At 36.5% G+C, this 72,089-nt stretch overlaps 1 protein-coding gene and 1 long non-coding RNA gene across 2 annotated transcripts in view; one reads left to right on the top strand and one right to left on the bottom strand.

Moving 5' to 3' along the window:
• The first annotated feature begins 14,129 nt into the window (after positions 1-14,129).
• LOC121734786 (connectin-like) lies at positions 14,130-43,364 on the top strand. The gene is made up of 3 exons (XM_042125401.1): positions 14,130-14,200; positions 40,236-41,295; positions 42,614-43,364. The coding sequence occupies exons 2-3, from the start codon at positions 40,245-40,247 to the stop codon at positions 43,093-43,095; spliced, it is 1,533 nt and encodes a 510-aa protein (XP_041981335.1). The 5' UTR covers positions 14,130-14,200; positions 40,236-40,244; the 3' UTR covers positions 43,096-43,364.
• Positions 43,365-68,348: 24,984 nt separating this feature from the next.
• LOC121734812 overlaps positions 68,349-72,089 on the bottom strand; it is a 14,546-nt gene continuing 10,805 nt past the window's right edge. The window contains exon 3 of the long non-coding RNA XR_006036788.1: positions 68,349-68,358. This is a non-coding gene — a long non-coding RNA (uncharacterized LOC121734812). The remainder of the gene's footprint in view (positions 68,359-72,089) is intronic.

Below are 72,089 nucleotides of genomic sequence, written 5' to 3'. Positions count from 1 at the left end.
AGCAAACGGGTCACCTGATGGAAAGCAACTTCCGTCGCCCATGGACACTCGCAGCATCAGAAGAGCTGCAAGTGCGTTGCCGGCCTTTTAAGAGGGAATAGGGTAATAGAGGAGGGTAGGGAAGGGAAGGGAAGGGAAAAGTTGAGGGTAGGGAAGGGAATAGGGTAGGGGTTAGGGGATTGGGCCTCCGGTAAACTCACTCACTCGGCGAAACACAGCGCAAGCGCTGTTTCACGCCGGTTTTCTGTGAGAACGTGGTATTTATCCGGTCGAGCCGGCCCATTCGCGCCGAAGCATGGCTCTCCTACTTATAAATATGTAAATATTATATCGCCTTTAAGATTTCGGTTACGGCAATACATTTACTTACAAGTTATGTAATGCCGTAACCGCAATCTTCGGTAATCAAACTGCAACTTACTAATATAGTGAATATTAATTACAGATCAATCTAGCAAAACTTTAGCTTCGGGTCAAGTTATCCGAACTCGAACACACAGTGGCGCCCTCTGAATTATTAATATCGAATAGTTCAAATACACTCCGCATTATTTGATTTTAAGCCAAATGAACAAGCTGTGCATTTGCTTTGCTCCTCATCATGTTAGTCACAGAATTTGATTCAAAGCTAGATGGCGGATTATTTCAGTCGCGTTTAGGTAATAATAGGACGGTGATCTAATGCGAAGGAGTCAAAATAGATCTTCAAGGGTTGCTGTAACGTCAGGGCTACAATAACTGCCTTCGGGACAAAAACAAATTCCAACGACGAAATTTTACTACGTAACTACAGCTTAAGCCCTGGATTATCATAGGCAACTTTTTATTTCTCGTTTTCGTATTTCGTAGTTTTACTACCTTTCGGGTCGGAAAAGTATCATATTTCAAAAATATTTAGTATCGGACAGCTGATATTTTTCGTCACAAAAGTTTTGCTTTTCGAGATAGGTATACGGTGTCACTAAACTGACGTGAAAAAAACTACTAGACTAGATAGTAGTCTCACGAATTGTAGAAGGTGGTATTTATTTATATTAGTGTGGCGGAACCCACAATTCGCCTAACATTCCTGCATCGCGCTATCGAAGTTTCGGAGAACGGCAAGATATATACAACGTCTGAAATGACGTCAGTGGACTTCGGCCTGACCGAGCATGCTATCTCTCTCGGTCGGAAGATCTTCCTTTTCGGCCGCCACGAACAACGTTAAATTATATATGATATTGAATGTACTGTCACTTCTTGGTGGAAATTCATCTTCAATTAAATAATTATACACTTTCCTTGCACTTATTCCACTTTATTAAATTCCAAATAAAGTGGAATAAGTGCAAGGAAAGTGTATAATTATATTTTAATTGAACGTTAAATTAGAATTGTTTTTAAAACCATCATCACGTGAAACATAACACTAAATGATCCAGAATTCTGTGGGCTATGCAATTTCAAATACTGTAACAAATAACTAAACAAAACACAAATCATTCACTAAGCCCGCAACTAGCATCGCCACAATCGATTTAATCCTATCAATTCATTTGTTTACGCCACTTATTTCACTATAAACATATACATGATGAATTTATGTTGGTGCAGACGAGCCACAGGGTCAGCTTCTGTCGAGACAGGCGACTACCGCTCGTCTTTCTCTAATTTATACTCCTTTAATTGGCACCAAAAAGGCTTCGAAAGTAACGGATTGACCTCATTAAAGATCAGATATAATATTATGACAATGGGGCAGAAATTAAAAATTTCAAAATATGTGCTTTTTATTATTTTAAGTAGTGACCTAGGTAGTGCCCTAAGATCAGGTTACAATTAAAATAACTACACATAGTGTGCCTTGTCGTTGCGGAGTAAGTAGTGCAGATTCTTGACGAATTTAGACTAAGAAGGCTCTCTCATCTCTGTGCTTCTCTTACTAGATGCAGAGTCGATGTCACACCGCACTCAAGGAAATCTCTAAAAGATTTTCCCACGTAAAGTAACGAACGTAATTTTTACATAATTTCAAGTTAAGGTGCTCCCTCACCCGGAGGCATTCACTTGTAATGTAAAATTATAGATTCGACTTTTAGCATTTCATTACAGTACTGCCTCCCTGGCTGATGTTACATTACACGCGAATGCGATTTATTATATACGAGCTTTTGCCCGCGGCTTCGCTCGCGTTAAGAAGTATTATTATGTACAAACTTTCATCCCCTATTTGAACCCCTTGGGGTTGGAATTTATCAAAATCCTTATAATCCTTATATATATATATATATATATATATATATATATATATATATATATATATATATATATATATATATATATATATATATATTACTAGCTCTTGCCCGCGACTTCGCTTCGCGTGCGTAATTTAGGAATTTCACGCGACCGTACATTTTTCCGCAAAAAAATAGCCTATGTCCTTTATTCGTGGTCTATTCTTCATGTTTGCCAAATAACATAAAAATTGCTCCAGTAGTTCTTAAGAATCTTAAGAGGAGTCCACACCGCCGTTTTTCCATACAAACGCTGTCCCCTGTTTCCTCCCTGGATAATGCCGGTAGAGTTATGATTTTTTTCTTTTTTTTCATAATTTTATTATTATAAAAGATAAGAACGTCCAAAAACCCAAAAAAATTGCCAGATTTTCCTCAGTGTTCAAACACCCAGAAAACAAAAGTGGCTAAAATATAAAAAAAAAAAACATAGGAACACAGCTCAAGCCTTGCTTTAATTCTTAATGAAAAAAGTACTTAAATCGGTTAAGTTTTGGAGAAGGAATCAGCGGACAACGAATCGAAGATTTTCTGTTCTTTTATTAGAACTTTTGTCGTGTTGTCTCTATCGCGCTCTGCGGTGGGCGACTTGAGATTGGTGAGATAGCAATACATTTTTAAATACCTATTTTCAATTTCTCTCGCCCCTGGTGTATCCTCTTAAGATAATAAGGAATTTCATATGATTTCCCCCGTTTTTTCCACATTTTCCTCCATTTCTTCGCTCCTATTAGTTGTAGAATAAGAAAATATAGCCTATGGCCTTTTCCAATAAATAGGCTATCTAACACTGAAAGAATTTTTCAAATCGGACCTGTAATTCCTGAGATTAGCGCGTTCCAATAAGCCCTTTCATATAATTTCCCCCGTTTTTTTCACATTTTCCACTATTTCTTCGATCCTATTAATTTTAGCGTGATCAAATATAGCTTGTAGCTTTTCTCGATCAATGGGCTATCTAATATCGTAAGAATTTTTTAAATCGGACCAGTAGTTCCTGAGATTAGCGCGTTCAAATAAGCCCTTTCAAATAATTTCCCTCCGTTTTTTCCACATTTTCCTCTATTTCTTCGTTTCTATTAGTCTTAGCGTGATAAAATATAGCCTATAGCCTTCCTCGATAAATGGGCTATCCTAACACTGAAAGAATTTTTCAAATCGGACCAGTAGTTCCTGAGATTAGCGCGTTCAAACAAAGAAACTAACAAACTCTGCAAAATTATAATATTAGTATAGATTATAGACTATTCGACTTTGAGCATTCCACATAGATTCCATCGCTCGTTTGCGAAACCTTTAATATGTTTAAAGCAAAATTATATTATTTGGAACCGCTATCGACATTTATAATATGCATTCGAGCACTGATTTATTCGATACTCAAACGCTTACATACGAATCCAGGCTACGAATTAAATTTAGTTGCACTATAAGTAGTTAACTCTATAGTAACATTTCAGTTATTAATTTTACGTTTAAATAAATTTTAATATACAATTTATTTTTAGGTTGGTTATATAACTTAGTTTTAGATGGACTAATTAAAATGTGCATAAAGGTAATTGATGCATGAAGGTAATAATGTATTTTATGTAATAGAATGAAATATAATATCTCTGTAGAAGCCAATGCTAAACTGCTATGAACAAAAGTTTTAGAGGGTATTTCACCACTTCCTGATAAGTGCCGGATAGGCTATTCACAATTTAACTTGACAATTACAGTATGTAGGAGTATCTGTCACATAATTTCCTGGTACTTCTCAGGAAGTGGTAAAACAGGCCCTTAGAGCATACGTTCTAATCTGACAGATACTCCATAGAGTATAATATGTCAGATAAGATGTGGATAGCCTGTCCGGCAATTGTCAGGAAGTGGTGAAATAATACAAGAACAAGGGCCATTCTTGTATAATAGAAACTATAGGTTTCTATTATGGCTCCTCTCCAAGTTGGGCTAAAATGCCGTGATTGTCACCATAATATTATTATGTTAGTTGCGAGCATGAACAATCTACTTCGATCATTGACAAATGTGCGTAAATTAGAAATTGCTTGCATCGGTCTATAATGCTGCTCGCACATTTATCAGCACCGTACGCGCCGCATAGTTCACGAAATACGGTGCGTACGGTGCGGACGAATGTGCGAGGTTTCACATCATATTTTTCATACAACGAATTCTAAAATGCGGCGCGGCCGGCGCGAGCGTGCTGACAAAATATATGCGATCACTTTTATGGGCAAACCTTCTAGCCGCATAACATAGTGACAAGATGTTTTATAATATCCGTCAATAAAATATAATTATAAATTAAATATTTTGTTATACTTAATAAAATATACTTCACTATTTATGAGGTAAATATATAAAAACACCTCTGTTGACGCCTCCGTGGTCTAGTGGTATAGAGCGCGGCTCTTGACTCGGAGGTCGTGGGTCGTGTGTGGGTGGGTAAAAAGTCGGTCCTGCGCCTGATCTCTCGCCAGTCGTGTCGGTCATCCGTCCCACTGGGTTATGAGAGTAAAGGAATAGAGAGTGCTCTTGTGTACTGCGCACATACTTGGGCACTATAAAATTACTCCTGTGTAGCAAGCCTGGTTTCAATGAAACCGGCCACCGTCACCGAAACCGGTGTGGGAGCTATTATATAAAAACAATCAAAAACAATGAAAAAATCCTGATATTATGTGTTGTAATATTATTCGATACATCAAATTTTGTAATCTCTATAGTTTGATATAAATTATTGTAATTGTGCTTGTGGTTGCTGATAACCTTGTTGTTCTAAGCGACATTAAATAAATGGATTAAAAAAATCTCGCCTGCCGAATATAATTCCAAGTACTATAATAATAATTATAATTTCAAACATTTACGTCTTCTTAATAAGTTCAATGGAAAAAGTGCTTTATAGAATAGCAGTATTTTAAACTTCCCAGTTCAAGTTGTTTCCGACTTAGCTAACTAATAGTTAAGTTTTAAGAGCCGTAGAGTGGAGCTCAATTACTTAATATTTTAGCAAAGGCTTTTGTGAGCGTCCGTGGCCTAATGGGTAGACCTTCCGTTCGCACTCCTAGAGGGTGCAGGTTCGAACCCGGGTGGAGGCGTGTACCAATGAGACATTTTCTGATCTCAAGTACATAATACGGACGCTCGTACGGTGAAGGAAAACATCGTGAGGAAACCCGCACGTAGTTGGTCCCAGACGTATTGACTAGTTCTTTCCTCTGGACTAGGCCGACTATGATGCGAGAATGCCGTGTGCGCTTGGGCAACCATACGGACATTTAAAAATCTTGTCCCAGGCACTACAGTATTTGAGGAGTGGTTATTTCGCTCTGAAAAATACTGTATAGATCATCCACAACGGATGTAAAGGCCTAGTAGTAGTAGCAAAGGCTTTTATAAACTTTAGTTTGTAAAGGTAATTAGTTATTTAAAATAAGTGTTTGAACTTATCACCCGCTGTACACATTGGACCAAGATTCTCAATCTTGGCTCAATCGCCAGTGCATTGGACCAACTTGTGGAAGTGTTGCTCCCAACTCATAGCCAAGTAGGCCTCTACACGTTGGCCCAATGCGTTGGCCCAATATGTACAACTGGCTTTATGGATGGGGAACCGATTTACAAGGCGTGGTGAAATGCGAAAGTGTGTCTGTCTGTCTGTTACCTCTTCACGCCCAAACCGCAGAACCGATTTAGCTGAAATTATGTCTGGAGATAGTCTGAGTCCCGGGAAAGTACACAGGATACTTTTTATCACGGAGAAATGTGCGATAAAAAAATAAAACTATACGACGCCAGCAACATCGTTACGCGGACGTAACGATGTTGCTGGCGTCGTATAGTGACTGCCTGGTGAGACATCCATACTAATATTATAAATGCGAAAGTGTGTCTGTCTGTCTGTCTGTTACCTCTTCACGCCCGAACCGCTGAACCGATTTGTCTGAGATACTTTGAGTCCCGGGGAAGGACATCTAAGGATACTTTTTATCCCGGAAAAATGTACGGTTCCCGCGCGATAAACGAGTTTTGGCGCAACGGAGTTGCGGGCGTCATCTAGTATTCAATACTCGAGGACGTGATGTTTGGCTATAATATTAGATGAAAAAAAAATATAAAAAAATAATATTAATAAATGTAGCTTAAAGTTAAATAATTATTTACCCGGTAGCGGCGCGGTGTTTCTTAACTTTCTTTGATGGCGCACGCCGCCGCCCCGGCCGCATAGTATGCCTACTTGCCTAGCCGCGTAATTTACCCACATGATTCATTTATTTATTAAAGGGAAATCCGAAAAATATTAAGTTTGTACCTAATTTTATTACATAATTATAATGAAAATCGAGCACAGAGTACTCTCCTTAAGTATTGAACATGTCTCACCAGTCATGTTGTATACGACCAAAGGTAATTTTAGATTTGGTTTGTGGTTTAGTTACTCAATTTCATGACACGACGCATTGACTCCTTTCTGTTCTGTGAAGCAAAATAATTTAAAATTATAAACTCTTTTAAAGTATACTGTGTTTTTTCGATAATTATTTTATCCTTACACGAGCTTTTTCCCGCGGCTCCGCTCGCGTTAAAAAGTATTATTATATACAAACTTTCATCCCCCATTTTAACCCCTTGAAGGTGGAATTGATCAAAATCCTTTCTCAGCGGATGCCTACTTCATGATATCTACCTGCATGCCAAATTTGACCCCGATCGGTCCAGTGGCTTGGGCTGTGCGTTGATAGATTACCATGTCAGTCAGTCACCTTTGAGTTTTATAGGCCTTATAATAGTATGCATACAGTATATATCTTATTGTTACCTCTTCATAGCTAAACTGATTTTAATTAAATTCGTTACCGAAATACCTACATGAAGTTTTGAAAAATGACATATAATATACTTTTTATAAGAAACGCAAAAGACCAATAACAAATTATATATTCGCGACGATCTTGTTCATGTTTTCTTATACATTATACAGGTATTAAGGGGGCGACTAACCCAACATTTTCGATTTTATAATTCATTTTTATTCTTGGAAATAAGAGCCAAATTGTTTCATTTTCTAAAATTAGATACTACATTATAATGTCAAGAATTCGATCTGAGCAAAAACACGATATCTTACAATGTTCTCGATAGAAAAAAAATCAGAAAGATGCACCTTATTTTCACGAATTTTTCATTTATTGCGTTGAACTAAGTTAATATTTTAACACCTTGTATAAAATTCTATCATTGAGAAACCGACCTAGCGGATTTTTTAAATGTTGTATATTTATCGAGTTATTGAGATAAAACTAATTTGGCGATGAATCAGCGTCCTCCTTTTTCATCTGGCATATAAAACACGGGCGTGAGTGTGAATAGAGAAGGACGATGTTTGATTTTTGGGTTCGTCGCCCTCTTAAATTATGTATATTCAGAAATTGACTTTATAAACTGACAAAATCGAACAAAATCGATTACAAAAAGTATATTAAATCGTAATGAATTGCAAGGGGAAGTCATTTGATAAGGGTAGAGATGTGATTACATCGAAGGGTTGCTATATCGAATTTAAATATATTAGATTTATACATCCAATTTGAACTTCATATAATTCCAGTATCCACAAACCTGGGTTGTGCGAGTTGTGCGAGAAGGATTCTGTATGATTGCAAAAAGTCACATAATAAGGGTGGGAATCCAACACAAAAAGATTCGCTCTATATTTTGCTAAGAAGCGCTGTTTAAATGTTTACCTTTCTTGCTAACTAAACTTGCAATGTTATGTGCACATTAAAATAAAATACGAATATTATTACAAATAACAGGTGTACTAACGAGGAAATTGGTTCCTAGGCAGTTTGACGTTATGCGACCAAACTACGCTTCAAATCCCATCTGCCTGGGAATCAACTTCTCAAATAGTATAAAAATATTTGATTATACGTGGGAGAGCCATGCATCGGCACGAATGGGCCGGCTCGACCGGAGAAATACCACGTTCTCACAGAAAACCGGCGTGAAACAGCGCTTGCGCTGTGTTTCGCCGAGTGAGTGAGTTTACCGGAGGCCCAAACCCCTACCCTATTCCCTTCCCTACCCTCAACTATTCCCTTCCCTTCCCTACCCTCCCCTATTATCCTGTTCCCTTTTAAAAGGCCGGCAACGCATACTTGCAGCTCTTCTGATGCTGCGAGTGTCCATGATCGACGGAAGTTGCTTTCCATCAGGTGACCCGTTTGCTCGTTTGCCCCCTTATTTCATTAAAAAAAAAACTTACTTTATTGTATTATTAGATATACTTTAATATCATAGTGAATAGATTATTCCCAGTCAAAATAGTTCTATAGTATGTATTAGTAGTCTACTAGATTAGGTTTAATTTATAAATCACTAATCAGCCTCGTATCAGACAGACAATTACTAGGTTTATCTTTTTTTAATACCATTCCGTTTGAACTGTGGCATACGGATCATGGCATACGCGCGTCTGCAGTTATATTTATTTTTTTGTTGGATCATAAGGTAGTTAAAAGAAAATCTCAGATTCTGCGAAAAAGCGTTAGGAGGATATAAAAATATTGATTGTTATAATAATAGCTATGATAATACTAGACGTAAATAACGATTATGAAAGGTCAGGAAAATAAGATCATTGTATTTTATTACATTATTATTATTCATTATTATTGCCTCCTCCAATATATTATTCCTAAATGGACTTTGGCCAATGATTTTTTATTTTGTGGTAACAAATATCATAAAATATAGCCTCATCTGGTGTGATCGTTCGTATGATCGTTTTTCTATAAAATAATAGGCACATAATCCAGGACAAAACATTCTAAAGGTACAAGTTGGAAGTTGACTACATGAAGTTGCAGCAGACGACATGTCGTCGCGACTTTGAAAGTCGCCATAATATTGGCGCTATAATATTGGCGATTAACTACTATTTTGCAAATGGCGGTTGTAATTTTCTATGTAATTAGTTCACAGTACGCTTACCGCGGCGCTTCAAATCGGCACAAAAAATAGCTGTCACTTTGTACGACAAAGCCTGTCCAGTGTATTATAAGATAGAGGTTAGTGTGCGTAGGGTATTTCATAGAAATACATACAAACCAGTCGTGTCGCGACGACACGTCGTCTGCGGTTGCTTCATGTCGCCCGCTGCCAACCGGCACCTTCACTCTTTATTCAATTTAGTTGTTTATTGATCAAAACACTATGAATATAGTGACAAACACAATATAACTAGCTTTATAAAAATAAAAAGGTAAATGTAACGTGCAAAACGGAGGCACGAACTTGTGTCGTAAATCCTAAGCTGAAAATTGATTTTAACGTCATGACATAATTATTTAGTTCCTGTGCGTTTCCATAAAGTCATATTATTATATTATACAATATCCATACCCAATAACAAAATATACAGCTCTACAATTAACAGGGCTATAATTCTGGTTCGTCGTCAACATATAATATTTTGGTGAAAACGAGCCACTGAAAGTTTTGCGAAAGAGCAAACAGTTTTACTTGGTCGCTCGTATGCGCTTCCTTTCATGACCTGACCCGCATTATATAAAATTATAAATTCTCAATATTATATTAACCTCTCGTAATATAGAAAAGTGTTTAGAATTCTAATCACGTATGAGGTTGAATGAATCATACAGATAACTTCAATTTATGGCGGTAATATGAAAATTATTAAGTTTCGTAAAAGGCCAGGCTAATATGCGTTTAAAATGTACTGGCTTTGAACCAAGTTATTAAATTTAGGTTCAATTTAGCTGAATATTGTTAAAGTAATATATTTAAGTGGTTAATTTAAAAATAGACTTTCAAATGTTATAGCGATTGTTATATTTGGTCGCCGCGACTTTTTTTCGCTTGAAAGCGGAGCATGGGAAGACTTCGTTATATCAGTATTCAGTAGTATAAATATACGAGGATGTTGTATCGTCTGGAGGAGTGATGACATTGTCAAAGGCGACAAATTATTATGTCGACTACGTTGCACATGCTCAAAATCGTCAGTGATAGTTTTCATTTTTAGACTAGCACGAGTCGGCGCATGAGTGGTGAGTACCGAAAACAATTCCACCTCAATTTTTTTATACGATCCTCTTCAAATTGCCCTCCTGATGATATAAATACATGTTGCCATGGCGCAACCCGGTGCCATATTGTTTAAACAAACATTGTTTAAACAATTGCAAGGAATTGTTATTTTTCAACCGGATATTTTTTTAATATTGTATACTCTGTGCGAAACCTACTTGTATAAGTAGCGCTTACTTAAATTAATCATTACATATAATTCCATACGACTTCGCTGTGTAACGGTCTATAATGTGTCCAATTTTTAACTGACTTCTTGCTATTTTGGTCAACTAAAAATCGCGAAACATATTCTTAGTCCCCTATCGATCTACTGTAGCTTCATATTTTTTTTTTTTTATGAAATAAGGGGGCAAACGAGCAAACGGGTCACCTGATGGAAAGCAACTTCCGTCGCCCATGGACACTCGCAGCATCAGAAGAGCTGCAGGTGCGGCCGGCCTTTTAAGAGGGAATAGGGTATTAGGGGAGGGTAGGGATGGGAAGGGAATTGGGGAGGGTAGGGAAGGGAATAGGGTAGGGGATTGGGCCTCCGGTAAACTCACTCACTCGGCGAAACACAGCGCTAGCGCTGTTTCACGCTGGTTTTCTGTGAGAACGTGGTATTTCTCCGGTCGAGCCGACCCATTCGTGCCGAAGCACGGCTCTCCCACGTATAGCCTATATTCACGATCACTTCGAATCAAAATACAGAGTTTAAAATTGAATTAACATTATTGACATAAAAGCTACTAAGGTTATTGCACCTTAAAAAAGCAGTTTTTATTAGCAGCACGTTGCAAAGTTGTAAGCAGTTAGAGTTGTATTTCATGACTGTAAATTACAGTAAAATTGTTTATAAAGTTAAGCCAGTTACAAACTAGCTGGAAAGTTACGACGACCCTTAACACTTTTTGAAAGTTGTGCTTCGAAAAGTTTCGTTTACGATAAATAGTGACACTTTTTCATTTTAGCCAGGTAAAGGTAATTTATTAATGTCACTACCATTTTTTACTTTTACGATAGATATTTTTATTAACCTCTGAACTATGAACGGCCGTTCCCAATATTTGATCTATCTCTGGTTTTGCCCTACTAGAGATAGGAATAGCTCACATTAGACATTAGAGATATACATATATTTTACGTCAATTCAATGTTAGCTGCTATCGGTTGTATGTCAAACCAGAGATAGATTGAATATTGGGAACGGCCGTAAGATAATAGACATAATAGATAGTTGAGATAATAAGAGCCGAGCTATGCCGCGCCGGCGTCAATTTTCCTTCAGTCTTACGAAATTTTTCAGAGCGAACTTTCTTCACTCTTAATACTTTAGTGCCTGGGACAAGATCACCGTATGGTTGCCCAAGCAAAAATAACCCTCCTGATGTAGTCGGTTAAAAAGTGATATTTAATCCGATTTGCAATTCTCACTGCAATCTAAGTCCGCTTCTAAACTTTTCGCCGGGATTAATGTGGAAGTTTGGCTGCACCAGATGGCGCTAAGTCTTGTAGATGTGCTGACATACTGAAATGTACTGACTGCCGTAGACTTAGGGAATGGATAGAGCGAGCTTTTAACTATACTATTTTATTTTAATATACAGTAATACAAAACAATGTGTGATACTTTATGGTATGTATGTGTCCCTTATTTAGAGTTTACCGTGAAAGTAGCAGACTACAAGAGTTTTTTTTTGTGTATAGAATTGTTCACTTACACTACTTCACTGTGAGAGTATAATTTTATTTATTTATTTGCTATGAACAGCCAACAAAAGTTACAATCATACATATATAATATAAACATGGATTAAATATTGAATCACGGTTATTGCACTTTTAATTAGAGGCTATTACATCTTGCTATTAAAATCGGCTAAGTATAAAGATAATAAAAAAAATGAAAATAATATTAAACTAAATTAAGCTTAAAATCAAAGATATTAAATTAAATCAAATCAAATTTAAATAACCTAAATTCATTGAAATACAGTCATGCCAAATTACATTAAATTAAATATAACGGCTGAAAGAGTTTTTTTTGTGTGATTTGTATGATGGCATTAAGTATCGAGATTTTTCCCAATACACAAGTTACGATAAAAGTTACTCTGCTACTTTCACAGTGAACTCTATACAGGGCACTCATACACAATGTAAAGTATTATCAATTATTTTGTTACCATCCATACTAATAATACTAATACTAATCGATACTTAGTATTATAAATGCGAAAGTGTGACTGTCTGTTCGTCTGCATGTCTGTCTGTCTGTTACCTCTTCACGCTCAAGCTGAACCGATTTTGCTGAAATTTGGTATGGATAATGGAGATACTAGACTTGGTATGGAGATACTTTGAGTCCCGGGAAAGTACATAGGATAATATTTTTCTCTTTTTTTTTTATGAAATAAGGGGGCAAACGAGCAAACGGGTCACCTGATGGAAAGCAACTGCCATCGCCCATGGACACTCGCAGCATCAGAAGAGCTGCAAGTGCGTTGCCGACCTTTTAAGAGGGAATAGGGTAATAGGGGAGGGTAGGGAAGGGAAGGGAATAGTTGAGGGTAGGGAAGGGAATAGGGTAGGGGTTAGGGGATTGGGACTCCGGTAAACTCACTCACTCGGCGAAACACAGCGCAAGCGCTGTTTCACGCCGGTTTTCTGTGAGAACGTGGTATTTATCCGGTCGAGCCGTCCCATTCGTGCCGAAGCATGGCTCTCCCACGTATAAATTTATGGGCAGATGGGGGACCTACGTAATTTGGTTGATTTATGTGAATCCCAGACGACAGATTTAGGCTAGCCTCGTCTTGACATAACCCCACCAATTTACATTCGGTCATCTACAGTACTGACCACGTACTGACACAAACGTGTTGTCAGTTGACACGGTGGCAGTCACGGTACTCTGGATGCACTATCATCTCATAAAAATGTACGGTTCACGCTTGATAAACGAATGGTTACAGGCGTCATCTAATTATATATTTTATGGTTGAAAAATAACGTTTATTTTGTCCAATCGTTGCAATGATAGCCTGTCCAACGCCTTTTATTACGGTTATCCTCACAAAATTGTATTTTAAAATAGCTTGACCTCTTTCGTGAGTGTTTTTCATTCGACAAAACAATTCCTCAGAAACAAAAGACTATACTTACTATATTTGTGGATAACAAACATAAACACTCACAAACTTTTGCTTTATAGTAAAAACTATAAAGCAAAAGTTTGTGTGTGTTTATGTTTGTTGCTTTTTCACGCATAATAATAATAATATTACATTTTAAAACACTTGTATTCCCAAAAAGTACAATCTTGCCGTGGGATGTAATAATTGGGTCTAAAACAAAGCAAAACTTATGCATAGTGTAGGCGCATATTCATCTAAAATCAAAACGATACAATATATTGTGACATTTAGAAAAAATCGGCCCAGTGCGAGTTGGACTCTCACACGAAGGGTACCACGATAGAGCAAAAATAGGCTGAAAATAATTGTATTTTTTGTATGGAGTTAGTAGATTATTAGACTAAAATAAGTCGCTAAATCGATTTGACTTTTCTCGAGTTTCTGCGAGACTTACAAAATTTTGAATTCCTTTTTATTTATATAGATAGATATTTTTAAAGTTCCAATGACATAATATTAGACTTTTACAGGCGCACGATCTTTAAGGATATCCATGCAATCTGTATGTCTCTGTAGCGCAGGGCTCAGTCGGCCTTAGCAGCGCCAGAGAGCGGCCGCGTCCGAAGCCAAAGTGTAGTGCGACGTGATTGTGTTTGGATTGTAGAATGAAATAAGGTAAGGGATTTATGAACGAAGTTTTGATTTATGGATGCGCTTTTGGAGGTTGAGTTTTTCGGTGCAATTTAGGTTGAAAAATGTAGGTTTTTTTTTTTTTGGAGAATGGATATCGAAATAGGGAAAATATTTTAGGACTACATATTTTTTTTAATCTTTGTTTTCTTGGGTGCTACGGATTTTGAGCGCTCTTATATTATGATATAGCTGATTTTTGAGGAAAAATCATAATAATGCCTGGATAGCACTGTTTTTCATAATATCCCATTTTATTTTTATCTTGCAATAGTTGTGTAACATCATTATTACAAATCTATTGACTTCATTCCTTACGATCGGTAGTTTAGGCGCTACGCTATAAAATAATATACACCTACACTCGACACACTGTATACATTTGCTAAAATAAATACTCTTCCGGTTTCGTCGAGCTCAGAAAAAAAATAAAAGGCTTTTCGGAAACAATTATTGTGATTGTTGAAAGCTTTTAAAATTATTTTCGCTTTAGAATTTTTGTATTCTTGTAACGTCTACCGTTTAACTGAAGATGTTTTGTCTTTCAATTAGTGAAAACCACTGAACAAAATGTGTATACCTACATAAATATTTGATTAATACATCGTAAGTCAAGTACAAGTCTTATTTTTAATATACTGTGAAAGTAAAATATAATAGGGCTGATAAGTTTGATGTGTTTGTATGTCTGTTCGTAGCATCGTAGCTGCTAACCAGTATAATCTCATGAAGTCAAGAGTTTTATATTATTATTATCAGCTCACTCACTACTTGAAATTCCGAGGGTCCTAATAAAATATTAAGGATGTGACTAAAGCAAAATAAATGATCTTATAATTCATTTTGTACTTTATAATAAGCTACAAATTACAATTTTTATTATAGATACTATATTATATTTTCGAAGGTCTGAACTAGCGAAAACACAAATTTTCTCGATAGAAAAAATCATAAAGATGCATCTAAATTTTACGGATATTGCGGTGCATTCAACTAAGTCAATATTATATTTTGATAATTATTATAAAACTAGCTGTCCCGGTGAACTTCGTGTCACTTTAAAACCTTCCCTGGACTTCTACAAATATTTTAAGACTAAAATCAGCCCAATCCGTGCAGCCGTTTTCGAGTTTTAGCGCGACTAACACATTTGAAAATCCATTTTTATAGATAAGATATAGATTCTAGTACCGTAGCACCTCCATCGTGGGTATGGCAGACACAATATATTTTTTGTTATGTGGCAGCTGGCTGCCGCTTGGGGATTGATGGGACTGTACTACTAGATTTTTAAAATGATGTATATTTATCTAGTTCTTAAGAAAAAACTAACGCGGCGCTGATTTTGGGCATATTATGAAAGAAAGGCGTGAGTGTGAAGAGAGAAGGATGATATTTGTTTTTTTCTTGCTTTATTTTTCATCTTAATAAATCTGTTTACCTTTTCGAAATATGTAAATAAGAAATAGTTTGTCTAAAATTCTAGATACTGTTTTTACGAAGGTGTAGCGACGAGCATTTTCTACATCAGTGGTTCTTAACCGGTGGTCCGCGGACCACTGGTGGTCCCTGGAGGCATTCCAAGTGGTCCGCGAAGTGATAATAATATGTGAATCAAATCAAATCAAAAATATTTTTATTCCGAGTAATTTTTTTTACAAAAACTTTACCGAACGTCGATACTACGGTGCCTACCACCGGTTCGGGAACTAACCCGGCGAGAAGAACCGGCGTAAGAAACTCGCACGGGGCCATCTTTTACTAAAAAGACGGAAAATTACAATTTAAAACATATACAGTACAACACGGTCACATTAACCTGACGCACCACTTGAATGTACATGCAAGCATCGTAATGACGCCTTCACCATGAGAATTCAAAAGTTGAGTATGCACTATGCAATCACAAAAATCACATTAAATTAAAATCTGTAACTTTTAGATTTTTGCCAAATAAAAAAAATGAGTGCTTATTATAAAGTTGTGCTTGTTTTCTTTATCAAACAACCTTTAGTTTAGACTTTAGGTAAACCAACTGTGTGGTCCCCGGCTAGACAAACATTTGGTAAAATGGTCCCTCATGACTAAAAGGTTAAGAACCACTGTTCTACATAATTCCATATTAGCATTACAAAATCGATAGTATGTCTATCAGTTAACTCTTCACGCTTAAACTCTTCTACCAGTTTCAATGGTTATTGAAATACTTTCCCGGTATAGGACATAAAGTTTTTATCCCGGACAAATGAACATACGAATTTCTTCGCGGAACATCAATTTCTCTGTTTATATCCTGTTTGATGTTTTTTACTATTTCAATTATTTTACGTTTTATTGATGTCGCAGCCATCTAGTTGCATCTGCTATTTTATTGGATGACTAGCGAATTCATTGAATGAAACCATTTAATTTACAGTCAAAGACTTGACGAGTTGGCTTTAAGTCATTCAATAAAATTAAATAGAGGTCGCCCAATGGTCGAAATTCGACTAATAATAACTTAAATTATAAGTTTGAACGCTATTAGTTCGCAATGATGTAGTCGTTTATTCGTAAGGATAATATATTTTATTGAAGTGATATTTAAAACAAAGTAGAAAATAATATTCGTGTGTATAGGCATGTTAATCAAAAAGATGGTAGTGTGCACTGTGCACATTGTAGTGTGTGTAATGATTTATTTATTTAACATTTTTTATGAAAAAAAAACATAAAATTTAAACAATTATTATTGGTTCAATGCACTCATTCTCCACATAAACTATGTCTGTGCGAAGTTTCATGTTCCTACGTATCCGCATATTTCGTTAAAAGAGGTCCGAAGTTTTTCGCTCGCGTATTAAAAATATTAATAATAGATAATTTCATTCAATGAACTCACTAGTCATTCAATCAAATAACAGATTCAACGAGTTGACTGCGACATCTATACAATTATAAATTCAACAATCAGAAAACTCAAAGCTAACAGATGACTTAGAAGCTCTAAGTTTTGATTAAAAGAAGTTTTTGAAACTTGTTCAATTAAAATTGTCTTTAACTTTAACAATATGCTAACTCGGTTGAAACAAATCACATTGATACGAATTGTTTGTATTGTTCCTTGTAATTATTATTTACTAGTAACTAGAATATGATGCCCGAAACTCGGTTCCCAAAGAATTGGTTAAAAAGCATCCTATGTCCTTTCCTGAAACTCAATTTATCTCCGTACTAATTTTCAGCAAAATCGGTTCAGTGGTTTGGGCATGAAGGGGTAACAGAGAGACAGACAGAAACACTTTCGCATTTATATTATAAGTAAGGATTAAGCTTTCTTAATTGTGATTCTTAAACCACTGATTAAATTTTCGAAAAAGCCAAAAGGTTAATAAATACGTAACCCGGGTATCAAACTGTAATAAACAAAGTAACTGTCGATTTTTATAGAAATTATTTGCAAAGGCCAAAACGTCAGCTTTTAACCCTGTTTACGTAGTTAACACTGTATTATCAGAGCGGCACAGAAAATGTCCTTGTGTATTTCGTATGCATTGGACGCCTCCGTGGTCTAGTGGTATAGAGCGCGGCTCTTGACTCGGAGGTCGTGGGTTCGATTCCCGCGTTGGAAACATGTTATTTCCAAGTTTGGTTAGGACAATGCAGGCTGATCACCTGATTGTCTGACAAGTAAGATGATCCATGCGTCGGATGGGCATGAAAAAGTCGGCCCTGCGCCTGATCTCTCGCCAGTCGTGTCGGTCGTCCGTCTCACTGGGTTATGAGAGTAAAGGAATAGAGAGTGCTCTTGTGTACTGCGCACATACTTGGGCACTATAAAATTACTCCTGCGTAGCTGGCCTGGTTTCAATGAAACCGGCCACCGTCACCGAAACCGGTGTAGGAGCTATTATTATCTATTATGCATTTAAGCCCTATAAAATTTCTTTCTGGCTTAGTTATTTTTTTTAATATAATTAGGGGGCAAGCCAGCAAACGGTTCACCTGATGGACCGTACTACTACTACCATCGCCCATGAACATTCGCAATAAGCAAGTCGATGTCTGTTAGTACGAATATCGACGTTAAGAACATTAAAATAACATTCATATCAGCGCGCCTTGTACAGTGGCTGTTACGCGCTCGCCGCGTGCCTTGATAATAGAAAATAGGAGTAAAACCTTTTGTTTTTAGTATTACACAAATCAAATATATCAAATCGTTTACGTTAGGTTACGACACATACATTTTTTGTTTTTTATAGAAAGTGTGTAATTTAGCCATAAAATGATTTAATTATGAAAAACAGCGTTATAATTACAGTCATCTTTGAGATTTTTTTCTATCGAGCAGAATTGTTGTGTAATTTTCTCAATTTTAAAACGGTACTTATTTTATACTTAAATAATGACATTTCGTTTACTAAAAACGTGTTTTAAAAAACCCATTTTACGTAGTTGCAACAACCACAGCGCCTTAAGAAGAGTTGCAGGCGCCTTTTATATAAAACCAGCCACATCTGTTTAAGGAACTAACACGTATACTACTATTAAAATCTACTTGTACTGAACTTCGAAAAAGTTCTTAATACTTCGCGCTTCGGAGTTTCGAAACAGTTGGTTCCTGTATTAGACATAACAGAGATTTATTAACAAAGTACCAAGTGGAGGTATTTCCCAACTTTTACGAAAAGTATTCCGTCTTAGAAGGCCGGGAACGCACTTGCGAGCCTCCGATATTGATGGGATATCATTCCACCAGGAGATTTATTTGCTTGTTCAGTCCCTATTTATGAAAAAGTACAGTTAAGTATACTTTAGGTTTTTTTTATATAAAATAAGGGAGCAAACGGGTCACCTGTTGGAAAGCAACTATCGTCGCCCGTAGGGGCTCGCAACATTAGACGAGCTGCTGCAGGTGCGTTGCCGGCCTTTTAAGAGTTTTTTTTTGTTATTTATTAAATATTTTACTTTATCAACATAAGTACGTTATCGTAATTTTAAAGTAACCATCAGTAAAATATTAATTTGATCATTATAATGCGCGACGTAACAATTAAAAAGCTTGGTTTCACTTTTCAGTAGGTATAGTAAAATTGGTTAATGTGAACAATCCCTTAAGTAAGCGTCATTTCTCATGTCTTTGATGGATACAGAAACGTATTTTTGTAACTTTTTCAATCAAACCGATCGAAAGAAATGAACTGGTAGTAACTACGAGTCGAAGTTGTAAATTTTATATACAGACCATATTGATAAGAAACTGCATGATGACTTTCAAATACATTTATTCTACAATATTATACAGTGGTACACTTTCGGGCAGAGATTCCTCTTACAATTGTTCTTCCGTCAAAATTCGCATCATACTGCGCTCTTGGAGTATTTATACACAATTTTTACCCGTCAACCCCCACTCCAAGTGAAGCGAACGTAGCCTTGGGATTGCACGTTTTCAGTGTGGCCAGATTTAAATATTAAAACTACCATCTAATTTAGTCAAAAATAGTTAAGTTACAATAATTTAGTATTCTAAAAACAATAAACTAAGTACTGAATTACGTAAATCATAACAATATTATTATACAAGAAGGTCGAACTAAGCACAGACCGACTTGACCGTAAATTCTATAGGTACTGATGCAAAAAAAAAAAAAAAATTCAAAAATGTTAGTCACTCCATCCCACTGACCTCCATTATATAAGTACGCTGGACTTATATACCCTAGGAATTGACAGCTATTTTTTGTGCCTATTTGAAGCGGAATTAGCGCGAAAATGCGGGGGAAGAGAACTTAATCTGAGGTAAAAATGACGTTTGAAAGTCGCCATATTGTCGCTGATAGCAGTATCGAGAATACATGGAACTAATACTAGAGATAACAACCAATAACGACTAAGCGGCCATTTGAAATTTACGTCAGATTTAGTTCTCTTCCCCCGCATTGGGGACGCTGATTCCGCTTCAAATAGGCACAAAAAGCAAAAAAGGGTCTCATAAGTCCAGCGTACTTGTATAATGGAGGTCTGCTCCATCCACTTACGCGTTTAATTCTTTTTCAAACTAAACAAATTAGTATTTTCGATGACACGAGTTTTGATTTGATAACTTTCAAATTAAATACGACCTCTGTGGCTCATTTGGTGGCGCGTCGGTAGCGCAAGCCGGGGGTTGCGGGTTCGAATCCCGCCGACGGGATAAAAAGTTTTCAAAGTTCCTGCGTCTTGGATGTGTATTATATATAAGTAATATGTATGATATAATAAAAATCTTAAATGTATGTATAATATAAAAGTATTAAATATATTTCCGTTGTCTGGTACTCGTAACACAAGTCCCTTAGGCACGGGGCCAGACTGACGTGGTGCAAAGCGTCCATAGATATTATTATTTTTTTATTTATTTTTTTATTAACAAATAAAATAAAAAAAAGCTAGTGAGTACACAATTTAAATCTGATACACATCAAAATTAAAACCGTACGTGTTTTGTTCGCCGATGTCGATGCAAACAAAATGGTATTGAAAATACCTTACCCTTTTCAGCTTAAATTTTTTATTAAAGCCACCAAATTCGGTTACCGAAAAATTCATATCACAACTATTAATCGTGTATTGTACTTTACAGAGCTATACAAACGCTGTATCGTGAAAGCAATATAATGTTTTTATTATCGTATGATAAATTTTTTTTTTATGAAACCAACGCATAATTATTCAATGAGAATATAATAATATTGTAGTGGTGATGATGATAGCTACGTTAGTAATAATGATGATTTATACGTGGGAGAGCCATGCTTCAGCACGAAGTGGCCGGCTCGACCGGATAAATACCACGTTCTCACAGAAAACCGACGTGAAACAGCGCTTGCGCTGTGTTTCGCCGAGTGAGTGAGTTTACCGCAGGCCCAATCCCCTAACCCCTACCCTATTCCCTTCCTTACCCTCAACTATTCCCTTGCCTTCCCTTCCCTACCCTCCCCTATTACCCTATTCCCTCTTAAAAGGCCGGCAACGCACTTGCATCACTTCTGATGCTGCGAGTGTCCATGGGCGACGGAAGTTGCTTTCCATCAGGTGACCCGTTTGCTCGTTTGCCCCCTTATTTCATAAAAAAACAAGCTAAAACTCTGTCTGACCATGTAAAAGGGGGATCTCCTTCCCGCAGCACATTGTAAGGTCTTTTACTTCAACACTAGACGTTCCGCGCGGCTCCACCCGGCGGGATTTTCGGGAACTGTGCCTTTTCCAGAAACAAAGTAGCCTATGTCCTTTCCTGTGGCCTACTTTATGCAAAATAACTTAAAAATGGATCCAGTAGCTATTAAAATTAGCGCGTTCAAATAATAATTTTTCGATTTTCTCCACATTTTCCTCTAATTCTTCGCCCTTATTGGTCGTAACGTGATGTCATATAGCCTAAAGCCTTCCCTGATAAAAAAAAAAAAAAAACTAGGCCTTTACATCCGTTGTGGATGATTTATACAGTAATTTCAGAGCGAAGTAACCACTCCTCAAATACTGTAGTGCCTGGGACAAGATTTAAATGTCCGTATGGTTGCCCGAGCGCATACGACATTCTCGCATTATAGTCGGCCTAGTCCAGAGGAAAGAACTAGTCAATACGTCAGGGACCAACTATGTGCGGGTTTCCTCACGATGTTTTCCTTCACCGTATGAGCGTCCGTATTATGTACTTGAGATCAGAAAATGTCTCATAGGTACACGCCTCCACCCGGGTTCGAACCTGCACCCTCTAGGAGTGCGAACCGAAGGTCTACCCATTAGGCCACGGACGCTCTTCCCTTCCCTGATAAGTGGATTACTAAACACAAGAATATTTTTTCATTTCTAACCAGTGGTTCCCTAAATTAGCGCGTTCAAACAAACAAAATACGAACTCTTCAGCTTCATAATATAAGCGTAGCATGCGCCTATTACCATCCGTTATCACATTTAACAAAAAAAAAATCATTGTGTTTACCTCATACAGTATGCACCAAAAAAAACTGACAGACACATCTCAAACTTTTATTACCCCTCTGTTTTCTATCGTCAAGAGTTAAAAGGCGCGTTTCCTAAACTTTCTTAGGGATATCATTTTTCTGAAACCGATATCGGAATACGTTTAATGTACTACTTTAACATCACAATGTTTTAGCCTACGGACTAAGCGTGGCACTTGACATTGGTACATGAGTGGCTTCTATGAAACAGATTCCTATAAACCGACCATGACAGTCTTCGAAATCAATGATTCCCACACTGATTTAAACATAACAATGTTTAGAGCAGGGGTCACCAATTAGTTTCGCTCGGGGTCCATTTTCAGGAATAAAATTGACCTTCACGGTCCGCACATTTTATTAAAACAAAATTAAAAAATGTAAATAATTATGGAAATTACAAAGATCTGATGTTTGAAGTGAAACTGGTGCAAGCTATTGATACGAGTATTAAATCCTGAAGATGTTTATCAGTAAGTCTAGACCGAAATTTATTTTTAACGAATTTCATGTTCGAAAATGCTCGGTCCGCACAAAATGGGTCGGCGGTCCGGATGCGGGCCGCGGTTCGCCATTTTTTTTTTAATGAAATAAGGGGGCAAACGAGCAAACGGGTCACCTGATGGAAAGCAACTTCCGTCGCCCATGGACACTCGCAGCATCAGAAGAGCTGCAGGTGCGTTGCCGGCATTTTAAGGGGTAACAGGGGAGGGTAGGGAAGGGAATTAAAGGGGAGGGTGAGGAAGGAAATAGGGGAGGGTAGGGAAGAGAACTCGGCGAAACACAGCGTAAGCGCTGTTTCACGCCGGTTTTCTGTGAGGACGTGGTAATTCTCCGGTCGAGCCGGCCCATTCGTGCCGAAGCATGGCTCTCCCACGTCAGAACCATTTGCCATTTGGTAACCCCTGGTTTAGAGCTACAACATCATTCTACTCTATACGACAGGGACAGGATAACTACTTAGACATTATTGAATTTATATAATGTTATAAAGAGCATAATAAAAAATTCACGTCCGCCGTATATGAGGAAAAAGTAATAAATTTTGCACAAATCTCTCCAAATCCTGAAATAGATTTCGCAAGAGAAACAGAACGTGTTTGGAGCATATTTTGCAAATGTTGCCATTTTATAAATATCGCAGGCTTTATTGCTTCTCGAGAGTTACGCGAGAAATTTTAAGCTACGTAAGTATATAGGAATTATTTTTAGTCTCACAATTTGAAGAACAGCTTCAATTGGCTTACAAGACGTCTTAATAATAATAATCATTTATTGTGTTATTACTTAAGTTTGCAATACATTACTTCTAGTTAAATTATTTTCATGTTGTTATTAATACTTGTAGTTTCATTATTTTTCATGATATTATAAGAATTTGGTGTCGAAAACAAAAATGATCAATAAAAATTAAAATTGTGGCACTTTGGACGAAAATTCTTGTCAAAATCGCCGCCATTTTTGATTTATTTATTACTTTTGTTAAAAGACTAAACTTTTCTCGTTGACGATATACGATACGATAAACATAACGAACCTGTACAGAGACATAATATTTGTATTTAATTGTTCAAATAATTTAACAAAAAATGTAACTTGTTGAACATTATAGTCCAGTTTTGTTCAAAGTGTAACTTGTTAAAATGTCGTGAAATTGTCACATTGTCCCGCACAATGAAAGCTAATAAAAAGCGCGTGGCATCGTGATGGAGCGGTCAAAGCACTTTTATCACTTTGTCCACTCTGTCACGCTTCACGTGAACTTCACAAAAATGTACAGATTATTTTACAAAGCATTTCGGTCAAATAAAAATCTGTTTTACGCTATTTCATAGGCATTTTATTCTAAATCGTAAAAATATTTGTGGATTTAATTTGAATTCGGAGAAGCTGAACTATAGGCCGTGATTTTGAGGTTATTTTGCATAGTATCCGGAAAGCTTTTTGCACTATTCACGTATAATATTATGACGTACCTATGTGCTATAATGTACAGTTATACACCATACAATTATACCCAGTTTCATGCAGAATAACGATTAAAATACATTGTTCTATGCGCTTGATTTTGTAACAGGGTAAGCGAATTATACAGGGTGTAACAAAAATAAGTGATAATACTTTAGGGTGTGTACGTGTTCCTTGTAGAGAGTTCACTGTGAAAGTAGCAGCGCTGAAAGACCAAAAATATTTTTCACTTTTGTATGGGGAAACTCGTAACGCTCGAGCCCTTGCCCATAAAAAAGTGAAAAAAAATTTTCGTCTTTCAGCGCTGCTACTTTCACAGTGAACTCTTTACCAGGAACACGTACATACCCTAAAGTATTATCACTTATTTGTGTATAGGTACCATTATTATTTAACCTTATTTGCTTTTTAGAGACTCCCCATAAATTAACATTATAGCTAGTATTATTTACAAAAAATATAACGATATAAAGAAAAATTACTAAATATTAATCCGTTTAGCAATTTACAAACCAGCTCGAACTTTCCCATTAACAGGCAAACTTTCAAAATTATGGTAACTGTTGAAAATAAAACATCATAGAAGTTTCTAAACTGTTACATGTAATAATTTTTGAACGATTGTTAAGTAGTTCCTGTTTTGCTCACTTGTGGCGCTTGTGTGTTCCTTTTTCGCGGTTCCGCTTCTTGTCGCGTCTTGTCGCCATTTTGCCTTGTATAATACGCTGTGCAATAAATGTACTAAACTTTATATTCGGGTTTATATTTATCTCCTACAGGTTATGGGCCGTCCCTACCTGAATACGTATAAAGTTCAGTTATATTTGTTGGAAAAAATCAGTGCGTTTTTCGTAAGTCGTAATTTTTTCAGCGATCCGATACAATGGCCGTGTCGAACCCACAAATTGAAAGATTAGCCGGCCGGGAAAATTATTCCACTTGGCAGTTTGCTGTAAAGTCATACTTGCAGCATGAAGAATTGTGGGAATGTGTCGATCCAGGCACCGATGTCGACGTAAAAAAGGATGTAAAGGCAAAGTCCAAAATCATTTTGTTGGTGGATCCGATAAATTTCGTCCATATTGAAAATGCTAAGACTGCGAGAGAGGTATGGAATAATTTACAAAATGCTTTCGAGGACTCCGGATTATCAAGAAAAGTCGGCCTTTTACGAGATTTGATCAATACTACGCTAGATAATTGTGCAAGCGTGGAGGATTATATAAATAAAATTATGAGTACTGCACATAAATTACGCAATATTAAATTTGCAGTAGATGACGAGTGGTTGGGGACCCTCATGCTGGCGGGACTACCAGATGTTTACAAACCCATGATTATGGGTCTGGAAAGTTCCAGCAAGACAATAACGTCAGATTTCGTGAAGACAAAACTTTTGCAGGAAGTGAAAGTTTCAGAATCTTCTGCATTTTTTACTAAGCACAAGAATAACTCCAGTGCCAAGTTAAAAGGAAAAGGCCCACGGTGCTATAACTGTAACAAATACGGGCATTATAAAAGTCAATGCACAGTAAAAAAGTCAAATCATAATGGTTTTTCAGCAGTTTTTTCAGCCCACAACAATATATGTGAGGACGATTGGTATGTTGACTCCGGAGCCACAATGCACATGACAAAACATTCTGACTGGATGTATGACATACAACCTTCTCCGATTCAACAAGTAAAGGTGGCTAATAATGATGTTGTCTCCGTGCAAGATATGGGTAAAGTTAACATACAAACAATTTTTTGTAAAGATGAGCATCCAATCCAGGTGAGAAATGTTTTATTAATTCCTGAATTAAGTGCGAACTTGCTATCGGTTAGTCAATTAACCAAAAATGGCTGTAAAGTGGAGTTCACTGAGACGGGCTGTAATATATATAATGCCAATAAAATTCTTATAGCTAATGCTAAACTTATCAATAACATGTATAAGTTGAATACTGTTAGTGGAAGTGCTTATAATATTTCGCATGAGAGCAAGACAGATCTCATAACATGGCACAAAAGGATGGGGCATTTAAATCTGGCAGACGTTAAAAAGTTGGAATTATGTGCCGAAGGCATAACTATCACTGATACTAATAAAAGTATCGACACTGTTTGTATTCCATGCTATGAAGCGAAACAAACGCGATTACCATTTCCCAGCTCGGGTACGAGAGCGAATGAATTGCTTGAAATAGTACATACAGATCTATGTGGTCCGATGGAGACACCGTCCGCTGGTGGTGCGAGATACTTCATAACTTTCATAGACGACTATTCACGTAAAGTTTATGTTTATTTTCTAAAAAACAAATTGGATATTACATCTGTTTTTAAGATTTTTAAAGAGGAAGTAGAAAATGAATTAGAAAAGAAAATTAAAATATTGAGAAGCGATAACGGAAGGGAGTATTGCAATAAAATGTTTTCTGATTTTCTAGCAGCTTCCGGCATCAAACATCAGACCAGCACACCGTACACTCCTGAGCACAACGGTTTAGCTGAGCGCATGAACCGGACGTTGGTTGAACGTGCAAAATGCATGTTATTTGAAGCAAAGCTGCAAAAACATTTGTGGGCAGAAGCAGTCACAGCTGCGGCCTATGTTGTCAACCGATCACCTTCACGGGTTTTGAGCGAGGTAACCCCGTATGAAAAATGGACGGGTAAGAAACCAAACATTTCACATTTAAAGATTTTTGGTTCTAAAGCTATGGTACATATTCCAAAACAAAAACGTTTAAAGTGGGATCGTAAATCTAAAGAACTTTTATTTGTGGGATATTGTAATAATACAAAAGGGTACAGATTATTTGACCCAGTGAGTAAAAAGATTACAATAAGTAGAGATGTAATATTTATTGAAAAAGTTGAGAACAAAAATGATAATATTGTCACTCCGGAACCTACAGCCACCCCACAACTTATTAATGTCCCATTAAGTTTTCAAAATGATGATGATGATGAGAACCCTCCGAATGAAACTTTGATAGAGTCAAGCACTGACACGACTTTTGATAGTTGTGAATTGGATGGTAGAAATGACAATGATAGAACTTTTTATCCAAGCGATGAAAGTTATAGTGAGGAGTTTGATTTCACGAGGAATATAACTTTACGACCTCGTCAAATGCACAACAATTTTATGTGTGCTAAACAGATTTCAGATCCATTGACTGCTGAAGAAGCTTTGTCTGGCAGTGATGCTGAGAACTGGAAATCAGCAATGGATGAAGAGTACCACTCTTTATTAGAAAATAATACATGGGAAATTACTACTCTACCTGAAGGTAAACGTGCTATACCATGTAAATGGATTTTTAAAAAGAAAACTAATGAAAATGGAGAATTATCAAAGTATAAAGCACGACTTGTGATTAAAGGTTGTTCACAAAAACCTGGAATAGATTACACAGAGGTATTTTCACCCGTAATAAGGTATGCTTCTTTGAGATATTTGTTTGCTCTGGCTGTTAAATTTGATTTAGATATATGTCAAATGGACACCGTATCTGCTTTCCTCCAGGGAGACATTGAAGAAGAGATTTATATGATGCAACCATCACACTATGGCAACGGTGATCATAAACAGGTATGTCGTTTAAAAAGATCTCTATACGGATTGAAACAGGCGAGCAGGCAATGGAATAAAAAGCTTAGCTCCACACTAAAAAATTTGGGTTTATTGCAGAATAAATTAGATCCCTGCGTCTATTATAAAATTGAAGATAATAATAATATAGTAATTTTGGCTATATATGTGGACGATGTTATATTATTAACAAATAATATGGAGTCAAAAAATTACATTAAAAAAGAACTTAAGAAACAGTTTAAAATAAAAGATCTAGGTGATGTAAGATATTATATTGGTATACATGTAGAGAGAGATAGAAAGAAAGGAATTTTATATCTAGATCAGAAAAAATATATACGAGAAGTCTTACATAAATATGGCATGTCTGATTGCAAAAGTGTTAAGACTCCTATAGATGTTAATACTAAATTTAAAGATGTGTCTAAAGAATCAGGTGTACTACATGACATTCCATATCAGGAAATAATTGGGTGCCTACTGTTTATTTCTCAGATTACTAGGCCAGATATAAGTTATGTTGTTAATATGTTGAGTAAATATAATAACAAGCCTGAGACGTCACATTGGCTAGCTTTGAAACGAGTCATGCGCTATTTAAAAGGTACTGAAGATTGTAAAATGACTTTTAAACAAGATTTAGATGAGAACATGACTCATGGTTTCTGTGATGCAGACTGGGCCAGCTCAGAAGATGACCGACGTTCCTGCACTGGTTATTCTTTTATGTTTCAGGGAGGAACAATTTCCTGGAATTCTAAACGTCAGCCTACTGTGGCTCTGTCTACCACTGAGGCAGAGTATATGTCGTTGTCGTCGTGTGTGCAAGAGGCTATGTGGTTAAAACAGCTTCAAGAATGTTTTTGGCCGGAGCTCAAACATCAAGCAATGATAATCTACAGCGATAATCAGAGTTCTATAAAACTTTCAGGTACTGATGGTTATCATTCCAGGACCAAGCACATAGATGTCAGGCACCATTTTGTGCGTGATAAAGTTATGGAAGGACACATTGATGTGCAGTATGTACAGACGGACATGATGGTAGCTGATGCGCTCACCAAGGCAACACCATATAGAAAACTGAGATATTGTGCGTCCAAGATGGGATTGATGTTTTAGGGAGGATGTTGAAAATAAAACATCATAGAAGTTTCTAAACTGTTACATGTAATAATTTTTGAACGATTGTTAAGTAGTTCCTGTTTTGCTCACTTGTGGCGCTTGTGTGTTCCTTTTTCGCGGTTCCGCTTCTTGTCGCGTCTTGTCGCCATTTTGCCTTGTATAATACGCTGTGCAATAAATGTACTAAACTTTATATTCGGGTTTATATTTATCTCCTACAGTAACCCTAATTAAATGATATTACGATAAAAACAGGGTACAATCGCAAACAACTTGAAGGACCGACCGCAAGGACTTAAGTTGCTTAACTTGGTTAATTTGTCTAACCTACGTCGCTTATCTCTGAGATTAGGGACATGTCGACTCCACGTAAAACTTGAGTAGGGCAAGTTTTAATGCTTATGGTGTTCCCGTTAGTTTACACTATTTCTTGTAACGTAAGTTTTCAAGAATATAGATTTGCAGTCCATAATTAGAAGTAGATTTTTTAGAGTGGGATAAGGTTGAGGACGTCCAGCATGTAATGGTGGAATGTGTCCGGAACGAAGTAGCTAGACAAGATATATTTTTTAACTTAGATAATATAAATGTTTGTGATGTAAGTGTATTCTTTATACGTGGGAGAGCCATGCTTCGGCACGAATGGGCCGGCTCGACCGGATAAATGCCACGTTCTCACAGAAAACCGACGTGAAACAGCGCTTGCACTGTGTTTCGCCGAGTGAGTGAGTTTACCGGAGGCCCAATCCCCTAACCCCTACCCTATTCCCTTCCCTACCCTCAACTATTCCCTTCCCTTCCCTTCCCTACCCTCCCCTATTACCCTATTCCCTCTTAAAAGGCCGGCATCGCACTTGCAGCTCTTCTGATGCTGCGAGTGTCCATGGGCGACGGAAGTTGGTTTCCATCAGGTGACCCGTTTGCTCGTTTGCCCCCTTATTTCATAAAAAATAAAAAAAATCTTTCCATTTCTATCTGCTCCTTTATCTAAGGAAGCAATTACTTTGTATAAATTAGTTTTGTTTGGTCTAAAATTAAGAGATAAAAATTAACTAAGTATGTGTAGTATTTAAGAATGGCTCTCTACGAGAGTGACATGGTCTAATTGTCTCTCCATAAAAAATAAAGATTAAAAAAAGTAGATTTTAAGCCATTGCATAGCTTTTAACGCGGGCTTTGAATGCGGCGACCCAATCAAGAAATTCCGTAACGTAAAACACCTAACAATCGTCTAACGTCGTTTCAGTTCGGCAGACTTGGTGTGGTTTTCGCCGGCGTGACGTAGTCGGTGCGACGTTGCCAGACTTCAGCACGGTGTTTGTTAGCGTGCGACTTGACGTATACGAATTATAAACTTATTAAAGCTTTACCGCGGCAGTCTCTGAGTGCCAAACGTATTTTACTATCAGAATTTATAGAAAAAAGGGATTTCGTTTCAAATCCGTATCCTGTAGCTGCACTAGGTAATAAAGAAAGTGTAACAAATTAGGATTAAAAAGATTTTTTATTGGTACCGTCAAGCTTTACAAAATATAATAATATTATTATACACGTTTAAAGTTTGTCTTTGACGGTGCAAGGAATCGTAGAATAGTTTACTCTATTACAGATACAGAATAGAAATAAATCGTAATACTATTATGACTTGCGTTTTTGTGTATTAACAGTATTTAAACAATAGTCATAAATCATAACAATATAGATTTACTCATTTAGTCCTTAAAGGTAAAAAGAAATAATGGCGCACGAAGTTGCGTACAATTATAGAGCAAAATTAAGCCACAAATAGTGTTTTTTTTTGTATAGGAGCCCTGCTTATTTTTTTTATTTTGTTTAAATATTATCATTAAATATTAAAGTACACGTCATATAACTTAGGACTTTGAGAAAAATTCAAGTAGGTACCCACCTGTTGCCATTATTGATATAGAGCAAAAAAGGCCAAAAAAATCACGTTTGTTGTATGGGAGCCCCCTTAAATATTAATTTTATTTTGTTTTTAGTATTTGTTCTAGCGGCAATAGGTATAAATAATCTGTGAAAATTTCAACTCTCTAGCTATTACCGTTCTTGAGTTACAGCCTGAAGACGGACAGACAACGAAGTCTTAGTAATAGGGTCACGTTTTTACCCTGGGTACGGAACCCTAAAAAATGTAGTAAGCCATTTTAAAGACGCAGTATTTAAGTCGTAAGTAGAACACACGTACATTGTTTACCCTTCGTTTGCACAATCAATACTCGTCCAACATGAATACGTTTATTTACAATCTGTCCGTAATTCGGACGGTCCCGAGCGTCCGAAATCGTCCGTTCCGTTAACGATTGTAATTATGACTCCAAGAAATAAATGCTCCAATGAAGCTTTAAATGAGGCAATAATCTGTAATTGGTCTGTTTTAAACAATGTGACAGTGATATGTGTTTTAATTGTATCTGCTACCTTTACAGACTTTACAGACGCATAAGATAAATTTTATGCGTCTGTAAAGTTTTTTTTTTACTAAGCATGCAAATCCATACTAACATATTATATGTGGGAGAGCATTTAATACGTGGGAGAGACATGCTTCGGCACGAATGGGCCGGCTCGACCGGAGGAATACCACGTTCTCACAGAAAACCAGCGCAAGCGCTGTTTCACGCCGAGTGAGTGAGTTTACCGGAGGCCCAATCCCCTACCCTATTCCCTTCCCTACCCTCCCCTATTCCCTTCCCTTCCCTTCCCTACCCTCCCCTATTTCCTTCCCTTCTCTTCCTTACCCTTCCCTGTTACCCTATTCCCTCTTAAAAGGCCGGCAACGCACTTGCAGCTCTTCTGATGCTGCGAGTGTCCATGGGCGACGGAAGTTGCTTTCCATCTGGTGACCCGTTTGCTCGTTTGCCCACTTATTTCATAAAAAAAAACATTATAAATACGAAAGTTTCTGTCTGACTATCTATTACCTCTTTAGTCTTTACGCCTAAATCGCGGAACCAATTTTGCTAAAATTTTGTATCATGTAGATACTGTGAGTCCCGGGAAAGGACATAGGACACTTTTTATACCAGGGAAATGTACGGTTCCCAGGCGATTAACGAATGTTGGCGCAACGGAGTTGCGGGTATCATCTAGCAGGAATACTATAAAAAATATGGGTGGTCCATCTATGCTAATCTTGATAATAAAATCCAAGTAAAAACAACTAAACTATGAATAAACTAAAAATAAACTCTCATTAAGTTCTTCATCACTTTTATGTTGACCACTTTCTTCTGAAGCGAAGAGCAGTGGTCGTCACTAAGCGCTGAATTTATTTTGTGGTTTGTTTGATCAGAAATAGCTATGAAACCTCAGACACCCATATTAATTATGGCGGAGGAATAATATTGGTTACGTTTGAAGAAAGAAATAGGTAGTAATTAATATCTAAATAATCTTGTCTTTAAATAACGGTGAGAATAAAATAGTCCAACAATTTGTTCAAAAAATCATACTATACCAATTAAAAATAAATGTGCGAAATCGCAATTTCTTAAAGGTATAAAAACATTTTCACTGTCTATTTACTCATTTATAATTGGCATCTTTTGGACTGATTATATTTAGTCATCATACAAACACTAAAAGTTGCACGCGGCTCCGTCCGCGTAAACGAAGTATTTCGGGAGAACCATACTTTTTCCCACAAAAAAGAAACCTATGTCCCTTCCCTGTGATCTACTCTAAATCTTTGCTGAATATCATAAAAATCAGTCCAGCACTTTGCAACATTAGCGCGTTCAAACAAAGAAACAAAAAAAATTGGAGAATTTATGAAATAGCGAGGTTTCTAACGCACTGCGTAGGACATTTTAATTGCATGTCTCTTTAAAATGCTGAGGATGGCGTTTCAAATGTTATTGACAGCTAATATCGATTCTATTCTTCAGGTTCAGGACCCAGACGCAGTTATGAATGTTTTATTAATTGGTTTCTGAATATTCTCTTTTTGATTTTAGTGCAAACGGCAAATTGAATACGAATGCAAATTCTTTAGCGGTTTTAGCTCTGGCATCAATTATTTAGATCTTCAATATTAGTTAGCTCTATATGACATTATATCTCTACATCATATGACATTAGTCATTACAGAGCTACGCCTGCCTTTGTGACATAAACATGTTATCTGCTTAGTCTCTAACTAGATTTTACAACGGTATTGTCTATAATGATAATAAATAATCTAGTTCGATCGTTATTGCTAGTTAGACATTGCGAACAAATTTTAATTGCTGTGATAATATTATGATGATAAACGTTATTTTATACACATTAAATAAACCTAATGCGATGAACTTTTTCCGGTAGTACTAAATTGCGGTCTACTTATATTTCTTTCCGCAGACGTTTCACTCAGCATGCAACGTACCGCCATTTAATTCTTATAAATCAACGAAACAATTCATATATTTAATATTATAATCTCGCTATAGATATAAAATATATCTCGCTAGCCTATTAGAGGCAATAAGGCTAGACCAGGGTCGCGTCATGTCACGATTTCCACTTCCATCAATATTCCTCCACTCGCCTAACAAAGGCCACAGCCGTTGAAAGCACCGGCTTTATTCCTTTGACCCATAATGGGCTTGAAATAAAAATACTGTTGGAAAATATTTTTACAGCCTACGAATGAATAGAAAGGTTTTGGCGGAAACTATATAAAATTAGGGCCAATTTTATTAAAGTTAAGCGGTGTTTTTCATGTAGTAACAATTGAAACATCGATTAAATTGAGTGTTTTTAAGAAATATGTCTTAGAAATTAAGAAATATGTCTTAGGTTTTTTACATAATGTATTATGAGTTATGACCCAAAAGCCAGACGTGTCATTTCATAAAAAATAAAAGTTTTTACGCACATGTCGTATAGAGGCAAGAACGAATAGCGACTACTAAGTTTGGGTTGCGACTCACGGTTACTTTCGGAGGCACCAAGAGGTAAAAGTGGACCTAATTTTCAACCAAAAAAATGTATCAGAATCCCCACCTACTGGGATGCTACAATGTCATGGGTAGACACACAAAGACAAACACGTTAAACTTATAAAACCTCTTTTTTCCGTTTGTGATTAAAATATATAAAGAAGATAAAAAATAAAGAAGATAATAAAATAAACAAAAAGGACCTTATATTATAAACTATTATAATTATTCTGAAAGAGCTGAAAAAAAATTACATCAGAAACGTAAAATTTTACCAAAACGTTTCTAATGATAATGAATGAATTGCGCAAAATTGGACAATTCCCACTTCTGTTCCGCACAATCACCACGACGTTCTAATCTAATCAACACTGCGGGGCCGTCCATTTATCACGCTAGTTTTAGAAAAAGTATTTAATTTTTCGTCTACAATTTACTTTATGTGACCGTTAATATTTTGTGTTAATTAAAATCGGTTTAATGATTTTTGAACATTTGTATAACTTATGTGGGTTAGTACTTACTTAGTACATAAAAAGTAATACTTAGATTTCAGTATTAATGTATAGCTGAAACAGAAATAAACAAAATTTTAAAATTAATGCAATAATAATAACGATAAAAAAACACGATAAGTGTGAAATATTTTACGCCGAAGACACAATTTGCTGTATCCTAAACTAAATTTTGTGAGAAAACCGGCATCACAATATTATATTGAATTTATTTACTTATGACGCGAGAAATAAAAAAAAAGTAATTTGGCTCGTGTGATGTTTTATGGTAATGTTTTCTTAACTCTCGTACCCATGAAAATGGGTATTTAAATGTAAGTTTTTGTTTTATTAGAGTTCCGTACCCAATGAGTAAAAACCCTATTATAATCACTTCTCTGTCCGTTCGCCTTGTTTGTTTCAAGATGCGTTATAGGTAGATGGATAAAAATTTCAAATGTTTATTTTTCACCAACGCTCAAAAATAAAATAAACATTATTTAGGAGGATTCCTTTAAGCCAATCCTATTTTTTGCCTTTTTTCGCAAAAGCACGTAAAATAATCACAAAATATTTCGGCATATTTTTACTCTTGCCATAACACAAGTTTAACTTAAAATGGCCCATGGGTTTAGACGGCCTGATTTACACTGCCTGCTTTAAATGCTATTATTATGTGTGTTTAATAAACAAAATAAATTTGAACTTTTAAAATGAATACAATTAAATAATATGAAAAGGGATTTTTTTTTTATTTTTGCTCAATATCAATAAATGGTACGGAATTTTTTCGGCTCGAGGTCGACGCGTACTTGGCCGAATTTGGTTATATTATGTTTGAGAGCGAAAGCTTTTACGGCTTCAGTATTGTATTATTATTTTACGAGCTTCGTATGAGCTGTAATAGCCAAAGTATCTTTTTGTGATCATAAATTTTGCGAGGCTACGAAAAAAAATACAACTACGCTGTGCACAAGCATATAATATTTGTAACACGTACGGGAGGATATAAACAACTTAATTTTTTTCAGTGGGCATGAAAATTATGCTCCAAGCTATGATGCAAGTCAGATCTACAAAATTTAAATTATTGTTGTTTCCCTCATAAATTGGATGATTTAAACCAACACTACCAACTACCAGAAAACTTCTAGTCAAATTTTAAACAAGACGTGTGTAAAAATGTCTATACTTTTTAGAAGTATAATTTCAACTTCAACTACTATGATTTAGAAACGACAATAGGATATAGATTTAATGTTTAGCAACAAATGTTTAAAAAACCTTGTATCGTCAAATGAATGCAAATGAATTGCAGAATGGATCTGTACCCACAGGATACTTTATCAGTTGCCATTCCATCTAGTCACCCAGCTAAGTTACTGTTGGATTTAAAACTATAATCTTTTGGAACCTCCTTCATCTTGGCACTAGCCATCAGAAGTGCTGCCAACAATTTTTAAAGCCATCTTTGATTTATGTTTGGTGAATATGAAATTATTTCTCGTCCCAATTTACGATGGCACATTAGCGAGGTCGTCCATGTTATCTGCCTTGTTAATATTGGCACTAACAGCTTTTATAGCGTACATGCCCTCTTTGTGTATCTTCTATTTATTTTCATAATTATTATAACATGTATTTTCAAGAAGTAGTATAGGGTCTTCTACGATGTCTTTTTTTTTAATTAAATTAGGCAGGTCACCGTAGCCCTGACGTCACTACGACCCATAAGAATCTATTGTGACCCTTCACACTAGAGTTTCATCCCCAACCCAATACTTCTCATAAATTGAACGATATGGTTGGGGTTGGTGCCACGAATTTCCTCTGTGAATGAGTATTCGTGGCGACCAAGGTGCCTGTTCCTGCTCTGTAGCAGAGCAGGACAGTCGAGGAGAAGGTGAATGTCGTTATGCTACAAATACCCATTCTGTTTAGGTGTTTGTTGAGCTTGCAGTGCCCAGTTAGGCTTCTGGTAAGGATTCTTAATTGGTTCCTACCCAAAGTAAGCACTAATTCTGATAGTTTCTTGTTAAAACCAGGAATTAGTGTCTTGGAGTGTTCAAGGCCAGGGGTCTCGGCCCATTGCTTTCTGCTTAGTCTGTGACCCCATTCTTTGAGCACTTACTTTGTGTTACTGAGAGGTATACCACAGACCGGTTCTGGTCCATATATGAAACTCTCGGCCCTAAGCCTTGCAAGTTCGTCAGCGGTTTCATTGCCAGGGACGTTACTGTGGCCCGGGACCCATACTAGGCGGATGTTGTTGTTCCTTCCCAGCATGTTCAACGTTTCAATGCATTCCAGAACCAATTTAGACAAGACTTCTTCGGCAGTCAGTGCTTTAAGTGCAGCTTGATTATCGGAGAAGATAAAAACATTTTTACTAACTAGAGCCATCTCCAGGATTTCTAGTGAACAACCGAGGATAGTGAAGACCTCAGCCTGAAACACGGTCGCAAACAGGCGTATTTGCCTTTTGGTTGCCTCCGTAGAATTCGGCTCCCGCACGGTTGTCTTTCCTGGATCCTTCCGTGAACCAAACTTTATCTCTCGGACATCGATTGGGATTTTTCTTTCCTAGTCCTCCGTGGAAGGTATAAAAACCTGGTATTGCTTCGAAAAGCTATGCACCTTGATCACGACATTTGATGGCATGGCCATGACAGGTAATTCACTGAGAGACTGTTCCAGCTGTCGAAATGGGGTGGAGGCCCAAATCGTCCTGCCCACCGTCCTGGCCCTGAAAGCCGCCGTTCTGGCCCCCATCTGAACAAGCAGAGGAAGCGGAGCAAGGTTGATCAGGGCCTCGAGGGAAGCGGTGGATGTTGACGAGAGTGCACCCGTGATTATTAGACATGCCAGTCTCATAATGTACACTTTTTGTATTTAAAAATTGATCTTGTTTTAAAACTTTGCTGTCGGCCACGATTCGTTAACTATTTTAATCTATAAAAACAAAATATATTGTAAGATTGAAATATCCATGACATTCATTTACCTGTCTTTTACTGCTAAGTAATATTTTTTGGTATTTATTGCTACATTTTCCCTTATAAAATAATTCATATCCTGGAAACATTTCAATTACATTTAATCTATGCTTAAAGGACTCGTATCCGTTGATTTATTTTCGACGAGATATCAACTCCATTTTTCTGGAGAAATACAAAAGCCAAATAAATCCATTCTTCCATCCTTCCACGAAAGCGATAAATTGAAAGGATCATTTTAATGAAAATCATCTCAATGTTGAAAGATGACTATTTTACCAAACAGGTTTGGTTGAAATGGGCAAAATCATTCGTGAAATTGAGGCTATATAAGCTCTTTAGTTTGATGTATACTATGATGTGAAACCTGTTGATGTAGATACCAAATATTCCATGAAGCTAATTGCTAATGTTGCTTTCGCTATTACAAAATTCGTTTAACTCTAAGGTGTATTTCAAAGTGTAATTACAATTTGTAGAGACAATAATTTAGGAGCTGACGAACAAACCCGGATTAAAAATTTACACAGTGGTTAAAAAACTAGTATCAACTACTACTACTACTGAACTAATCCGTTTTTGTTTAAAAATGGACTTTTTAAAGTCTTATTAACCGGTTTTGATTGAAATAATTAACAGGAATTGACGCAGATGGGTCAAGAGAAGACGATTAAAAAAAATATACTTTTGCCCTCTGGTGGACTTGTCTGGTTTTGTTCGCCAGCTCCTAATTATTATTAATCATTAGTTAGTGTTACCAGCTCATAAAATATGAATGACCAACTACAATTTACATGATTATAATAAACAGGTATTTCTATTTGTTTTTACAATTTGTATTGAAAATATTTCTCTATATTTTGTTGAAAAAATAAAATATTTTACTGCTAACAAAATGTTCCCAGCTTAACTTCAAAACCCAGAAGCTACGGATAAAGTAGGTAAATCTTAAAATGAGTTTACTCCAGGATTAATTCCAAGTACGTACCTAGGAGTCGAAGAAGTAATTAGTATTTTAGTATTTAATCCGGAGCGGGGTTCATTAAGGGCGGCAGTATTACATGTAGTTAGGCTTGGGTTTCCGACGATCATTAGACGAAACGACACAATTTATGCTATTCCCTCTTAACTATACATTAATTAATTTAATTGTAATTGTATTCTCTAATTCCTCGTTATCTAAGTGCAAATAAAGCACCTAGTAAGTGGGTAGGTTTAATGTCGATTGTGTAAATGGCACATTTTACTTAAAATACTTAATTTTGCGATTGAATAACTTATGCCCGGTTTTTGAGAGTTTTACGGGAGTTTGGTTTTCACTGACTGATACTTGATTTTCTGAAAAGAAAGATGACCCATGCGTCTGATGGGCGCGCCTGATATCTCGCCAGTCGTGTCGGTCGTCCGTCCCACTGCTCTTGAATGTCATTTGTGTGATGAGTCATGAATAAAGAGTGCTCTTGTGTACGGCGCATATATTTGGGCACTATAAAACTACCCCTGCGTAGCTGGCCTGGTTTCACTGTAACAGGCCACCGTCACCGAAACCGGTGTGGAAATATTATTATTATATTATGTTTGACGTAAGCATATCCAGCGTGCTAGTTCATCGAAGAATCCTGTCAAAAATCTAAGAAACTCTTAAAGCTCCAGACTACTATTATTTGCACACTATTAGGTACAAATACATTCAACTAAACAAAATCAACTTTGATTTCAATAGATATAAAATTTAAACAGTAATCTGATAATATCATTGAAAATGAAAGTTAATAACAATTATTATTAGTACTAGTTAGTGTAAGAAAATAATAAAGTTTCGTTTCGGTGAAATAAATTAATGCCATCAAATTATTTTATGTAAATCAATTTGCAGCATATAATTTGTTGAGTTTATTTTAATGAAGTTGGCCATAACATTTCTACTAAAATGGTTCAAAGTGTTCATTATTAAGTATTGAAACGGTAACAAATACTTTATTTACTTGTTAGTTTTGTTGTTAACTTGCTAGATGTATTTTAAATACATTATATTCATTATCTATTGTAGCCCCGAGGAAATAAAACGCATTTTCCAGTTACTGCTTAAGGAAGTTGTTTGTGAAAATTTATTATGTTGGTAATGCAGTTTCAGTATCACAATAAATGCGGTTGGTCTTTTAAATTTGTACGCAGTGAAAATAATTTAATAATAAAAAACGGCCAAGTGCAAGTTGGACTCGCGCGCGAATTTTTTCGTATTAGAACAGAAAAATATGCAAAAAATTATGTTTTTGTATGGGAGCTCCCTTAATTGCTGTCTAGCTAGCGCAGTTCTTGAGTTACAGCCTGGAGACAGATAGACAGACACATAGACATACAGATAGACAACCAAGTCTTAGTAGTAGGGTCGAGTTTTTACCCCTTTTGTGCGAAACCCTAAAAAGTTTTAAAGACATCATTATATTTTGACTTTCTTAAGAATAAGAATGTATAATATAATCTTTAATATTCTTACACTCTTTGGGAACGGAACCCTAAAAAAGTTACAGAGACATCGTTATATTTTGACTTTCTTAAGAATAAGAATGTTTACTTGCAAAATATGGTAGTTTTATTAAGTTGTTAGAATGATCGAATAACATCGTGAATATTAAGTAAGATTTGAATTCAGCCAAGCCATTGTTTTAATTTTAATACAAAATTAATCCCTCATTGCTTACTAATTATTCATCGCCAACGTTTCAATTGAAAATAAATCTATTATAAGCCTTCGATAATCTGAGTCAAGCATAATATAACGAGTAAATGGATGGATAATATTGATATTCGCCCGCCTTCAGCGCCGAGTCACTTAATCACAAAGAGCTTATTATTTCTTTAAACATAGTCTTCATTCTCTTATAAAATTTTAAACGTAGAACGTTTGTTGCAGGCGAGGAACATGCAGTGGCGGATTGCAAGAATTATGCACATTTCTATAACATTCGCCCTAGTGAATGAAATGTCCTCGGCCGTACAGAGCAGGGACAATAAAAGAAGAAATCAAGAAAAAACCGGCGGTTTTCTTAAGAATATCTGCGACATAACAGATCGTAATTCTAAAGTGCACTGCTACTGTGAGAATACAAGGGAATTGAAGAATGCAACAAAGGCGGAATGCTGGGTATTCAATGGAGGTATACCAAGAGACGATCCTATCTGGCAAAGTTTTGCGTCGCAACCTGCTTTGCACACATTGTCGTTTAACGTCCGAGTCGACGGTGCTCTGAACTATATACCGACAAAGTCACTTCAATACTTACAAAGACTGAGGTCTATAAATATAAAATATGGCAATATTGGCGATATAACCTCTTTCGCGTTCGCCAACCTCACTAATTTAAATGAAGCTGTACTATCATCGAATCAGATCGGAACGTTAGAATCGTACGCGTTCGCTCATTTGCCTAACATAACACTCATAAATTTAGAAGACAACGCGCTGATAGAAATCGACAAAGTTTCATTTTTCGATCTACCGAAACTACAGAAGTTGGTGTTCACAAAAAATAATATATCGACGATCTACGATGGTACATTTCAACACACTTTCAACCTACTGGAATTGGATTTGAACAAAAACACCATCTACCATCTGAACCGGCACACGTTTGATGGATTGGCCAATCTGCGGAAATTAGATCTAAGGAGGAACTGCATTTCAAACTTAACTGAGTTTACTTTCGCTGAGCTGTGGAATTTGCAGGAGCTACTTCTGGGGAAGAATGACATAAAATATATATCGGAGAGAGCTTTCGATGGTCTGTCTCAACTTTGGAAGCTGTCCCTCGATGATAACAAACTGCTCACCCTTCCATCTGGTTTATTTGAAGGTGTTAGAGGACTGAGTTCATTGGATCTACGACTGAATGATCTACACGTTTTGACATACGACAATATCAATCCTATTATTGATAACTTGAAGACGCAGAACAGTAATCTTCTGATTGAAGGTAAATCCATATTAATCATACTTAATCTATACTTACTCTAATATTATAAATGCGAAAGTGTGTCTGTCTGTCTCCCTGTCTGTTACCTCTTCACGCTCAAACCGCTAAACCGATTTTGCTGAAATTTGGTATGGACATACTTTGATTCTTAGGAAAAGACAATGGATACTTTTTATCCCGGAAAAATGTATGGTTCTCTTGTCATGATGAACAAATTTTGGCGCAACGGAGTTGCGGGCGTCATCTAATATCTAATATTAGTATAAATTCAAAAGTATATCCGTCTGTCTATTGGCTTACACGCTTAAGCTGCTGTACCAATGAATTAATTTGAATGAGCTTAGAAATACTTTGAGAACCAATTTTAATTGAGTTTAGAGATACTCTGTGTCATGGAATATAATATTATTATTATGATAGTTTTTTTAAAGTCAAACTTGTACGCAACAAAGTGGCGGGCAACAGTTCAAGTGTCACAGTTCAAGTGATACATTTTTCAAAGATTTATTAAATATATTTCAAAGAACAAACTATTGTTTAAAATACATGAATAGCCATGACATGCTATTAAATTTTTAAACATTTAAACGAAAAACTGGATCTATAAAACAACCGAAACATTAAAAGTATTTCCATTTGATTGTAACAAAGATTTTACCACCGTAATTTCCTCTTATAAAATTGTATCGGACAGCACAATATTTATACAAAAACACGATACTCATTAATTTTATACAAATACATTTTACATAATATTCATGAAACATCATAATATTTAAACATTGTATTGTATGTAAAATCATAAGGGGATTAAAATTGTCAGACTAGTAACAAATTATCACAACTTAATTAGTACATATCTATTGTATTCATGTACAATAATCAATAATTTAATCACACGAGTATGATCCAGTATCATGCATTTAATTAGCACAAAATATATAGTTTAAATTGTTGGATAATCTTCATGAGTATTATTTTCATATACTCAGACAGCTCTAGATCTCCGAAGTCAGAGCACATACTCGTAATGATAGGGCTAAATCCATAATAATTAGCAAGTGAATTATACAACCATATTTTATGCCAAAGCATAATTAGTAATATGCATAATAAGGCATTAACCTACGTGCGTGCTAAGTATAAAATATGTGCAATAAATATTATAAAATAAACGTACTGAGCTTGGTGGAGGGATAAAATACTATCCAAGATAGAAAACGCTAACAGCTTTAAGATAATATTATAGCCTTACATAAGTCGTTGTTTATGTGCACTTTTAGTTTTAGTAGAAAATAAAGTCTACTTTTATTTTCAGATAACAATTTATTATGCGACTGCAGATTAAAATGGATATATGCGCTCAGAAATGAAACAAAAAGCCAACAAACAAAAACCTCTTTGGAGCGAGTCACTTGCAAAGTAGGTACACCTATAACCGTTAGTTCAGCGTACAACAGAATGGATGACGAGACTGTGAATAACAAAAAAGATTTTATAACTGGGACAAATGTGGACGCGCATTCCGAGGTTTCATCTGAAATGATAAAAGACAAGTCTGAAATGAACGAGATTGAAAATAACAACAAAGGTGTAAAGAGAAGCGTGCTTAAGATACCACCGGAGAAATTGCCCTGTCCAGTCGAAAGGAAGACAACAGAATTACCACCGCCCGTCGCAGATTCTTTCATACCGGTACGTAATGAAATGATTACTCTCATATTTCAAGGAAGAAATAAAGCTAGCACGAAGACGTTAAATATAGGTTTATGGCTTAGCTTCCTATTCTTTTTCACTTAGGTAGCTACGATTGATTAAATTTAAGTGAGGCAAAGACTATTGTACATTTTAAGTCGGTCTAGATAATTTGTTAACGATAACTGTGTATATAAATGTATGTTTTAGTAGGAGCACTCGTACCATGACTGTATAAAATATTTTATAACGTCTGCCACACACGTTTTATTTTGATAAAATTATGTGTTGAAATACACACGCAGTTGACGACATAAGGATCATATTTATACATAACATCAAAGATAAATCACTGAACTCAAGAAAAAAAAACATATTATTTGTCTCAAAAAAAGAAGAATGGGGATTGTCCATTTTTTTTTAATTTTGCTCATTACAAAAACATTTCGAGGAATAAGGTCAGTGATCGTTTTTCTGTATATACACGAAAAAAATACCCATTAGTTACTTATATTTTTGAACAAATATGTTTAACCTTTGTTTGACCTTCAATGGCGTTAAATTAGCAATAAATTCGACCAACATTACGTTTCGAACTTTTGGTAAGCTTCTCGTATCAGCTTTCACATAATGAGAACTTGCATTTGACGAACCAGCCATTATAAATAAGATTGAAAGAAAAAAACATACTGCAGAGGTCAAATTATTGGCCGCCGATGATGACGTCAGAGCGAAACTTTAAAAAATTATTGAGAAAAAACTAGCCAATGAATTTCAAAATTATTTAATTTATACTTTTAAAATACCCTATTTTAACGAAAAAAAAATATAAAAAGTACATGTGATTTTTTTTGGACAATGCCCATTATGATTTTCATCTTTCTAGTTATTAAATTATTATTGTCGTCTATTTTTCCACTTTATATAAAGTTGTGTTAAATAAATCCATATAAATATTTAAATTGCGAAAGTGTGTCTGTCTGTTACCTCTTCACGCCCACATCGCTAGATCGATTTTGCTCAATTTTCTTTAGAAGATAATAATATGAGCCCGAAAAAGGACATGCACCTTTGATCTCGCTAAAATGTACGGTTTTCGCGCAAAAAATTACGTGTGGCAGACAAAAGACAAACATAACACGAGTTCAGACAAATTATCTCCCAACTCTCAAGATGCACCAGAAATTTTCCAAATGTTTACCTGCGACGTGGACTTTAATGTCTGGAGAGAAACAGATTAATCTTATGACCAGTCCAGATTCCCGTGAGAATACAAAGCTTTCTGATTGCGTTATCTGATTTATAATGCTGTCTGAATTTCTTGCACATTTGTAGTGGGAATTTTTTATTTACAAAACAATAAATCAAATATTAGCGGTTGTTTTTTGTGAACGTATAGTTGAATTTATCAATTAGTTATATTATTGTAGATTTTGTATTTCTTAGTCAATAGTCGTGTTCGTCTCATTTTTTATGACGCAAATCTTTTATTGCGACGTCTAAATCATGTCATGTCATGGCAACGCAATTGACGTGTAACAAAATTTAAACAACTTGTTTGTGGCGTTGCCATGACATGAAATAATTTTGACATGCTCAATAAAAGATTCGTATGATAAAAAATAACACGAATTCGGTTATTTAAATGAAGTTTAAAAATTGTTATTTTATAGATTTTGAATAGTTATTTCTATGCAAACACTTTACTTCTATCATGCTATAATTGATCAAATTATTCCTTATAATTCTTGAATGTTATAAAAGTACCACACAGTCGATATTGTTCATAGCAGATACGTATTTATGTCTTAAAATAAATCTAAATAACAATAAAGTGTAATTTATAATGGTAATAGTGGTTTTATTAAAAATACCTTCTACGTTTTACAACTTTAGAGAAAGTACAATTGAATTAAATACTTTTGATTTATTTTATTAAATTGAAAACCTAATTATGAAATAAAAATATAGATACATAGATCATGTCTTTATTTCTGAAAATGTTAATAATGATTTGAACTAATAAATTTAATTGAAACTAATAAGTGTACTTTTATTATAGATGTGGTATAATTTTGTTATTGTGCACGCTCTATCTGATGTCTTATAACACGTCTCTCTCCGTATATCCTAAGATCCGACCGTAAAATCCTGAATGAATCGTTTTCTTCGATCTTTAGAACGTATAGAATGGATTAATGTTGGGTTGCCTTGTTAAAAGTAGCCGCAAGTACCTCTAATTGAGTAAAATGAAAGCCCGTAATACAAACTTGCGTGTATTCAATGGAAAAATAAGAACTAAGAAGGAATGACATTGAGGAATGACAGGACACTACGCATAAAAATAAAAACGCCTGTTAAATAAAAATTGCAATCTTGCGGTTTCTCGACGTCCTCAAATTCTCCCAGGCATAATAATTGTAGGCCTGAACATTTGTCTTAAACAAAAGTGATGGTAACCCCAGTTTGCGGCTATCGTGCAACTGGCAACCATGGATACTCATGCACAAAATGCATAAAACTTTAATTTTGTATCAAAATTATTTAAAAAAATCGATGCTTCAATTTTGATGATGAACTATGTCTGTTTACGGGTTGGCAACCCTAGGTTGCGGCCGACTTAGAGCTGGCAACCATTTATATCTTATTTTGTCTCGTCATTTTCTTTCAAATGATGTAAAATTTACTGAAAAAAATACTCAAACAAATTATGCATTTATCTCATGAACATTAAACTTACGGCTACTTTTGACAAGGCAACCTAACATTAATCCATTCTATACGTTCTAAAGATTATTTTAAAATAAATTTGATCGAAAAAAACGATTCCTGCAGGATTTTACGGCCGGATCCAATACTAGTAGGGCTGCTGTAAGAAATTTCTTTAAAAATAAGCAGTTCCTTTGTGTCGTCTTTCTATGTAATTTTTATGTAAACAGTGTCTTGTGTGCAATAAATGTTTAAATAAAAAATAAATAAAAATAAGTAATAAGTAATAATGTAGTTAAATTCAATCACATAACCAAGCATAGCTATTTCACTTGGATTAAAGAAGATTGAAATACCTCGCAGCGAAGTGAAAAAGTAGCGATTTTATTAACTAGTTCCATGAGTCTGTGAATTAGATTGATGAAACCGATTCATCCAGGTAAATGGATTGGAGTAGATTCTGTCTATGCGATAATTGTAATTTGGTATCATCATCAATGACATCTTCGTTGTTTTGGATTACATAATGGGTAAGAGACACCATCTGTAGCCCTAGCACGGTAACCAGTGGAAATGCGAAAGTATAGACAAACTGTGGAGATATGGTGGAGATAAACTTAAGGTGTCGTTTCAAACTTTTTTCGTTCCGAAAAATTCAATTAAAATGCCACTTTATGACAGACTATAGTCACAAACTGTGGAGATAAACTTAAGGTGCCGCTCCGATCTTTTTTCGTTCCGAAAAATTCAATTCAAATGCCACTTCATGACAGAATATAGTCCTAAAAATTCAAATAACATCTTACTTTACGACATTTACTATAGTCTGTCTTAAAGTGGCATTTTAATTGAATTTTTGTCGGTCGCGATTAGCCGCGGTAAAGATCGGAACGGCACCTTAAGTTTATGTCCACAGTTTGTCTATACTTTCGCATTTCTACTTTTCGCCGTGCTAGCACTACTGGTGAGTATGACTCTTTTCTATGGTGTTATTTTCGTAAATAATTGCAAGAGACAAAAAATAACAATAATATTATGTTAGAATCCTGTAGTGCCGTCTATATTATCAGAATAATCATATGCTAAGTACTCACATACGGTTTTGCTCGATAGTTTTACTCCAAATCGAGTATCGCAATCGCATCGAGCCGCTCGAAGGCTCACATCGAGCCGGCTCGGTGGAATTAAATATATCGATTTAGAATAAAACTTTCGAGCAATGCTGAATGTGTGGACGAAAGTCCGAGCCGCGGGTTTTGCTCGACGTTATTGCTCGATCGAGCAAAGCCGTATGTGAGTACTTAGCATTACAGTAGGAAGAAAGGGTATCACTTTCTCTCTCGCCTTTGACGTTTCGGAAAATATTCCTTAGAGCGCTTACAGACGAACGGCACGTATCGGCGGCACGTGTCGGCGGCAGTCGGCGGCAGTCGACGGCAGCCGTCGACCTTGCAGTTGTGACGTAGCGCGTAAAGGTAAAGGTCCACAGGTCGGTATCGTACGCAACGGACGTCTCGCATCAAACGGATATTTTTTTACAGTACGTCCACTGTATCGGCAGCGTACGGATTACCGACTAGACAGTATGTTTATCTTCAAATTAGTCCAAACAAAGTTTCTAAGTCAAAATTTCTGCTTTCGACTATTCTATTCGTTCGTTCCTTTTGAGCATTTATTTACTAGGCTATTCGATAATCCGTACGCTGCCGATTCAGCGGAAGTACTGTGAAAAAATTATCCGTTTGATGCGGGACGTCCGTTGCGTATGATACATACCTTTAGGCGGTACGTCACAACTGGGGTCCTACCACCACCTTTATAAACGACACCGTTTAACAGATAAGCAATAATTACTTTAACGTCAAGCTAGCGATCTTAAAAAAGTTGATATTTCACAGTGGATTTAACAATATTTTGCATTTTTTAGTTTTTAGTAGTGTTTTTTAGTAAAATTATATTTGAAAAGTGAGTACGGTAATGTTATTGTAATCTTACAACAAAGCTTTCTGGAAACATGATCGTTTAAGGAAAAGTCGTGGTAGGTCCCCTGCATGCGTCATAAATTGTCAACGGCTGCCGTCGACTGCCGTCAACTGCCGTCAACTGCCGTCAACTGCCGCCGACACGTGCCGTCAACTGCCGTCGACTGCCGCCGACACGTGCCGCCGACTGCCGCCGACACATGCCGCCGACACGTGCCGTTCGAAAATTTGTACGAAATTCTGTGCGTTGTTATTTGAAGACTAGATTTATATGCGATGGCGCGTTTGGACCCTACATCGCAAAGTCACAAGCATTGGTCTATATTAATGGTCGCACTGTCATTTACAGATATTTGCTTGTGATATCGCCGTGTAGCGCAGCGGTTCCCTAACTTATTTTGTCTACTGCCCACTCTTACTTTGGGGACTTTGTGTAGAACACAACTTACTTACTTTGGGGGCTTTGTGTAGAACACAACGCCCCCTTTTTTTTGGGTCCCACACTTTAGACCTTCAGGGACGTTATCGCCCACTTTGGGTAAGGCTGGTGTAGCGGCTTAATCGCTAGTTCGCACGGACGCATATATTACATCGAGCCTCAGTCTTACTTGAAAGAAGCTCACAGATTGACTAAAAGGTTTATTGTAAATGAACAATTTATGCATTCATTTATAACCAAGTGAATTTTAGAACAGAGCCCGTATCGCAATAGGTCAGTTTGTGAACTTATTGATGTTTAAGTTGCACTTGTTAGCGATCGAGCGCAGCGAGGCAAGAATGTTTGCGAAGAGTTTACTACGGAAAATTAGCTGATAATGAACAATAATTATTGTGCAAGTAAAATACGATACTAAAGAAATTTTGATGAAACTGTTATTATTTAGTAGGTTTTACTGCCCCACTCAGAGGCGAACATTAATTACTTAAGTACTTAATTTTAGTAAATTGCAGATTTTAACATAGGCATTAAATTGGATTTAAACCGTCATTAAATGTCTCTGAGTGCGTTACTTTGTTACAATTTTAAGCTTGACATTAGCCTCGAAGAACGCCATTAGCTATGTCCACACTATGCGCTTTCGTCTTCAATTTTCGTCATCTTTTTTCATTCAACTTTCGTTTTCGTTCTTCATCTTTTTTCATTCAACGAACGCAATGCCAACATTGTCATTTTTGTTTTTTGGATACGGTCAGAGCAGGCACGCGTCGCGGCCATTTCTCACGTTCGCTGTTGACTGCGCTATAACGCATGCCCTTGACGAACAGAAAAAGGCACAGTGTGGACAAAGCTGGCGCGTAGGTTGTTGTCAAATAACCCGAAGAATGACATTGTCTATACTAAATGCAATATAACATGCACTAAGGTAGTGTAAGTATTATCATTGCTTTATTTGTGTGTGAGTGTTTCGTTTTCACGAGGTTTCGTATTTCGATGGTATGAACGAAGAAAACATTACCGTGCTTTCAGATTTCTAAGATCTTTTTGTACCACGCGGGGAAAATGTATGACTGCACAGCTCCGGCTGTTTCGTTTTCATTTCTTTATGTTTCAACTCTTTGGCAGTGCAGATTGTCCTACCACTCCGGTAACCTCACACTCAATAAAGAAAGCGAACTTTTATAAACTCTAATGAGACTTTGTGTAATTTTATTGTGAAGCTTGCCCAAAAGTACTAAATAGTTGACATTTCCTTTAATAAATACATAAATTGTAAAAGTAATTTTAAGTATCAAAATATTAACTTATTTTAAGATAATGTAACTGAAGATATTTGCAGACATTCACTCAATAACTGAAACTTCAAAGTTAAATAACTTTGCTTCTAAAGGAAGGCTGGTATCCAGAGTCTGTCGAGGCATCCTATCACTTTTGAAACACTACAAATATCTGAGAAATACATAGAATAATTCCTAGTTTGACGGAGAAATTTCCAGCGAAGAATGGATGGACAATGTGGTTGGTACCAATCTGTATTCGTCAGGTTTGTATTAAACGACTTGAAATCCCTGCTAAATGGTCAGCAGTTAGCACAGTATATATTTTATACAGTAGAGTACGAGTTACGTAATAACCCTTAGCTGGTATCGTGGGTCAAATTTGACCCAGACGCAAACATTTTTAGTTATTATTCTTTTATTGGTACAAGTGCTCGCTTCTACGTATTCTCAGTACGTCGCAAGCTGCGGCGGGGGCAAAAGTGCAACGTGGTGACCATCATAGGAGCTGAGGTATGGAGCCGGCTGGGTCACATTTGACTCACGACACCAAATACGTAACTTTTTTCACTGACAGTGATTTCTAAACTTTTTGTTTTTAGTGAATATTTCTACAACAATGGGAGGATTTTAGAACGAAAGACAAATTGAGGAGTTGTTGTACGACGTAAATGATGATTCGGAGTCAGATGTTCAAAGGAATCCAAATATTTATCTACTTTGTGATTTTTGTATGACAAGGCTTTTTTATATACTAGTTAGTATATAAAAAAATGGCTTACATCTGACAATAACATTTATATTACAGCGGAAAACAGGGTACCTACACTAATTTTTCCACCGATCTAAAGAGAAGGATTGATACAATTTTGGAAAAAATACAAGAACAGCCGGAAAAATAAGACTGAAACATGACGTCATATTGTTGGTTAAGGTTTTTGGCTGTCATTTTTTTAAATATTGGCTGATCACATGAGACTTACACTTCTATACTAATATTATAATCGGGAAGAGTTTGTTTGTTTGTTTATTTGAACGCGCTAATATCAGGAACTACTGGTCCGATTTGAAAAATTCTTTCAGTGTTAGATAGCACATTTATCGAGGAAGGCTATAGGCTATATTTTATCACTCTAATACTAATAGGAGCGAAGAAACAGAGGAAAGTGTGGAAAAAACGGGGGTAAATTATTTGAAAGGACTTATTTGAACGCGCTAATCTCAGGAACTACTGGTCCGATTTGAAAAATTATTTCAGTGTTAGATAGCATATTTATCGCGAAAGGCTGTAGGCTATATTTTATTACGCTCAGACTAATAAGAGCGAAGAAATAGGGGAAAGTGTGGAAAAAACGGAAGAAATTATTTGAAATGGCTTATTTGAACGCGCTAATCTCAGGAACTATTGGCTTGATTTGAAAAATTCTTTCAGTGTTAGATAGATCATTTATCGAGAAAGGCTATATTTTATCACGCTAAGACTAATGGGAGTGAAAAAATAGAGAAAAATGTGGGAAAAAAGGGGAAAATTATTTGAAAGGGCTTATTTGAACGCGCTAATCTCAGGAACTACTGGTCCGATTTGAAAAATTATTTCAGGGTTAGATAGTCCATTTATCGAGTAAGGCTATAGGCTATAATTTATTACGCTAAAACTAATAGGAGCGAAGAAATAGAGGAAACTTTGGAAAAAACGGGGGAAATTATTTGAAAGGGCTTATCTCACGAACTACTGGAGCATTTTTTTCTATTATGTGGCACAGATAAGAAGTAGACCACGTGAAGGATCATAGGCTATTTTTGTGGACTAATTTGTCTGTGAAATATCTAATTTACGCGGGCGAACCTGCGCGGAACGTTATCTTTCGCGTGGTCACGACATCACGCGTAAACGGATGGACCCATTTTGCTGCATTTTGGTATAAAGGTACTTTGAGTCCCGAAAAAGAACATAAGATACATTTTGTCCCGGAAAAATGTACGGTTACTGCACAATATACTTTTATGATTATCGCCTAAACTATTCAATCTATTTTGATGAAATTTGGCATGGAGATTGGAGATACTAATTTGAATCTGGGACAAGGAATGTTTTTTGTCCCGGAAAATGTGCGGTTCCCACACAATATACTTTTCTAATTTGCGCGTAAACGACTCAATCGATGTACGGAAACAATTACCTACTATAAACTAAAGTCCACGTGGACGAAGTCGCGGGCACCAGCTAGTTTTTGATATAAGAAGTGCCATTAACTTTTTTTTTGTTTAAGTTTTTCTAGATTTATATTTGTTTATTTCATTTAAAATACACTCTTACCAAAAGATGCCAATAACTTAGGTTAGTTACAATGTAGAAATAAATAACGTTTTAAGATTATAAATTTAAACTAAGATAATTTTTTAACAAACAGGTTTTTTATTTAATTTCTATCACCATTTTCATAAATAAAACAATTGCATACGTCCTACAATGGATTTTTTGGTATGGGTAAAATGCTACGAATAATAAAAACTAAGGAAACGTAACGCCCATACTATTACCGTTTTAAATTTGGTTCCTTTCGAACTGTCATGTAACGTCAACCTTTATACCGCTCAAGGCCACCTAAAAATGTATTGAAATGTGTACCTGAGGTACACTTCTTTGACAAATATTGTGAAGCATGTTTTTTGACGGAGTTACTTTTCCTTAGTTTTTATTATTCGTAGGTAAAATGTGACCTACGATGCCAGCTGTAGTATTTCCAAAAATAGCGTTACCAGCCAAGGGGTAAATTAGTAACTCTGACTTTCCGATCTTTACGGCAAGCGACCGCGACCGACAATAATTCAAATAACCTAGTTCGTAAGGTGGCATTATATTTGAATTTTTGAAGGTTGCAGCCGCGTTGATTGGAACGCTACCCTTTCCATGACCCAGGAACTTTGAAAACGTTTTGTTCCGTCGGCGGGATTCAAACCCGCAACCCCCGGCTTGAGCTACCAACGCGCTCACTACTAAGCCACAGAGGTGGTCGATTTATTGTGGTACGAGTATAAATGCATAAAAGACTTCACTTAAGTTTTTAATTCTCTTAACAATTAAATTTTAGAATCATTGTAATTTAAAAATAATAATTTTGTCATTTTTAACCCCCAACAAAACAGGGCTTTATTTAAATTTAATATCAAATATATTTCAACGTCTGTTACATTGATAACCTTTAATTTATCCATTAGCTCTGATTTAGTCAGTAACACACAAGTCAATGATTTCGAAATATCGAATTCACTCATCCACTCTAATAAATTTAGAGCATTAATTTATTTTGACATCCATCAATATTTTACCGATGAAATTACATTCAAGATCAAAGCGAGGTACCTACTGAGTCGTGTTCTGTTAACCCTTCAGTGCGCTTGCCGTAAATAATGAACGTTGTGAATGGAATTCGATAATCAACATTCGATACGCTACCAACCCTAGACTAATAACCTTTGACTGTATAAAATGGTTAACCAATAACCATGTTAGGTTTTCATTCGAGTATAAATTAAATAGGGAATTTAATTTAGTAAGTAGCAAATCATTCCATTAATATTTGAATATAAAAAAATCTAAAATTGAAAATAATACGAAAATAATTTAACAATTCCGTGAATACCTACGCATTGTTTCTCTTTTTTTTTTGCGCTGAAGGCAAATACCGTAATACGATCATTTATTTGTATGCTTTATTACAGTATTATGTAAACTGCCCTAGGTTATTTAATATTTTCATGTACTGGTAAAAAATTGTATTCCCATACTGATAAAGAAGTTCGCGACAAAAAATTATTAAAGATCTGATTTTTTTTTTTGTTTGGCACATCGAAAAAATCACATGACAGACGTTGCGTCTGCATCATCTTAATAGTAAGAGGAGAAGTACAAGTATTATTATTAGGTGAAGTGTAGTTTCGGTCGATTAGACCCATCATAATTTTAAGGGTTACAAACAAGCAATGCACAGAGATAAAAAATGAACACGACACTAGTGTGTAATCAGGACCTAACAAATGTTGCTTTTATACGGAAACTTAGCACAAAAGTGCACCGTGTACAGAGTACACTGTACTGTACCCAATAGACACTTGAACGATGTAAACGATAAGTCGTACGACTAATCGTAATAGTGTTTAATACTATGTCGCCCAATATAATAACGCATTGTGTAGTAATCAATGCGAATTACAACTAATACAAGAAAGTTGATGGAGAACATTGTTTATCAAATTGAAAATTATAAAATAAACTGTTTTTGTTAAACAAAAGCTACATTATATTTTAAATCTTTCTAAAATTCGAAACCTCTTAATTTTAAAGAACTCCTAATGCTTCAAACAGAAAAAATAATTTTGAGTTATTATAACTTTTATTAGATCCTATGATCTCACTTATGCCATGATGATCACTTATCGAGTACAGTGCCAAACATGGCACGTTTAATAAAGATACTCGGCACTGTCATGCCACTGTACTAGGTAGGCCTAATCAGGCCATTTAGCCGAAACTTTTTTGTTTTCGCTTCGTTATAGAATCGCCGATCAAAATGTATGGAATTGACATTAGGCGAGTCGAACGTCAACGTCATATTAATAACGAACGCTTTTCCATACATTTTCATCGGCGATTCTATAACGAAGCGAAAACGAAAAGATTTTGGCTCACCCCCCTGGCTCTTAAGAGTTAATGTTTGAAATCGTGTCCATATCGTATCGTGAGCTGTGAACAGGTCGGTCTCAGCTGCGGCGAGCGTGTAATACAAGCGGTGGGGCGCTATCAAAACATAACTAGAGCTTACACTATAAGCAGAAATGTATTTTTGACTTGTATTACACAATAATATCAGTATGATTGATAAACTGTCTGTCTCGACGCAAAATAGTAAGTATGGTATTGGTGTGAAAATATTCTAAGAATACTTTGCAAATTACTAATGATATAGAAGATGAACTGAGTCAAAATCCACACACAATTTGTATGGAAGCGGATGCGCGTATCGCACACTGTGTCGGGGCGCAGTGAATTTCCGCTTCCATATAAATTGTATGGAGGCGGATTTTTGCGATGAGCCCCGGCACGCTGAGCTCTGGCACGGCCCGTCTCAGTGTGCTCACTCTTTTAGGGGTGTATAATATTTTTCTTAGCATTGGTTGGTTGTCGAAAAACAGTTACAGGATGTAACAAAACTACATGATAATACTTAAGGGTGTGTATGTGTCCCTTGTATTATAGAGTTCATTGTGAGAGTAGCAGCGCTGTAATGGCATTTTCTTTGTGATTTGTATGGGCAAGCAGCCCAGCGTCGTGAAGTTTCCCATACAAAAGTAAAAAATAAGTTGCTTGTTCAGCGCTGCTACTTTCACAGTGAACTCTTTACAGGGTGCACAAACACACCCTAAAGTATTATCACTTAGTTTTGTTACAACCTGTACAATTGTCGCTGTCCTACCTAAGCTACGTTCTTAATATAAAAGTAACTAGAGCCATAATATTTGAGCGGTGAAATTTCTGAGAGTTATTATTCTATCAACACACTGTATTATATTTTTTCGACGCTTTTAAAATCGTATCATTAATGGTTTATTCCTATCAAAAAAAAAATCATTTCCTATTTTAAAAAATAAATAAAATGAAACATTGGTCACAAATAAATACCGGCTTCTCTTGACCTAATTACATTATACTTAGGCAAAGGAAATTACCGTTATTTCTATATAATTAACATTTTCGACTAAGGGCCTCAAATACCCCAAGGGGCTCCCGCAGTGTTAACAGGACGTCGTCGGAAACCGATCACAAATATTAACTACACCGCACAAAATACTTAATGAGACTAATTAAAATTTCGGCCGAGTTGTGTTTCCCAAATTAATAAAGTTGCAATAATTAATAAAATTTTCAACAGTATTTACCGGAAACTGTAAAATACGATAATGAAATCACATTAATCCCCATTCACGTTATAATTATATCGAGTGTAATGTATACAATTACGTTTAATTAATGCCCCTATTGTATAAAAAGTTGTATACAAGATTATGGTGTAAAATTTGAAGGTTACTTTTCTCAATATTAATTTAGGCGGTAGCAATCATTTATGTATACAGAATGTAACAAAATAAAGTAAGAAAAGTGAATGGTTTTTTGTGTCCCTTATATTTATTATACCTGTACTGAGTCCACTGTGAAAGTAGTAGCGCTTAAAGAGATTTTTTTGTGATTTATGTAGGCAAGCGCCCCAACATCATGAATTTGCCGATACAAAAGTAAAAAAAAAACTTGAGTGGTGTTATTGAGGTGTGTGTGAGAGAGAGAGAGAGAGAAATACGCGCACGCCACACGGCTTACAACTATAGCAAAAAGTGTCGTTACAACTTTTGGTAAAAAAAAATCCGTCCCCTTTCGCAACGCACGATAATGAACTTCGTTCCAAAAACGTTATAATTTTTAAAAACTAAGTACCTACTTCTTATTTATTTTATGAAACTGATTACATAATTCTCAAATAATATGGTCAACCTTTTTCTACGTTTTAAGACGCCATCAAGTCGTTTTATGAAATGTTACTTGCCAACAGCTATACAGTAAAAAAATTATTTCTACGTAAACTGAAAATACGCGAAAGTACGTTTGTCTGTCTGTCTGTGACCTCTTCTGATTTTGCTGATATTTGGTACGGAGATACTTTGAGTACCGGAAAAGGATATGGGATAACTTTTGTCCTGGAAAATGTACGGTTACGCGATAAGCGTTTTATATATGGGAGAGCCATGCTTCGGCACAAATGGGCCGGCTCGACCGGAGAAATACCACGTTCTCACAGAAAACCGACGTGAAACAGCGCTTGCGCTGTGTTTCGCCGAGTGAGTGAGTTTACCGGAGGCCCAATCCCCTACCCTCCCCTATTCCCTTCCCTACCCTCCCCTATTCCCTTCCCTTTCCATCCCTACCTTCCCCTATTACCCTATTCCCTCTTAAAGGCCGGCAACGCACCTGCAGCTCTTCTGATGCTGCAAGTGTCCATGGGCGACGGAAGTTGCTTTCCATCAGGTGACCCGTTTGCTCGTTTGCCCCCTTATTCCATAAAAAAAAGCGAATATTGGCGCAACGAAACTGCGAGCATCATCTAGTATGAATCAATGATTATACTCGTAACTTTGTTCAAAAATATTATCTCCATCAATCTAACTTGGTAATTACCCCGTCAATAGTAATTGAATTAGTTGAGTTCGCTTCATTCGCTTCTAATAAAGACAAATCGATTTGTAATAATATCTTCAACGCTTAGGATTCGAAGTGTTTAACGTTTAATCTTATATATAATTTTTATTAAATTTTATATATTATACATATTCAGTAGGTCTGAGAATCGGCTACTGGGTATTTTTTATATTGATAAGTGCATTTGTTGAATAAATAATAGTATAATTATTTCAACTAGGGACTGACGGCGACCATTGTATGTGCGACGGGATAGCGATGGAAGTTTTTTTTTTTTTTAATGGCTTTTTTTTTTGCGGATTTTAAGACATTATTCTTTTACATTTTGTTTACAACTGGTTTTTTACTATAAAATTATTTCCTTTCAATATACATAGCAATTTTCATTACTTTCAATATTCATTACTATTACATCTTTTACTTGTCTTATTACATTTAAAATTTACAGTATAACATTATAATATTTTTATTTCATACTTATATTTATACATTTACAATATATTTATCCATTTTTAATAATTTTACATTCAATTTGCACATTTTATTATTACAATATTTAGCACATGGTACGAGTACATTCTTTCTTATCTTACAATCTTAGTTCGAGCGATCATCGGTAATTTATAATTTCAGCACATATTCATATATATATATATATATATATATATATATATATATATATATATATATATATATATATATATATATATATATATATATATATATATATATTAATTATTGCAACTCATTCAGCCGATGTGACCGATTCAACGTAGAACTACTGATTTAGTGTTTTGGTTTGCCATAAATGTAAAGGCGTTATATTATATACAAATGTTCTTAATACTATTAGACTATTATATATTTAATACTATTGGATTACATAATTTATACTATTGGACTATTATAGGAATATATGACATAATACAATTTATTACAACAATAACATTTTTACATCTGCTTTATTTGCTACATCAAATAAATGCTAAGTATATATAATATTTTTTTTAATATTGTTATATTATTGTTTGATTTAAATTTGCTACATTGTGATGATTGCTGCTATAAATTCACTATTTACTACAAGCAATACAATGCATCGTCTTCAGGATCATACGATACCGCCGCACGTGCTATGGCTTCCCATTTTCGTCTTATCGGGCACTCTCGGCTAAACGCGCCATCATTTGCGTTTAAATTATTTTTCTTGCAATTAATGCAGCATGGCTCGTTACCCCCCTTTGAAGCCTTCACACTGAGATTTGTGGTGTGTTCAGAAGCAATGCCCGCACCTCACCTCCGCAGCAATGTCGGCGCATAATCGCTTCCCGTGTCCGTACCCCAAACAGTGCGAGCACTGTATTAGGGGGCACTGGTCGGCGACCCGCACCCTCTGCATATCGATGTATGCGCGGCCTTCTCTGGTGAGGCACAGCCATATCTCCGGGGACACCTCCAGCACGACGTGCTCGGTATGGGCATCCTTACCACGCTTTCGATATTTAACCCTTATCCTATCCTCATCCCCATCCAGGATATGCTGTATGAGGTGCCTATTCTGAACACGGATTGCGTCACAAATGTCGTCGTCCGTGTTCGACTTCAGCACCCCATACAGAATAACCTGGGGGTCCTTATTTTTCACTATTTCCACTTCGAACTTATCCCTTACACATATCTCTATCTTTTTCCTTACTTCGTCTCTCTCTTTTCTGTCCCTAAAGCCTATTATTACCTTCCTCCCTTTCCCTTTTCTTATCCTTTCTACTTTTATACCCTCCTTTCTTGCCTCTATTATTTTGCCTACGCTATCTACTATCTGTTGTCCTGTCATATCGTTTTCTTTGTCCGTCACCGCTAAGGAGTGATATACGTGGGAGAGCCATGCTTCGGCACGAATGGGCCGGCTCGACCGGAGAAATACCACGTTCTCACAGAAAACTGGCGTGAAACAGCGCTTGCGCTGTGTTTCGCCGAGTGAGTGAGTTTACCGGAGGCCCAATCCCCTACCCTATTCCCTTCCCTACCCTCTCCCCTATTCCCTTCCCTTCCCTTCTCTACTCTCCCCTATTCCCTTCCCTTTCCTTCCTTACCCTCCCCTATTACCTTGTTCCCTCTTAAAAGGCTGGCAACGCACTTGCAGCTCTTCTGATGCCGCGAGTGTCCATGGGCGATGGAAGTTGCTTTCCATCAGGTGACCCGTTTGCTCGTTTGCCCCCCTTATTTTATAAAAAAAAAAAAGGAGTGGACGGTTATGGGCCTCGGCTCCGACAGTAAGGTTTTTTTTTTCTATGGACGCTTCACACCACGTTAGTCTGGCCCTGTGGTAAGTACCTGATAGACTTGTGTTACAGGTACCAGACAACGGAAATATATTTAATACTTTTATACTATACATATATTTAAGATTTTTATTATATGATACACATATTTAATACACATCCATGACCCAGGAACTTTGAAAACTTTTTGTTCCGTCGGCGGGATTTGAACCCGTGACCCCCGGCTTGAGCTACCAACGCGCTCACCACTGAGCCACAGAGGTCGTCAAAAGAGGTTTTTACTCCCCCCACCGCCGCCTTGGCGGCATAACTCTCCACTACCTTAGAAGTATCCTTTCTCGTTTCCTGCGCTACCTCACCATTTACTTTATTCGCAAACACCTTAATCTGCTCTTCTACAAGTTCCTTTATATTGTCTGTCCTATCATATATTTCAAATTTTAGCCTATGGTACATTTGTAATATTAGCTCCTTACTATCGCAGTTAGTAGTATTTCCTTCGTTTGTCTCTATATTACATTGTACTTCCGAATCCTTTGTTTCCTTTATACTTCCTTTCCCTTTTCCTATCGATTCCCTCCTTACTAATCGCTCTATGTCACTTATTTTTCTTTCCAGCTTCTCCAGATTATCAGCTAAACCTGACCTCAAGTCTCCTCTCAATATAAGAGGAGACTTGAGGTCAGGTTTAGCTTAGAAACCAGGCCAGCTACGCAGGAGTAATTTTATAGTGAACAAGTGTTTGCGCAGTACACAAGAGCAGTCTCTATTCCTTTACTCTCATAACCCAGTGGGACGGAAGACCGACACGACCAACGAGAGATCAGGCGCAGGACCGACTTTTTACATGCCCATCCGACGCATGGATCATATTACTTGTCAGACAATCAGGTGATCAGCCTGCACTGTCCTAACCAAACTTGGAAATAACATGTTTTCAACGCGGGAATCGAACCCACGACCTCCAAGTCAAGAGCCGCGCTCTATACCACTAGACCAAGGAGGCGTTACTGTATTATATACATTATACATAATATTATACATAATATATTGTATTACCAGTTGACTGTAGTAAAAGTTAAACGTACTATTTACACAATATGCTTCAAGAACAGCTAATTCCATAAGACGCAATAACTTGATTTAATATTACATGTGAGCTCAACAGCTGCAGGGCTCTGGTTGGTGACATAGACCGAAGTAATACATAGAAGGAATTAAAGGTAATAATATAAATTACTGTGTCATGGCCGATAGAAACAAAGAAAAGTCCAAAAATGTTCTCTAGTTTTGAGTTTCAAAAAATTAATGGTACTTCCATTTTCTGCATTTACGGTTTTGTATGCAGGCTTGAAAATTATAATATATACGTGTTTTAATTTATTGTATAAAGGATAGTGATTATTATTATTATTGATTAAAAACGGAATTGCGATTAAATAGTATTCCTCCTAATTATTTAAGAAAACTGTTATATCTATGTAATCAAAATTGTGAGGATGAGGAGCCTAGTGACCTAAAACTGTGCCTGAAACGCAGGCCTATCCTTGCTTGGGCACCACACTCGTACAATATAATATCTGGGAATAAGAATGTACTTAATTAGTAAGGACAGGAATAAATATTTATCTTATCCATATTAATAATTTATTATCAAATTCAAATTATTAATTATACAATAATATTATAAATAGTATAAAAGCAAGGTAGTCTAATCACGTCGTCTAATCACATGCTATGTAAAAACTTGTGTTATGGCAATCAGACAACGGATGCAACGGAACGGGCACAATATAATTTATATTATTGACACATTCACACACGTAATCACACTACACTTTATCACGTAAAGTCTCTTTAGGTGACATGATGCGCCCTTCGTTCGGGAGCGTCCCCCGGAACCTCCGGTAAACTACACCGGCGGGCCAGAACTCCTCCACCTCGAAGATGGATAAAACTCAAGTTTTATCCATCTTCGATTTGGAGGAGGAGGTGGTGAGAGTGCCGACTTAAGTCGGCACTCTCACCACAAAGGAACTGAAATTCGCTTTGTGGCGAGAGTGCCGACGCTCCACCCTCAAGGTGTAGGTGGTCTTCTCGCGGATGTAGTTTACGACGTCTTCGACCGTCATGGACCAGTGCAGGCGCGACACGTAGAGCGGTCGTCGCGGGCACCTCGCTGCGCATCATAAATGCGAAAGAATCTGTCTGTTACTATGAATAATAAAAACTAAGGAATCGTAACTCCCATACTATTACAGTTTTAAATTTAGTTCCTTTCGATCTGTCATGTAACGTCAGCCTAGTACCGCTCAAGGTCACACAATATTGCAAATGTATTGAAATGTGTACCTAAGGTACGCTTTTTTGACAAGTAATAATTGTTGAGCATGTTTTTTGACGGAGTTACTTTTCCTTAGTTTTTATTATTCGTAGGTCTGTTACCTCTTTACGCCCCTACTGTTGAACCGATTTTGCTGAATGAATTCGGTATACTTTGAGTCCCAGGAAAGGACATACTGAGTAATTTTTATCCCGAAAAAATGTACTGTTCCTGCACAAAAAACCATCGAGGAAATTGATTCTTAGGCAGTTGACAGACCAACGTCATTTGGTCGGATCATGTCATCAATGTTAATTGTGATCTGTCGGCTAGGTTTGACGTGACGTGACCAAACTACGTAATACGAAGTCCCCTATCTGCATAGGAATCAACTTATCTGATAGTACGTTATTATCTGTCAAAATATCAGCGTCGTGTCTACGCCTTCATAAGTCTTCCACCATCATATGGATGCAGAATAGTCAACATATTCACAAACGTTATTAGTATGATTTAGGTAGTATATCATCTTAGCAAAGATGGATACGATGAAGTTATTTATGCAGTTAGGTTTGAGGTTCAAATTTACAAGGAACTGGACACGAAATGCTAATGTAACAATAATAACACAAATGGGAATTTAATATGACGTGTTTAGTTGTCTGTAAAGGTACAAGTTGGAAGCCCGCGACATGAAGCGGCAGCAGACGACGTGTCGTCGTGACTCGCGACACTACTGGTATCTATGTACTTCTATAATTATTAGCTCCCACACCGGTTTCGCGGACGGTGGCCGGTTTCATTGAAACCAGGCCAGCTACGCAAGAGTAATTATTTTATAGTGCCCAAGTGTGTGCGCAGTACACAAGAGCACTCTCTATTCCTTTACTCTCATAACCCAGTGGGACGGAAGACCGACACGACTGGTGGGAGATCAGGCGCAGGACAGACTTTTTACATGCCCATCCGACGCATGGATCATCTTACTTGTCAGACAATCATGTGATCAGCCTGCATTGTCCTAACCAATTTCGGAAATAACATATTTCCAACGCTGGAATCGAACCCATGACCTCCGAGTCAAGAGCCGCGTTCTATACCACTAGACCAGGGAGGTGTTATTTATTTCTATGAAATACCCTCTGCAGCTAGCGACATGAAGCTAGCGACACTTGTTCATAGAAATACATGACGACACGTCGTCTGCTCCCGCTTCATGTAGCCGGCTTCCAACTTTTACCTTAACTCTTCAAGATTTAACCGCTAAATTTATTGATTTACGTGGGAGAGCCATGCTTCGGCACGAATGGACCGGCTCGACCTGAGAAATACCACGTTCTCACAGAAAACAGGCGTGAAACAGCGCTTGCGCTGTGTTTCGCCGAGTGAGTGAGTTTACCGGAGGCCCAATCCCCTACCCTATTCACTTCCCTACCCTCCCCTATTCCCTACCCTTTCCATCCCTACCCTCCCCTATTACCCTATTCCCTCTTAAAAGGCCGGCAACGCACCTGCAGCTCTTCTGATGCTGCGAGTGTCCATGGGCGACGGAAGTTGCTTTTCATCAGGTGACCCGTTTACTCGTTTGCCCCATTATTTCATAAAAAAAATTGATTTAGAGTTCGGGAACCCGAAAAAGACACATAATAGTTTTAAGCTAATGCATAACTTTTATCGAGGGTTTTGAGCGCAGCGACCGAATCAAGAAATTCCGTAACGAAAATAAACTTAACACCGCCCAGACTTCGGCACGGTGCTTGTATGCGTGCGACTAGGCGTGTGAGAATTATAATTAATAATAATAATAATACTTAAATAAATATTTATTTTCTCACCACAAAATTACACCATTATTAAAGATTCTACATAAAACACAGGTTTTGTGGGAGACTGGTGCCTAAACTAGGCGTTGCCTGTATTTCAGGACACCAGAGACTCCGGACCATCTTGCAAATTACAAACACTCACTAGTTACTATGGCGACATTAATTATATTTTATAGTGAAGTTCATGTTAGTATGCATGCAATAACTTTACCGGGGAAGTCCCTAAGTGCCACACGTATTTTACGAAAAAAAATGCCAGAACGAGACCTCCAGCGCAAGACTGTGCTATCTCCAAAAAGAAAAATGAGGTGAGAGCCACTTAAAGATAAAAAGCCATACATAACTCCTCAGTAATTATAATTTAAGTAATAACTTAAGTAAAATAATGCCTCTGAGTGTACCCGTAAGTAAATTAAGTCCAGACTTAAAAACACATACGTTACGGCGCCAATAAAAAGAAATGCCCCTGGAATACGAAGTGCCCACGCTCTTTATTGTACTCCGACTCCGAATACTAAATCTATATATATAAAAGAAAGTCGTGTTAGTTACACCACTTATAACTCAAGAACGGCAGAACAGATTTGGCTGAAAATTGGTAGGGAGGTAGCTTAGAGCCAGGAGACGGACATAGGATACTTTTTATCCCGTTCGACAGCGTTCCTGTGTGACTTGACATGAAACGTCAGTCACTATAAAACGTGGTATAACAAAAAAGAATCAGACTTGGAATAACAAAACGAAAATGACAGCTATGTAATTGACGTAAAATGACAGCTATGTAATGACGTATGGATGACAATTTGATATTTGTAAGAAATCAATATTAAAACTATTTCTATTAAATAAATAATTAACAGTCTGGGACTGGTCCGATTTGAAAAATTCTTTCAGTGTTAGATAGCCCATTTATCGAGGAAGGCCATAGGTTATATTTTATTATTCTACGACTAATAGGAGCGAAGAAATAGAGGAAACTACTGGAGCAATTTTTATGTTATTTGGCAAACATGAAGAATAGACCACGTTAAGGGACATAGGCTATTTTTTGCGGAAAAATGTACGGTCGCGTGAAATTCCTAAATTACGCAATCGAAGCCGCGCGGAACAATTACGAGTATATATAAAAATCAATGCTGTACATTCAATTGTACATTGAATGTTTTTGTACAATAAATAATACTTGGGACGTGATCTACTATACTGACGCGGACGAAGTTGCGGGCAACAGCTAGTTATCTATAAATTAATACGCAAGCAAAAAACTTTGTATCCCTTTTGACGAAAAATGCGGAAACGTAGGTGAATGAAATTTTGCACAGTTATAGTTTATATGGCGAAGGAGTGCATCGAGCTAACATTATTTTAAAATTATGCTTTTAACACACATTTTTTTAACAAGTAAAACAATACACACACTCAAGAAGATGACAGATTTTTGAGTGGCAAACCAATGCATACGAATTATAATCTTTTATTTATGGTTGAAGTCTGTAGACAACAACTTGACAAATTGAAAATTGACCCAGAGACGAGAGTTGAAAAAAAATATTATAAAGTCAATATTTTTTTACAAATTAAACGTAGTAGTCCTAATGCCGTTGAAACTAAGGTCGAATTTCAACCATTGGGCGATCTCTAGTAATTTCAATAACACAATGACATTTTGCGAAATAAGCTGAAAATGAACAGAAAGATAGTCTGATACAGATCAAAAGTTTCGTCCTTGTTTGAAAGTTTGAAGTCACTTGATACATAAACTCCAGAACTTATATAATAAGACACTGAAAAGATAAGTAAACTTCTGGATGTCTTGTATGTCAAGCGACTTTTACAACATTTCAGATAACATTCAGGTAAGGGAAAATTATTGCATTATAATCTACTAGCTGTTGCCCGCGACTTCGTCCGCGTGGACTTCAGTTTATAGCACGCAATGTCAACAAAATTGGTGTCAAGAGCTTTTATAAAAAAACCCTGGTACCCCTTAAATCAAAACAGCTGTGCAGTTTGCACATAATATTTTATTTTTTTATTTAAATTAAACTATATATTTTATGCCAAATTTTAAAGCTTATTTAGCCCCCCAATTACACAACTTTACCCATAAACTATTTGTCATTGATAGGTTTAAGGTTACGTCACTGCATAGATGAAGTACTACTTACTAATAACGTAGAATAGAAATAACAATCGAGAAAAAAATCGAAACTCAAGTATAAGATGATACCACCAGCTTTTATAGAAAGACTTTTGAGCAAGCGTCAGCGCGATGCAGGAGACGCACGGCGCCATTTATTATGAATTTTTGGAACTACCTTAATTTGAACAAATTTACGCATTTTTACAACCTTTTTTTCCAGTTAAAAAGTAGCCTATGTCCTTTCTCAGGTTTTAGACTATCTGTATACAAAATTTCATTACAATCGGTTCAGTAGCTTTGGCGCGAAAGCGAGACAGACAGACAGACAGAGATACTTTCGCATTTATAATATTAGTATAGATATATTAGTATAATACGTGAGCCAAAAACTTTTGATCCCTTTTGACGAAAAATACGGAATTTTAATTTTAAAATTCAGTTTTTATTAATACTTTTTGATAGGATTGTCGTACTAGGATTCTCCTACAAAAACTGATAGTTCCAATAGGTACTGCTCCCAGTTTACCTTATTTAAAATCCTCACAGGTAAACGTACATTAATGAAATCCTTTGATGTGAGATTTCTCTCTAGTTTGTGGTTTCGTTTCACCAACTGAAGTGGTTTCAGAAAATTTGTCAAGTATTTTAACCCTACGAATGGCACGACGAATTTAGTTACATGAATTTTGTGGTCGTATTTTGATCAGACAATATTTGTGGCAACAATTCGAGAATTTGATTGATGGAAAATGTTATATGTTTATTATTTCGAACTAGATTTAACTCAAAAGAGGACTATTTAATACCCACCCTAGGAAAATAATATGTACATTTTCATGATAAAAAGTAGCGAATAGCCAAATATTATATAAGTGAATATTAACAAACATAAATAATAATATCTAAATGCTTCAACTCCCAAGCGGTCGAATTCGACCGCGAAAACAATAGATTTCCAGGAATCCAAGATCTAGGGAGTAATAAAATTATTGGTTATCCCATTAAATTAATATAAGTTCTTAATAACTATTGACTATGATTAGTAAAAATATTTTAAAATACATATTAATATAATATTCTAGTTAGAGAGGTACATTTTCTTATATATTTGTATGCATCTAAAATAATTTAACCGAATATTTTTTGCAGTTTTAAGAAACTATTACACCACTAAAAATTCTGCGCAAACATCATCTTATGTCCAATAAAATAATTACAAATTTTATTTTATTTGGCCTAAAAGACGTACATTAGCGCCGAAGGGTTAAACGGGTCCCTAATTAATTACGTAGGTATACACGACTTACCGGATTAAGAGGAATTGGATTTGTGTTTCACGAGTAGGAAGTTTGACTTACATACATGAGTAACATAATTTGTCCTTAGGCTTCGAATTTTGCGGGCAGCGGGGCGGGACTGGTGGCGGCGGCGCGGAAAGTCGCCTACTACGGCGCGCATTGCTCGCAGCACCGCTGCCTTCGAGGCCAGTTCCATAATATTATAAGGATGGTTTTATCGCTAAACGTTTCGCAGCGCCGTAGATGTATGGAGGTAGTAGTAGCGTTTTAAAGTCGCGCGCTTGAGCAGCGCCGTTCGTCCATACGTTTGTTACAGCTTCGAACGCGCGTGCTCCAAAGGCGCTGCGAAACGCCTAACGATAAAACCAGCCTTACAAACGTATGGACGAACGGCGCTGCTCAAGCGCGCGACTTTAAAACGCTACTACTACCCCCATACATCTTCGAACGCGCGGCGCTGCCGAAACGCTTAACGATACAACCAGCCTAAATCTCTACATTGGAACGCGCCGCTCCCGCGCCGTCGCCGCTACCGTCCCGCTGCCCGCTGATATCGTGGCTGAGGCCTAAGTACTAGTAGTAAGTACTCTAGTAATATAATTACTACAGTATTCAGCGCACGCATAAGTGCGAAAGTGTGTCAGTCTATATTTTTCTGTTTGCTACTTTGTTATCTTTCCACGCGTAAACTGATGAATCGTGTTCCGAGAAATGGCATAGGGTAGTTTCGATTATGCTGAATTGTGGCTAGTCTAGTTGGTCTGCTCCTGTGGTAGAGTGTACGGCCCGTGAGAAACAAATTAATGAGTGGATTGAGTTGTGGACATGAATCCATAGTCCATACTATATTAAGAGTCCGTATACGAAATTTTGCCGATTTTGCTGATTTAACAGACGTGATTTAACAGTTAATATACAGTATTTCTATAAGTTTTAATGCACAACATGTAAGATCATTTTAATTATAATCTAATGTTGGAGCTAGTTTTTTTTAAAGTATTTTAAATAATCCAACTCAAAGCCGCGACAGTTTTGTGATTTTTGCTGTAAAAGGTTTAGAATATCACCTGTTTATGGATTGTATTGACGTCTTAACGGTATGATATCAACCATTATATTACTCGCCGCAAGGCAGCCTTGCGGCGAGTAATATAATAAATAAAATAATAATAATAATAATAATAATAATAAAAATAATTTTGTATACGGACTCTTAATATTATTTTGAATGAAAATACTAATCACTCATGATGTTAATATCATTTAATTATTCCAAACTCGCCAGATTATAGCAAATTTTAATTGAAACGATTAACCATACACATTTCATGAATAATGCAAAATATAAACAAGCATTTGGATATAATTCATAAAAATATAATACAACTAAATGACGCCCGCAACTCCGTTGCTCCAAAATTGGTTTATCGTACATTTTTCTGGGATGAAAGTATTCAATGTCCTTTTCCGAGATACAAGGTATCTCCATACCAAATTTCAAAAAACTATGTTCAGTGGTTTGGGCTTGAAGAGGTAGCAAACAGACGGACACTGCGAGCTTTTACGTGCTGACAAATAAAGTAAGTGGATTTTTGGGGAGTTATGACTTTTAAATGAATTCGGAACATACAACTCAGCATATAAAACCGTATAAACACGAGCCGTCTATGAATCCAAATGGCATGCTTGCAGTCAAAAATCATGACGACAGCTGTGGCTAAGTTAGCGTCGACGCTCAAGCCGTGACGCTGGTTCGAATCCCGACGAGGCGACAAAAAGTTTAAATGTTTCTGGGTTCTGGATGTGAATTAAATATATTGTGTGATATAATAAAGTCTTTTGACTTTATTATATATATTTGAAGGTTTTAGTTTTATTTACTTAGAAATAAAATTGAGCTAAACAAAGATACAGATAACAATCTAAACACTAAAAAATACAATCTAAAATATACAAATATATGTTTCGTCTGGTACCGTAGCATAAGTTCCTTAAGTCTTCACATGTATTCAGCAGTGCGGTAGAAGCCCCCACACTAAAATAATCTCCGGCTGTTGCACTGCTGCCGTCTATCATGTTCAATACTCGAGGACGTGATATTTGGCTATTATGTTAGATGAAAAAAAAAAAAAAAATATCAATTGATCACCGAGTAAATGTAGCTTAAAGTTAAATAATTATTTACCTAACGCATGGACACCGCGCGGGAAGGGTAGCGGCGCGGTGTTTCTTTGGTGGAATACGCCGCCGTGCCGGCCTCATAGTATGCCTACTTGCCTAATGCCTAGCCGCGTAATTTACTTAGTGTCCATGATTTATTTATTTAAAGGGAAATTCGGTCAAAAATTGTTAAGAACCTAATTTTATTGCATTGTTATAATGAGAATCAAGTACAGAGTACATAATTTATTATTGTCTCAACAGTCATGTGTATGGAAGTTTGCGCTGCTGCCGCACTATTGGCGACCTAATGTGAAGGCACTCAAAGGACAAAGCCAGAACCACGTGGTAAGAAACGTATACATATTAGGTTATATTAGAATTCAATTTTAGTTTTGTTCTGAGCTAGCGATGGACGGACGAAATTTCCCACAAAACTCATTCGAGTTTTTCCCAAATGTTGGTGGCGTTAGCCAAATTGAAAACAGTCTGACACTCCAGTCCTCTTGGTTCGAATGTCGCTTCAATTGCAGGCTTTCTCACGCGTGAAACAGCATATTGTGTGCTCGCGAGTGAAGGCTTATTCTCATAAAATGAGTCAAGTTATAAGAATCGGACGTGTCACTGAATTTCTCAGAAACAACACTAGCACTGACCTATAACAGGCTAGTATTGTTCCTGAGTAGTAATGTCGTACACCAATTCTTGGATAGCCGGATTTTTAGAGATAATAATAACTCTCCACACCGGTTTCGGTGACGGTGGTCGGTTTCATCGAAACCTGGCCAGTTACGAAGGAGTAATTTTATAGTGCCCAAGTGTGTGCGCAGTACACAAGAGCACTCTCTATTCCTTCACTCTCATAACCAAGTGGGACGGAAGACCGACACGACTGGCGAGAGATCAAGCGCAGGACCGACTTTTTACATGCCCATCCGACGCATGGATCATCTTACTTCTCTCTCTCTAGAAATAACATGTTTCCAACGCAGGAATCGAACCCACGACCTCCGAGTCAAGAGCCACGCTCTTAACCACTGGACCACTTTTAGAAATAACCAACATAACAGCCGTGTTTTGCGCAATCTAAGTTTGAAGACAATATACTACTATAGTACTATAGTACTATTTTTGATACTTTGGGTGCATAAAAGCCTTGGGGGTGAGCCAAAATCTTATCGTTTTCGCTTCGTTATAGAATCGCCGATGAAAATGTATGATGGAATTGACATAAGCGTTCGTTAATATGACGTTTACGTACGACTCGTCTAATGTCAATTCCATACATTTTGATCGGCGATTCTATAACGAAGCGAAAACGAAAAAGTTTCGGCTAAATAGCCTGGTAGGGCAATCTAATATCTTCGAGTGGCCGAAGATAGGAAAAGATGGCATAACATCTTAAGAAGGAAAGTTATAGAAGCCTCCCCCTTCTATCATGACCCTCCATGACCCTCCGACATGAGGGACACGACCAGAAGAGGAAGAGGAGTAATATCAAGAACATCCCTGAATTACATTGAGGGCAGTCTGATGATTATAATTTCTAAGATTCCTTAACAATACGATGGTATTGTAATACGGCGCTAGACGTCCTAATTGCAAGGAGCTCGTAAAATTTGAATTATGGCCAACTTTTATTACATTTCAAAAAGTCCGTAGTAAAATTTTAGGTTTATAGCTCCGCAATATGGTATTTTCTTTTATACGAACTATTTTATATACTAAAGTAAATATTTCAGTTTCGAAGGCGGTAAGTGAATTTTATGGGAACGCACTTTGAGTTCGGGAAGTTTTTTATTACTAAAGACCCTCTTACTCTTAATGATATTATTTATGCGCGTACCTCTTTCTTTGTCATGTGACATTTCCAATATAATAATAATAGCTCCCACACCGGTGTCGGTGACGGTGGCCGGTTTCACTAAAACCAAGCCAGCTACGCAGGAGTAATTTTATAGTGCCCAAGTGTGTGCGCAGTACACAAGAGCAGTCTCTATTCCTTTACTCTCATAACCCGCCACTAGTGTCGGCCTTCCGTCCCAGAAGACCGACACTAGTGGCGCGAGATCAGGCGCAGGGCGCTGGACCGACTTTTTTTTTTTTCATGCCCATCCGACGCTCATCATCATCTTACTTCTCAGACAATCAGGTGATCAGCCTGCATTGTCCTAACCAAACTTGGATATTATAACATGTTTCCTACGCGGGAATCGAACTTACGACCTCCGAGTCAAGAGCCGCGCTCTATACCACTAGACCACAGAGGCGTCAAATTTCCAATATGCTAGACAAGTAGGACTATTATAGGTTTTGGGTGATTATTGATGAGGTAGGTGGTGGTATAATTGTTACGATGCCGTAATATTAACTAAAATGTATACTATTTTCTGTACAGTGTAACAAAATTAAGTGGTAATATTTTAGGACGTGTATGTATCCCTTGTATTGAGCAGTACAGGGCTGCTACTTTTACAGTGAACTCTGTACAATACACACCCTTAAGTATAATCACTTAATTTTGTTACACCCTGTACAAGAATAAATTTTAAAATCGTCGATTAAGGCGGGGATCAATCTCAATCAAAAACGATAACCTTGCACACAACCAAAGACCAAGCGTATACGCATCGCAATAAGATTAATTTTAGCTTAGCATAAAATTGTGACAACAAGGGCGGATCTTCTCTATTTTTCATGTTTTTTTTAAATATCTTTAGAAATAAATATTAAGAAACAAAATTGTTCGGTTAAAGAAATTTTAATATACATTTACTAACAATTTATTCAAATAAAATGTATAATTATCCTAGTTAATACTTATATTTCGATAAAATAGAGTTTTTTCGGAGGTGAGTTTGTAAATTAATTACAGCCAAAGTATTACGTTTTATTAAAATGTTTACGGTTTAAGGTATTTTGAATATTGTGCTTTATATCTCATATTTTTTAACACTTCGTTATTATATTGGAACTAGGTAAACCGGGAGTCACGGAATAACAAATTGGGGTTTATCCTCGCCTTAAGACCATTTAATTTCAATTTTCATTTACAAAATGAATCACCATGAAGTAGAAATGAAATTAGTGTGAAAATTGTGCTAATTAATTGCAAAGTTCTGAAGTAAGCTAAAAAGCAGAAAGCAGAAAATATGAGCATCTAATTTGAAACTTTTATATTGTCGCAGGAATATTTTTACAGAAGTTGTTAAATTGTTATTGAAGGTAATAAAATTATAAAAATATTTCACTTGCTTCAGAACATGTGACCTGATTGAAAATTCGTAAGACGGAGGTTAGTGTTGGTAAAAATCGCATTAGCAATAATAATTAATTGTTAAATACCCATTAGCAATAATAAAATTAATCGTACTTGCTAAAAATTCGATTGCTAATATTATCGTGCGCAGTAAT

The sequence above is a fragment of the Aricia agestis genome, chromosome 16 (genome assembly GCF_905147365.1).
Source record: "Aricia agestis chromosome 16, ilAriAges1.1, whole genome shotgun sequence".
Lineage (NCBI taxonomy): Eukaryota > Metazoa > Arthropoda > Insecta > Lepidoptera > Lycaenidae > Aricia > Aricia agestis.
This window is presented reverse-complemented; position numbering and strand designations above follow the sequence as displayed.

Bases quoted from the DNA above. Each gene is read 5' to 3' on its own strand.
- LOC121734786 (XM_042125401.1), top strand. From the start codon at position 40,245: ATGCAGTGGCGGATTGCAAGAATTATGCACATTTCTATAACATTCGCC. The intron at 41,296-42,613 runs GTAAATCCATAT...TTTTATTTTCAG, and splicing joins CAGTAATCTTCTGATTGAAG to ATAACAATTTATTATGCGAC.